Source organism: Henckelia pumila, chromosome 1 (genome assembly GCF_033568475.1).
Source record: "Henckelia pumila isolate YLH828 chromosome 1, ASM3356847v2, whole genome shotgun sequence".
NCBI lineage: Eukaryota > Viridiplantae > Streptophyta > Magnoliopsida > Lamiales > Gesneriaceae > Henckelia > Henckelia pumila.
The window spans coordinates 152695328-152765043 of NC_133120.1; the positions used below are offsets into that span (position 1 = coordinate 152695328).

Sequence of the window (69716 nt, forward strand, 5' to 3'; positions counted from 1 at the left end):
TATCTCTACTACACTTGATATGAGACAATATTTCTTTGAACTCGTGATAATAAAGCGACTAATTGAAGCAAAATTACAATCCAACCGCAAGAACTGCATATGAGGATAGAGTTGTATTCACTCAGTTGGACACAGATCTTTCACTATTGCAAAGTAGAGTTCAAGTCTAGGAGGACGACAAAGAACTTCTCATTCTTGAACCTTATGTTACTTTTGATAGCAAATCCAAGTCAAATTCTAATTTCAAGAAAACAAACCACGCCACAGTTGAATCACATGAAGACGTAACAGAGCATATGAAAGAACCATGATAGATACTGCTAAAGTTCATTCTACTTCATCAGTTGATCCCACTGAGCAGTTGATGAATCTAGTTCACACTTTTCAAGAAAGTGAACCACTCTTACCCGAAATCACTTTGATGAATGTAGATGAAGCAATTCAACTATTAGTCACCCATTTAGACACAGAGGAATTGGAAATTCCTGATATTGATGTTGAGGAACCTCATGATGAATATTCTGTAATGATGAGTAATCCAACCGATGATCCTCTGGGTTTTGTCAAAATAATCAAGCCCTGATAGTATATCAGCCCTTGATCTCTTCACCAGAACTTTCCAAGTACCTGCCTCATTCTTTCAAGTGAATGATCATTATCTAGATGTGTTGATACCCCATGATGAACTTGCAAGTCCAAGCAGCAGTGTTCAGACTGAGGAGTCATTTGAGATAGAACCTATGGCTTCAAGAATGATATCTACAATCACATTTCTTATCATTCACTTAGCTAAAGAAGAAGTTGTATCGGCACAACTCAAAAGAAAACAACCTATTGGACAAAGTGACTCACTTAATGATCACAACTTTGCTACTCACTCAGAAGACGAAAAGATAGCACATGTCTAATTCAAAGCACATAAAACCTCATTTTTGGAAAAATTACGTCAGGAAGAACACTCCATGAGTATTTATGTCGCTGATGAAACAACAAATCAAATGGAATAAGAAGCAGCTGATGAACTCAACAGCACACTTAATGGCATAGAATTCTCTCTGACTGTGTTAGCCAATATATTTGCCAGATTCGAGATGATCAAACTAAAATTGGCAATAACATCACTCTTATTCGGGACTCAATGACCAATGAAGTGTCCCGACTGCAACAATGTATCACTTTGATGAACAATCTCTTGATCAGCTCACCAACACGGAGTCCACTCTGTCTAAACTGCAGAAGTCTCACTCGTCTCTTGAAACTAAATTTGGCCACTTATGCACAGAAGTTCAGTCTCTCAAAAAATCAATGAGGGATAACCTTCAAGGCCTCAACATTTCAGAACAGTCTCTCTCTTCGATCATGAAACAAGTCTTACACAATCAAGCTAATTCTTCTGTTATGCAATCAAGAAACTTTCAAGAACAATCAAGCATACATCCACCCGGCAGTCGACCTTCAATTTCTCATCACTACCAACAGAATCGACGATGAAAATGTTTCCATTAGTTATTTTATCTACGCAAACTGTTGCAAAAATCGCCTTATTTTATCTACAAAAGTTATTTCAATATGCGCTCATCATTTTTTCCAGTGATGTGTTTGTCGAGAAAATATTATCAGATTATCAGTTCATCAGTTTACTAAGGCAAAACTAAACTGAAACCACACTAAGTCTTCGATAAGTCCAAAGTTTTGTCAAACACCGAAAAGAGAATAATTGTTGGAAATTCTAAGTTTCGGTGTTTTGCACTAAACTGATCGTTGGAATGATCTCGCGATGCTAAAGTGGTCGTTGGAACTGATCTCGCAATGCTAAAATCATCTCGCAATGCTAAACATCTCTCATTGTCAAGCAAGATCTCAAAAGCAGCTAAACTGAATACATGAAAACTTATCACATATTCAGTAGACTTCCTACAACAGTTTATCTACTAAGAACACTTTCATATATATTACACCGTCAACTCAACTCTCAATCACTAAACTGAAGTCCTCAAATGCTCAAGCATATCAGCTACTCAGAGAACTATCAGTTTACTATAAATGGATAAAATATTCCTTACACTGACACTGACATCTCTACAACAACAAGCCGCGATCCCAGGACATTACTTTTGTCAGAAAATTTTGACGCGACCAATACAAACAGTGCAACGAGAATAATTTATGGTTTTCATATAATTTTCAAATTTATTATCGTTGGAACACGAGCCTATAAATAGGAAGCTTGATCAATTGAGGAATCCCACTGGAACTCTCGCATATCATTTTGAAAAACTCACATTCTAAGCAGTTGATTCGAAAGTTTTAAAGTTCTTAGCAAATACTGATAAAGAAGCACACATTACTAGACATTATTCGATCATTGAAGGATAAATTTTTGCTTGTGTAATTGATTCGTAATAATCTTGTCATTTATTTAGCTGAAAAACTGATTCTTTGTGTTGTAACTAGAAGTTCTGATATAGGCCAGTGTGTGTAAGTCCTAAACTTGGAGTGGGATTTTGCAAGTTAATTTTAAAATCAAAGTCTTCTAGTGCTATCCTTTCGAGAAGGAAGAAGGGGTGGCGTAAGAGTTATTGAAATCTCTGAACATCCATAAACATCTCATTGTGTCATTCTTTCAGTTTACCTTGTTCTTTTAAGCCTTGCATACATACTTTTACTCAGTGTTCAGAATCTGCACTCTGATATATTTCCGCAAATATTATTTGTTTATCAATTTTCATAGACATCAAGAAAGTTGGGAATTCAGTTGATTACTTAACATAATTCCAATAAGTTTTATTTGAAATTTTTAAGTGTGTATTCACCCCCCTACACACGTCTTTCGATCCTAACACATGCCATAAATTTTATAGTCCCAAACTTTTTAACTCACATTTCCTTTGTTTATTGACTAATTGTAATTTCATGTTAATTAATCTTGATTTAGGGGTTTTTTATTATTAATTTTAACAAATAATAAAATTTCAATTTTAATTTAAATAATGAAGGATTGCAAAAATATTGTGCAGTGTCCGCTAGTACTAGCAGCAGCCAGCACTATCACTTTCTTTTTTTCTTTTTTAATTAATTATATAACTAATACATGTTTTATAAAATCATTATTTATTTATTATTATTATGGAATTTTGGTTCTCAAAAATTATAAATTTTAATTTTGAATTTTGAATTTGATGTCCAACCAAAAAAAATTATTAAGGAAACAAAAATAAAAAATTTGACGGTTAAAAAAATTAAACTGATTAATGAATTTGTTTGTGATCAGTATATTTATAGAAATATTGGTTAACCTAAATAAACAGATTTTTTATTTTTTTAATTTCATATTATATTTTTAATATAAATTTTATTTTTAGTTACAAAGTTGGTTAGCGCAGTGGTTGACTTATTTTAATTTATTTGGATTATGGAGGTCTCTCAGTTCTATTAACCGACCTAAAGGAGTTAATTCGGATAGATTCGGGTCGGATTGACGCAAAATGATATTAAAAAATTTCTCAACCCGAACTCGACCCGAAAAAATACCATTTCAAGAATGGTGAACTCGGACCATTTAAAATATAGTTAAGTAAAATTCAAAAGATATCATATTAACAAACATGGAATGAAAAATCTCGTTTATATATAATTTAAATTTAAAAATTTGATAGTATAAATTTAGGGTATGTTTAGTAAAAATAAATAAACAATTGTTAACAAATCAAATTTTTATGAAATAAATATTAATGATGAAAATTTATTTTAAATATATAATAATTTTTTTTTTGTGCAATATAAAAACGTAGCTAATCCTTTAAATTTTATATAAATTGTACAAGTTTGATTTTTGTTTGGATCGAGTTTTGATCGAGAAATTTTTTAATAACACTTTAAGTCCACCCGATCAACCTGATTATATCCAAATAACTTAATAGAATTGAGAAATCTTCATAAATCAAAACAAAGTAAAATAAATCAATAATTACGCTAACTAACTTTGTAATGAAAAATAAAATTTATATTAAAAATATAATATAAAATAAAAATAATCAAAAATGGGTTAATTTAGGTTAACCAATATTTCTATAAATAATTTAATTAACCGTTAAATTTATTTTATTTTTATTTCCTTAATAATTTTTTTAATTGGTCGAAATTTAAAAGTAAATTCTAACAAAAAAATCTATACTAATAGAAACATTTCTGATTCATCCCTTTGTTTGTTTCTTTGGTTGGGGATCACGCGGTGGCGCCATGGAGTCGTGTACCTTGCAGCTGCAGAGTTGGAGACCCTTTCAGTTGGATTGCGATTCACCCAATAGCAAGCGTCCGTGCCACTCCGATCGAGCCACCTCCTTTTCCATCGATATGTCCAAGCTCTCTCTTTTTGATGACGATAAGCCTCTTGTCAAGCGCTGGTTTCCCCGCAAGCGTCGCCGTCGCGGAGGATCCAGGTCCGTCTCGGGTCGCAGCTCCGATAGGCGCTGCTGCTCTGTTGGGGCCAACGGAACTTGCTCCGACTTCCCCATGGCTGCGGGGACAGATTCCAGCGGAGAGCTGTTTGTTAATGGAGGTGGGGAAGTGAATTGGGCATCCGATGTGAGCGAGGTAGCGAGGAATTCTAGGAGAGAGAGAGAAGGTAATGTGGTTGATGGGCAATTTGGGAATTTTGATGGTCTGGGGAATGAATCAGGATATGGGAGTGAACCGGGCTATCGGGGTGATGTAGAGCTTGGATATGGTGATGAGGTTGAAGAGGAAGAGGATGATCCGCGATTGTTGTTTTGGGGAAAAGAATTATTTGGAGGTACCTTTATGATTTTTATACTCACATCACATCACATGCTTTCCTGTCCTGTCCTGTCTATTCAATTTAATCTTATTTAATTTGTTTGTTTCAATCTGTATATTGCTGGAGTTTAAGATCTTTGGACATTGATTGATTCCATATTGATCGGGGAGGAAGTAATACATTATTTCAAACTGTGTATATTAGGTTTCATTGAACCAATAGTTATGCCACTTTTCCTCGTTACTCCAGATAATTCTTCCAGGGTGGGTGAGAACTCCATGCAGAAATTGCATCACCGAGGCAGACGGAAAAAAAATGATTTGAGAATGGTTGATGCCCTAAGATAGCTAATGTGCAGAGCATGCGTTGGTGCATCTCATTTCTGGTGGGTTGCTCACCTTTGGTTGAAATGGACAGCATCGGATATCATTGTGAAATGCTTTGCTAGTGAATATATATATATATATATTTAATTATTGTTCAGGGTTTGGGATGTGAAAATACCCTCACCATGTGTTGCTGAGGAATGTGTACATCTCCGGTTCACCTTTGCCATGTATACTTGCATTTCACGGGTGATGCATACCGTAAACAGAGGAAACGAGGTTTTTTTTTTGTTTTTACATGAATGGTGCTTTATCTGCTTCTCGCATTCAAATCTCTTTTTGGTGCTTCATCTGCTTCTCACGTTTGTATCTCTTTTGTTTCATATATGATTGAACAGTCAAATCATTTCTTAAATCTCAGGGTAAATCAATTATAGCTTAAGTTGATGGAACAAATTTTAGTCTTTGGACTAAGAGTCATCAAACAAATACTTGAGATGATATCAAGCACTCAGTTATTTAGTAACTGTAGTTTGGATTCCTCCTATCAAGTTTAATTTCATACAGACACTTGGATCTTGTTTGCTTGTTTTTGACAAAACATGAGTACAATTTCAGAACTATAGTTCAGAGAAAATGGTCAAATACAGAAAATAATCCTTCCTCAACTTTCGTGAGTTGAAGTGTCATCCTTGGTCCGACTTCTTGAAGTTTAACAGCACTTTTATTAGAAGCCCTGTTAACCCTACCAATGTCTGTGGGTAGACTGACAGTGGCTGCTTTGTCATCCACTTGGCTTTCTGATCCATAATTAGTCCTTGTAGAAAGCAAAGAAGATGAGCAAAAAGAAAAGAAAAACATTCAGGAAACACTTGCTTTAGTTTGAAAACCAATATTTAGTGAAGTTAGGCATCAACAAATTGATCCAACTTTCTAGTTATTCAATTCGAATGCAATGTATTATGGAAACTAGCTTTTTAAATTTAAAAATATCACCTTAAACTAGGCAGCAAATTTTCCGAACTCAAAGATAAATTTCAAAAGTATATTGAGATTAAGAACGAACTCCACAGGGACAAAGTACAACTCATTTTACATAAACGAAAATGCAAAAAGTGTATCCTGACTCCTTTACATTTATCATATGCATACATGTGACCTAGGTCCATTACACAAGGAAACAGGGAGGTCGTACTTCATCGCAAAAGGACTCGCATCCTGAAAACTTGTCAAATCCGACACCTGATGGTTCTGCACAAACTTCCTAATTATTCGAAAAAAATCTAGAGGCTGCGGCGACCGGATGGAGTATTGCCGGAAATCAATATGGTTTGTGTCTTTATTATAATTAAGTAACACAATACTTTGGCACGATGAAAGCTTGACCTAAATCACATAAAATGGTGAGATGCAAGTCAACACTGAAGCAGCTATTAAATTTGGGTGACATCTTGCAAAACTTATCGATGGCAGGAAATTATATATAGTGGTAAGCTTTAGATTAGATGTTGCTCCCCTGTCCTGTCCCAAAATCAGAGAGTAATATCTAGAGAATTCAATCAAAGAGCTCTCAGTATACCACATCAAACACTAAATGAACTACCGAAGGGAAAAATTATGATAATATCAAGGGTGGGTTGATCTTTAGGGCATCTTGGACGCAATTTAGATTGAAAAGTATCAGAAGCTAGCGAGTATTCGGTAGTGTTTGGGAGAGCTTCTAGGAATCACTTCTCAACTTTTCCTTAACAAAAATATGAAATTTTATGAAATTTTACTAATCTCAAAAGCTCTCTCAAACACTACCTCATGTATCTTGAAGTAAGAGTTGTGGTGGCCTTGCAATCCGCAAAATGAGAAAATGTGTAACACCCATGAGCCCACAGCTAGCTAGCTGACTCAAATGAACTTTATATCTAATATTAATTAATTAATTAATATAATTATAACCAGAAAGTAAACTAGATCTACATGCAACTTATTATCATTGTGCTCAATGCTATTTAAATGTAACCCCACCCACACTATGTTTCACAAAAGGCTTTTAGACTTCCGGAGCTCAATGATCAGCGTCACAAGAACATGGTGGCTTACATTTTGAACAACCAAATTCTCAAGTATTAATTTTACTGGACCTATAAAATGACCAAAAATGCACATTTGAAGGAATAGAAGCGAACAAATTTCCTTTTGGCTCAAGCTTCAAATATTAGCAGAAAAACCGAAAATTAAAACAACAAAGATTTAGTATCGATTTCTCGTCCGGTGGTTCGAAATTTAAAAGAGGGAAGTGAACAGAACGATCCACAAGAACGCGGTAGGTTTTCTTGTTGTTTAGGCCTATACTAAAATTGGATTTTGTTTAAAGCCCAACATACAATAAAAAGGTCCAGGCCCAACAATAATTACCTTAATAATAATAATAATAATAATAATAATAATAATAATAATAATAATAATAATAATAATAATAATATAAAATGATAATAAGGGTTAATAATCTCAGTATATCTCACCAAGAATAGAATGAACATACTATAAAGTTGTGTTTACTTATTATAATAAACATAGAATTATATTAATAATATTATCAGTCTCATGTTTACTTGTTTTTTTAGAATTCATATTGATACATAAATTTTATCCATATTTTTCTAATTTAAATTTTAAACCTTGATGATTTATCATAAATAAAAGGTGTGATAAATAATCATTTTTAACTAATTATCTTTTTAATTAAGAAAAATTACATTAATATGATTTACTTCCCAGAAAATAATATATGAAAACCCCATTTTAAAAATTATAAAACATGAATAGAATTTTCAAATACTTTTTTTTTTTACCAAACATTTCAAATACTTTAAAATGTATTTAGTGCGTTTCATTTGATTTTAATATATGACATCAATATAAATATTATAAAACATGAATAGAAATTCTAACAATTTAAGATATAATCAATACATTTCATTGGATTTTATATTTTGTTCATGGAAAAAAAAATTACTCAATTTATTAATTTTTGTTTTAAAATATAAATAATATTTATACTCAATAATGTTTGGTCCGTTAAAATATTTTATATGTTGATTAATAATAATTTAAATTCTTCAATAAAACTCACAAACTCAATTTTTCTAATACAAACTAAAAACAAAACTATATATTATAAGCAAAAGGTAAAATCGTAAATCTAATTTCAATCACAAATTGATCGATCAAAGTAAACATGTTATTGTTATCCATCATTATCTCACATCCTATAAAATTAATTTAATAATATTGATATTATTTATCTACATATATTAATCTCACTAAGTAAACACAATCGAAGAATAAATAATCTGACTAAGATCTTGGTATTGTTGCTCTGAATTGCAATTATAACCCTTATTTGTAGTTTACTTATAGTTATTCCATTAAAAACTAAGTAGGAAAAAAATTGCTTCTAAAAATAACTCTTTTTAAAAGTTAATTGTTTTTTTTACAAAAAAAAAAAAAAAAAGCCATCTAGAAATAAATTATTTTTTTTAAAAAAAAAGTAAATCTTGACATTTTTTTCATATTTTATATCGCACACATAAGAGGTATGCTCGAACCGAATCTTCAAAGATAAGTAAGTTATTCTAATTTATTTCAAAACTCTACCCTTTGATATATTTAAAAACTAGTACTCTCATGCACACCGTTGCGTACTTGTAAAGTTCGTAATTTTAAGGAAAAAATAAATTATAAATAAACTATAAAAAAATTTTAAAAAATATAGTGTTTTTATAAATAAATAGTCAATAAATAAACACATCAATTTTACAGGTTGATGGTAATTTCGTAAAAAAAAAATTAAAATAATAATAATAAAAGTCACAAAGTTTATGTCATTTTGGTAAATAAAAAAATATTTAATGACTAAAAAAGATAATGTCATATAAAATGAATAATTTAACTAATAATGTGTATTTTTTTGTGAATTGACTTAAAATATAATCATTTTTTTATCTCAATATTCACAAATTAATTGATAGTTATTTAATTAAATTGTCTCTAACTTTAACACTATATAGTAAGATATTTAAATAGGATAATTTCTATTTGCTAGTACATATTTTCATGAGATTATATATATGTTTTTAATAATTTAAATTGGATCAAAGCATTAGAAATAATTTAAGGTAAAGGCTAAAAAATGGGCTCTTTATCTAAATTCTATATTTATTCATCCATTTATAAAAACAAAAAAACAAAAAAAAAAATCTTGTGAACCGATATCTAATTGTCAATTTTATGAGACAAAAAAATTTATTCGAATTTTTTTATTAAAAATATTATTTTTTATTATGAATACGAGAAAAATTGACCAGTTCAAAAAAAATCATAATTCTCATAATAATTTGACTATTAAATTATTTTTTACTCTATAAAAATATATAATCTTGATTATTTTCAAATAAAATAACTCAAAATAGTATCTACTATGATTAGACGACTATTATCTTTATTAAGTAGATTATCTTTTAATTATGAATCCTGTGTATTTGAAATGAAAGATAATTATAATTCTCTCATTTATATTCCATATATTTTCCTTTTTATCTTATTCTCCATCAAACTTATAACGCTATTTTTACCATCACATAATTTAAAATAAATAAATAAATAATTGATCACCACATTCCATATATTTCCATTCAAATCATTTGGAAATCGAATTCCAATATAAGTTATCGATGAATTTGAAAATTTATTTGTATATAAAGGATGCGTCTATTGTATATTAATTGACACCATAGATCAAATCAGATTATCTTGGAACATCAAGAGCGAGCATAAATTGGATATATTGTTTAATTACTTCTACATCTAACATAGCATAGAAGTTGAGAGGCAACTGTACGTTCTTCCTTAGGCAGCAGCCCCTGTACATGCTGTCACTGGCGCATCACTGTGTTTCTTCACACAGCTATATTTACGTGTAATGAATCTGAGAAAACAAACAACGGTGTCATTATCTCTCTCAAGAAATTTTCTAAAACCAAGTTTGAACAGCTTAGCTACGGGTGAAGTTACCTGAAAAAATCCCTCCACAACAACTCGTACATTAACCAGTTCATTCCAGTATCAGAAGAGCCACCGGCACCATCTTTCTTGTTAGAGACAGCAGATATCATGCTGCAAATACAAGGTTCCAAAAATGTTAGAGAACATTGCAAAATGAAAATGAAATACGGATCTTGTACTAACAATGGCAACCAAAATAGCATCTTTAAAGGAACCTTGAAGCAGACTTCTTCAGCTCATCGAACATGGAGCGAGGAGAAAGGCAACCCATGGCAAGCCATGGGGATATTTTGCATGAGAAATTTGCACCATATATGCTGTTGTTGGTCCCATCCTTTACTCCATTGTGTGGTTTTTCCTTGCATTCAGCTGCAAAATTTCTGAGTCTTTGCAATGCTTCAGTCTCCCCTCCCACAAGAGAAGCATTAGCAGTCGTTTTTCCATTCTTCAAAATAAACACAATATCAATTCAATCAAGACCACAGTAATGATATTCTCACACTTCCCTCTCTCTCATGGTTAACATATTTTCAACAGCACACTACATTTGGAATAAACACACACTAGATTAGCTTGGCATCAGGATGCAGCAAAGTTGATACAGTGGCTAGCAACACACATAGTTTGTGGGGATATTTAGTAAAGATTCATACAATTGGACGTATAGGAACTCTAGTAACTCTTACTACATGAAAGACAGCGTTTAGCTAAACAATTATCAAGATATCAAAGAATCGTTTTATTCTACTTAATTTAATTATAAAGTTATGTTATCTTGATGCTTCATAAGAACGTATACTACTATTGCAGACAGATCCTCAAGCCTACGAAATCAGTATTCAGAGAGACAATAAGATGCAAAGGAACCCTCTTGAATAATATTGTAAACAGATCCTTGAACCTATCAATGATTGATAAGGATTTCAGATCCCTAATCTTTGATAAACGACATAAATACGAAGCTGGGAGTTTGTATTACATAACTCACTTAGTGGGTGCACCTATGCTCGCCGGTACAAATCTAGACCACACCACCCGGATTCTAGAAATCAGAAGTATAAAAACGTGCACGCAAATTTAACAGAGACAAGGGAATTGTTATCAGTGAACAACAGCTGTACTAGTCCTCAAGATTCATACTTTGAAACAAATCAGTCCAAGATCCAAACTTTTTGCAGCAAGGTTAAACAACTTAAAAAAACAGCTGAAAAAGGCAATCACCTGACCCATGGTTGCATTTGGGTTAAGTCCCAAATCGACCAAAGATGGAATTTCACCTGTTTCCACATCCCCTCTCGTGGGTAACCCTACCAACCGATCCAAAGCTTCAATGGTCTTCCTCACCTCCAAACCTTTAACTTTATCTTTAAATCCTCCATAGTTGGACGGCATTTCCTCCAATCTGAACGGGAGATCATCCAAATGGTACAATGTGCTTCCCCAGAAGGACTTTACTTCCACTCCCTCGTCCTTCATCACCTCCTCTATCTTCTCCTCAGCTTTTACTTCATCGTTGGAAACCTCTTTATGGACGTAGACTGCCTCAGCTCCAACCGCTTTAACCAGCTCCAGAAGGACGGTCTCTGGCCTCCCAATCCGGACCACGAGATCCGACCCTCGAGACTGGAGATTCTTCCTCAAATCGGAAACCGACTCTATCAGAAAGGTAGCTCGATAAGGGCCCGTTTTGTCGAACCCGGAAGTGGATTTCCCATAGTCCCGGGGGTCGAAGCAGTAAACAGGTAGAACGGACATGGATTCGTTGTTGGCGGCGGCGAGGCATTCGTTGTCGTGGACACGGAGGTCATTTCGGAACCAGACAACGGAAGCGCGACGGAGTGCGGCGGCGGAAGAGGGATTTGAAGGGCGTAGGGGGTTTAAAGTGAGTGGGTTCTGAAGGGGGTTGGCGGAAAGGGTGGATTTGAAGAAGGGTTTGGTAGGCGAGGGGGAGAGGGCAGAGGAGATGGAAAGAGAAGAAATCTGAGAAGGGATTCTGAGAGAGTTGGTTGGAGTGAAAATTTGTCTGGGCGGGGAGAGGAAATGGGAAGGAAGAAGATTGGAAAGAGAGAGTGAGATGGAGGCTATGGCTATGGGTATGGGGAGTGCTTCTTCTTCAGAGGAATTTGGATTCATTTTCAGGGATGAGAAGATAAGGTGCTCAAAATTTCAATCTCTGCTAGCTATACTCTGAGGTTTGGTGAGGTTTGGTTTTTGGTGGCTCTCTCAGTCTCTCTTTGTCTCTGCAGAGGGTTAGGTGCCTTTTTTTGATTATGTTTCTAATAAGCCCATCTCTTGTTTTAACCAAAGAAAAGAAAGAGAGAACATAATAGCATATTATAGGTAAACCAAATCAAGAGCCTCAACTCACTCAAATATAAACGGAAAATTAACTAATGGGTTTTCTTTCTAATTGTTTTACTTTTCGATCCAACTCATGAAAATCTCAATCAAGTCTTTCTTTTACATTTGACTCGGTTTGTTCTCGTGAAAAACATTTTTAAAAAAAAATTATGAATGCTTTATCTATGTAATGGTAGTTTGTGTATGATTTAGTCTGGACATTGTCTCCGCTTGAATTCAACACTTGCTTTAGTTTTTGTTTGTGGTCACATAAACATACAATTCATGAATTAAGAATTCTGACAACAATAAAGTCTACTCGACGAGAATGAACTAATCGTTAATGAAATTTTTCACAAGAATCTTGCACAAACTTCCCAACTAATGCTAATATTATCAACTAATTAGAATGTTTGATTTCAGTTTAGAGTTCCTCGTTTTTATAAGGGGGCATTTTAGATATTATTTATTTATGCGCTTGGCAGGGTACAATGATCAATATGTGTCCGTTTTTTCGCTCAGAACGGACGGATATGCGCAAGTAAGAAGTTTTCTCATCCTGATAGTTTCATTGGTCTCAATCCATATCTCAGTAGGAGCATATTCCTAAAAACGCTCACTTAGATTTAGATATAAACTTTTTCTCATTACTCAATAAGGCAATTCCTCGCACATAATCAAGGGAGCCATTGAAAGGTGACTAAAACACTAGAAACGACGACGTGATAGTGGCAAGAACACCTTTCGGCCAAGTCCCATTAATTGGGTTCGGTCGATGCTAGCATATGGACATTACTCATATGCTAGATCCAACGATCCATCTTTTTATGCACGCGAGATGTTCATATGAATATATCACATGAAAACAAGATGGACCATTGAATAACCCATGGGACACTACTCCAATGGGGTAGCATCGACAAAACTCGTTAATTGATCATAAAAATATCATGGAAATGCTGCACTGACCCATACATATAAGAACAGAAACATGATCTCCTTGATACTAAACCAGATCAAGCCGGGAATCTTATTGGAAATAAAAAGATCTAGGATAGGCGACGTATGATGGAAATGGACTGAGTGCCAGAGATATTCGTGTTAGTTCGTCTGCTCGTATTTATGAAAAAATTATCGGTTTAGTTTTATATTTTTTAAATCCCAGTTTAGTCCCCAATCAATTTTGTGAAACAATAATTCGATTTCATCGGACCAGTGTATTTTAGTTCCAGGTTTGGTAATCAATGTGGTTTCCTTTGGTTTTAGTATTTGTGGTTTCTTTTGTGATTTTTTTAAATTTTATTTTATTTTTTCTTTTAGTTCCAAGAATTTTTGTCCATTATATGTTCTACTGCTTCGCATGTATGAAGGATTTGTTTATATAAATTAAATGGTTATCTTTTTGTCCTTTAATTATATTTTAATGTTATCATATTCTCTATCACTCATGTACTAATTATTCATAATTTGAATTAAGCTTATATTTGAACGTCAAATCGACAGAAATACCAATGATGAACAAAATAAAACAATTAAGATTTGGGACAAAATCGGATCACAAAATTGATTTAAGACTAAACCGAAAAAGACCCAAAAAAAAATATATGACTAAACCGAGAATTTTTCCATTCATGATCACGAATCTAAAAAATTAATATCATTTTTTATGAATAAGGAGGAGTGGTTGATTACTTGATTTAAAGAAAAAGGGTCAACAACTGCCTTTTTTTTAAAAAAAAAAATGTGGGACGCACGAACGAAACATCAAACATCCATCAATCTTGAAAAAAATGAGCTTCCCTCGCAAGCTTGAGCTTGTAATCTAAGTCCTATATAAATTCAATCAATCAATCAAAATTTTCATGGATCTCAAAGTGGACCAACTGAGAGACCTACTAGCCAAACGCGGTCTCAGCACCGCCGGAACTAAGCCTACTCTGGTGGGTTGACCGACATTGCTAGCGACCTTGTGCTTTTTTCCCTGAATTTTTTTTTTGTTTAATTGTTTCCAGGTTAAGCGACTGGAGGCGGCTATTCAACAAGACCACAATACAGACACAGACGGGGGGGATTCAAGCAATAAGCGCAAGAGGCCGACGGATTCCGATATTGATGAGTTGCAAACTATGACTGTCAAGCAGCTTCGCGACGAGGCCGAGTCTCGAGGGCTTTCTTCTACCGGAACAAAAAAACAGCTTCTCCAGAGGCTTTGCGCGGACCATCCAATTCCAACCCACAATGACCTAGGTAATAAATACAATTTCTTTAAGCTATCTTTTTTTGCATAATTATCATCGCAAACTATTATTGATGGGTGTGCTCATTATGTATTGCTATGATCATGAATTTTGGCAGCACCAGAGGAGAGCAAGGAAACTAAAATGGTTACAGCTGTGAAGAAAGGCTCTGCGGTCTTGGATCAGTGGCTGCCAGACCATATTAAGGCCCAGTTTCATGTTTTGCAAGTTGTAAGAAAATAAGTAGCCTTTTACAAATAAATCGAAATGCCCAGTATTAACTGATTCAGTTCTCGGTGCCCGTTGTGACTTTATTTTTTCATGCAGGGCGAGGAAGTTTATGATGCCATGCTGAATCAAACTAATGTCGGCGACAACAATAACAAATTTTATGTCATTCAAGTTCTCGGTACCCCTGTATTCTTAGAATTTTATTATTGATAATTGGTAATCGGCATGTTATGGTTTAATGCCTATTCTTCATTATTTAAAGTATTTAAGGTCTGTTATAACTCAGAACTCAAGCACATTAGGCAGTAGTAGTTGCAACTGTTTTACTTTATTATGCTCTTCCTGCCACTGAATATCATAGAATAAATTTCACAGTTTCACTTACACGGTCGAAACTTCTAATTGCAGAATCTGATGCTGCTTCCCAATTCATGGTTTACAGTAGATGGGGAAGAGTTGGAGTGAAGGGACAGGATAAATTAAGCGGACCCTACAACTCCCAACTCACTGCCATTTCTGAGTTTGAGAAAAAGTTCTTGGACAAGACGAAGAATTATTGGTCCAATCGCAAAGACTTTGTGCATCATCAGAAGTGCTATACTTGGTTGGAAATGGATTATAGTAAAACTGATAATGAACCTGTGGTGAGTTGTTTCTAATTATTAACATGTGATTGTATCCATCAACCTTGAGAAATTTTTTACTACCATTCACACCTGGATCGTCCACCTGTTTTGTTTAACATGTTTGCTTTCTTAATTTTGGTGTTTCATTCAAAAATATTCATGTCGTTTATCAAAGATTAGGGATCTGAAATCATTAGCAATCATTGATAGGTTCAAGGAAAACAGGAATCTACGTCAAACGTTGAAACTCGAGAGTCGAAGCTTGAGCCTCGTGTAGCAAAATTCATTTCTCTTATTTGCAACACTGACATGATGAAACAACAGATGATGGAAATAGGTCAGCACATCAAGTTTTGGCTTTTACATTTGCTACAAAAAATTGATAGCATGCCGACTTCTATCTTCGTTCCAAACTTTTTTTTTTCTTTTTTCTTTCCTGACCCCAGAGCTATTCCTCTCTCATATTTTTATGGCTTCTCTCTTATTTGATTGGTGGAAAACTTTCACGTAGCCGGATATTTCAGGCAAATAGCGAGCTTTATAAAAGCTAGTTGTGAAGCGTTCATAGTCAACTTTCGCGTAGCCGGATATTTCAGGCAAATAGCGAGCTTTATAAAAGCTAGTTGTGAAGCGTTCATAGTGAATTTTGACCTGCAACTGCCATGAAGTACAAAAGCTTTTGATTATGTTTCATTTGTAATTTTTTGTATCAGGCAAATAATAAACTTTATAAAAGCTAGTTGTGAAGCATTCGTAGTGAACTTTGACCTGCAACTGTCATAAAGTACAAAAGCTTTTGATTACGTTGCATTTTAATTTTTTTATTTCATCTAATGCTAGGATACAATGCTGAAAAACTGCCATTGGGTAAATTGAGCAAATCGACCATATTAAAGGTGAGATGCACGACTATACAACGTGTGAAACTTACTCTGGTTTGTCCTGAATCTGCGTAGGAGCTCTTGTAGTTTCAAGGCTATATGAGATTCTATCGTAGTGAGTAGAAACTAGTTAGAAAGGAATCCAAATGACACCATATTTGATGCCTTGAATAATTTTGTGACTTTTCAAAAGGTTTTTACTTCTTAGCTCTTCCACACCCTTGTGTTTTTTATTTTTTAAATCTCTATCCTTGAAAAATCTAGTTGTTGACTCATATTAGTATGGGAAAATATGATTTTTCTTCTGCACCGTTTGTGATTTAATTTGAAACTTTGTTAAGCTTGGTCTGATGAATGTTTTTTCAATTTTCTGATTACTGAACTTATGTTCCTCTTCATCCCATGTTTTGTCACTAAAGTTGTTTAGTGAAAAGAAAGACTCATTCAATATTTCCGTCAACTTTTTCAGTAAAGCCTCTACAGTTTAAGTTAAATATTTACAGGGTTATGATGTCTTGAAAAGGATTGCTGATGTAATTGGCCGAGCAGATAGGAAAACACTTGAGCAGTTAAGCGGGTATATATTCAGTTCATATCACATGTTCATCTTATACATTTTCCTTATATGTCAACAGATTTGGCAAACAAACTACAATCTTGCAACCCATCTATATTAAGAATACTTGATTCAATTCGTGACTGTTTTGTCCTAATTGGGCTTTGTTATTTAATGACAGGGAATTTTACTCTGTTATTCCTCATGACTTTGGTTTCAAAAATATGAGTGAGTTCTGTCCCCTCTTACACGATTCTTTGGAAGCATTCCTTGTAATCGGTTCCTTTATAAATTATAATCTATGTAGCTGGCTGTATTTTATATGAATGCAAACTCGTTTATTATCATACCGGGAAAACTTGTGAAAGTTTTGTTCGCTTTTTAAGTGGCTCTGCTGCTGAATGTGATGGCAGGTTTGTTTATAATTGATACTCCTCAAAAGCTAAAAAGCAAACTGGAAATGGTAATTCCTTATTCCCTTTACAATTAATTGCAGCATGTGTTGTATATTAATGCTTTGTGACCTGAAGTCTTGGGCTGATGTTCGTTAATGAATTATGTAGTTGATTATACAACTATCTTAGCAAAAAAAATCAAGATTGAACTTTTAGTTTCATATCTACTATGTCAATATTCCACGTATTAAGTGTTTTTGCAAAAACTTACAGGTAGAGGCACTGGGTGAAATTGAGGTAGCAACAAAGTTGTTGAAGGATGACATTGACATGGAGGTATGGCCCATCAATTCTGTTAATATTGATTGAAAAACTTGATATTTTTGTCCTTGTTCCTTGCAATATGAATCTTGATCCGGAGTAATAATTTGTAGTTCAGTTATTTATAACCATGCACAGATGCATCTCCTTTGTATTCTTGATAACACTTAAGAGTCTCATCATTTAGATTCTTGTCAGAGTCAAGCTGCTTCTTTATTTTTGATATTGTCTTCCTCCGTGATGTATCAGTTTTACTTTTAACTCTTGTTATTCTGCCTGTGGCTTGCAGGATCCCTTGGATTCTCAATACAGGCGTCTTCACTGTGAACTGACTCCACTTGAAGTGAACTCTGAAGAGTATGCCATGGTAATATCTTTATTTATTTTTTCTTGGTTTTTTTTGTTCATTTGACCTATAATGGAACTTGTGCCTCTGTTATTGTGGAAATTTACAATGCTGATAACTTAGTTTATTTATTGGTGACAGTTGCTTTGTTGATTTTTATTTATGTGCTCTTTAAGATCCCGCTGATTATTTAAATCTCTTCATGCCACAGATTAAAAAGTACACTGTGAACACTCATGCAAAGACACACGCAAATTATGCTATTGATATTGTTCAGATATTAAGGGTATCGAGAGAGGGTGAAGCTGAAAGGTTCCAGAAGGTGCTTGGTGAATCTAAATTTAAGTTCTCTTTTATACAAAAGAAAGAAGTGTTGAAAAAAAGCTGTTCTTTCTTTAAGTCATCTCTGCCTTTAAGTATGATGGACTTCATTATATTCTGGTGTACAGTTTGCTGAGACAAAGAACAGAATGCTTCTATGGCATGGTTCCCGACTCACAAACTGGGCTGGGATTTTGTCCCAAGGTATTTTCCTTTAAAAAAAAAGATGTAATTTAAGTGAATTACTCTTGCTATGTTTGATTAGGTTCTTTGATTTGAAAAAAATTGCTAGGTCTACGCATTGCTCCTCCAGAAGCACCTTCAACAGGTTATATGTTTGGGAAAGGTGTCTACTTTGCCGACATGTTCTCCAAAAGTGCAAATTATTGCTGTGCATATCATAATTCCCCCTCTGGTGTGCTGCTTTTATGTGAGGTAATTGGAAATGCCTTTTCAATTACTAACACGAGTTTTTCCTTGGAATATATGAAACGTTGGTTATCTGATAAACTTTATCCTTTTGCCATGGATTTATTGAATTCAACAAGCCCATAATCAATGAATAATCTGTGTGTTCATCACTTATGTATTGCAAATGCTTTGCGCCTAGGTTGCTTTGGGAGACATGGCTGAGCTGCTGGCGGCGAACTATAATGCTGACAGATTACCTCCTGGAAAGCTAAGGTCTGTTATCTCACTACTTTGACGCCTTAGTCCTGATAGCACTAAATGTTGGAATAAATGAAATACTGTACTGTTTTACAGCACAAAAGGGGTTGGTGGTACTGCTCCAGATATTAAAGAGGCTCGGACGCTTGAAGATGGTGTTGTGGTGCCCTTAGGAAAACCAAAAGCTCAACCAGGATCGAAGGTCTTTCCTACGAAATGTCATTTATTGAAATTATTTCTTCAACTTTCCTCTATTTACTTTCAAGCTTATGGTTGTTTATGTTGCTACAAGAACCATACTGAGTCACATATGTTTTTTTTTTCTTTTGCCAGGTAAGTTTGTTATATAATGAATATATAGTTTACAATGTGGAGCAGATTAAGATGCGGTATGTGGTCCATGTCAATTTCAAGTTTAGATAACATCAAGGGCATGCTTTCCGATGCCATTGATTTACGAATTTTTAGTGTTAAGCCTGTGAAACTTTGGAGCCCCTAATTCAATTATGTATTCTCACTTCATATATATTGTTCTGGTGGTTAAAAAATTGGTATGATTGAAATGGAATGATCAGTTTGAAGTTAGTTATTTTGTGTATGTTGTAAAAGTTTATTATCAATTGATACATTTTTGCAATTGTAGTTTTGATTCATAACGTATAATAAACAATAAACATAAAAATTCTTAAATATTTAATATTTATTTTTTTTTTTGAGGAAAAATATTTAATATTTAGACTCCAAGCAACTTTCATAACTAAAACAGTTTTATTAAAGTAATGGGTAGAAAAACTTGCCAACTATCAAAAGAAAGAAATTAGCATAAACAAGAGAAGAAGTTGATGAAACATAATTAGCGATTAGCATATATAACTAAATTTTGGTTTTATTTCTTTTAAAATTATTCTTATCATACTTTGAGACATAAATAGAGGATTTAACGATGGAGTGATGATTGAATTAAAGAAACATGTTTGCATTGGCTTCTAGGAATAATTAAGGTAGTGTTTGGAAATATTTGAATTTTATGATATAAAAGTTCAAAAATATTTCTTAGAGTCTAAATGCGATTGATTTACGATATTTTAGTTACTAGTAAAAATGACGTGCGTTGCACGTGAGAATACTTTCTATTATCGATAAACGTTGTTAAATAAATGAGTTGAGATGAGAAGAGATAAATATGCAGTTAGTTAATAATTTTCATGATATTTAGTAAATATTAAATTCAATGTAATATGATATTTACAACATGTATTATAAAATGAGTGCGAAGAATCTTTGTTGAAAGATTTTATATGTTATAAGTCTAATTGAATTTATAGACGTTGCAAATAATAGTTGTAACAAATACTATAATTTTGTATAAATTAGACATTAAGAAAAATATATATTTTTTTTAAAAAAGAGAAAAATATATCATTTGATGTCGTGACATATTTAATAAATAAAATTTAAGAAAAAATATATCAAATAATATATAGTTTTGAAAAATTATTTTACAACTACTGGTTTTGAGAAAATAATAATAATTTAAATAATGAATTCTAAATTTTAAATTAAATTACAACGTCTTTTCTTGTTTACATAACAATTTTTTCTGTTTTCACGATTTTTCGTTTGCAGTCCATTTATATAAAAAAAATTTAATTTTCTCATCATCTTTGATAATAATTTTTGTGATATTTTATCTATCAATTATTTTTATTTTTATATCTCTATTCCTTGATTCTTTTGTTGGATTGTGCTGAAAGAATTCTTTACAAGAGTATAAATAATTTTATTATTTTCAACCTCCATTCTTGTGTTATTATCTTCTATTACTTGTAAGTCAATATCGTTAATAATCAATGTGTTATTGGAAGTTTTTTTTATTTTAAATTTAATGCTAAGTTGTTCGAAATCCACTATTGCAATAACTTTTTTTTGCTAAATTGTTACTCGAATTTTGAATGTTTTTGATTAAAAATGTTAACATTTCATCTTGTATTTCAACCGTCTTATCCATTTTAAAAATAAATGTATATTCTTTTTAATTTAATGCCTTTAAAATTTTGTATTATTTTGAAGTGATGTTGTCCTATAAATAAAAAAGATTTTATTAATAATTTGTAATAATATAGAGGACCGAGAGTTTGCTATTTTATCAAAAGTTATAACTGCGCGGTAATAATGCAACTCAAATATTTTAAACCGCACAACAATCAAGCGTCATTGTTTGATTGTTTTACACAGCAAGGACAATTATTGCACTCAACAATCTTTATTGCACTTCTTGTAATCAATGAGAATCAAACACATGACCTTAGCTTTGATATCAATTGTATGACCGATCACTTGTCACTTTACCAAAAGTTTACAGTTTCAATTTACAGTCATCATTATAACAATTTAAAATAATACATTATCAATAACTCATGGCCTATAGATATAATGTTTAAATTTTAATATAGTTTTATTTTGTCACAATATTGATTCTTATGCAATTATTACTCAAATTTCAATTATTTGGTTGATTAATATTGAGCAAGTATGACATTTTTGGTATCATGCATTTGTTTTATTTTCTTTCTTATGCATGCTGCTCTGAATCGATATGATTTATTATGTATTTGTTAATAAGTGAGATATGTTAATCAAATTAAATAAAATATTCATTTTGTAATGTTTTAATTTATGTGTTAATTACTTTTTTTACAAATATTAATTTATGTAATAAAAATAATAACAAATATAATACATTCTAAACCTTAATTTAAACTATTAATAAATATTTTCCTCTATATAATGAATTTTTATCTATTTCACGATTTTTTTTCCATTTATCATCATTATTTTTTCTCTATGAAAAAATCAATATTCTTATCATCTTTATTAACAATAATTTATATGGTGGGTCTGGCAAAACGCGAAGACCCACTTGGACTTGTTTGTGAACACGTTTGGACGAGTCTAAACTCGTTTCTCCGGGACGAGTTTAATACAAGACTAAGTTTAGACCCGGTCCATTATCATCACTTTATTGAAGTGTTGTCGTTCTTTAAATAAAGTATATTTTATAGTAATTGGTAATATATATACTATTTGAAAGAAAAACTATTACATGTTTAGTTATGGAATCAATATAATTTTTAACATTGCAGCTAATGTGTATTTCAAATACTTAAAAAAATATTTTGGTATTTCACGGAACTTTATAAATATTACTTTATAAAATATTATAAATCTGATATTTTTAATTTCAAGATCATCTCATAATTTTTTTAAAATGATTTTAGCTTTTATGTGAAGGAAAATTAGTTAAAATTTTAATTTCAACTTTTATATATGTGATATGTGTGTGTTGATGTAAATTTTTATTTATTATTTTATATTAAAACTTGACTATAATTGAATTGATTTATTTCAACATCTGTATATTATTTAATTAACATATATATATATATATTAATAATTTTTCCAAATCCAATATTTGTATATATTTAAATATGAACTCATGATATAATTCTTTATCAAGAAAATAAGTTTTTTAGTTTAGTAACTTTATCTTCTTTGGGTTTTGGTCCATTAACTCTTCCGATGTGGGTTTTGGTACATTAACTTTGCATATTGAATGTTTTTTGGTCCAACTACATATGTGTCAGCTTCTGATTGGTCCACGTCATCATTTTGGACCAATCAAAAGTTGACACGTATGCAGTTGGACCAAAAAACACTAAAAATGCAAAGTTAGTGTACCAAAACTCACATCGAAAAAGTTAATGGACCAAAACCAAAATATGGACAAGTTAATGGACCGAAAAACTTATTTTTTCTTCTTTATCTCAATAGGTCCTTACACGAATTAAATTATATAATATTTTTTTAAAAAAATATATTTATTCAGTATACAAACAAATACAAATCAAGAATTGGTGTTTCAATATTTTAAGAAACTGAATAGTATTTAATTAAGATTTTGTGAATTTTTTTTTAAAATATTTGTGGAAAAAATATATTCACTTTATCTACAAGAAAATAAAAAAACAAAGTGTTTTGATATTTCAATTTTTTTGAAAACTGAATTTTTATATAATATGCACATACTTTTTCAATTTTGATCTTATCATAATAATCGATTTTACATATACTATAAATATTGATCACTTTATCTACAAGAAAATAAAAAAAACAAAGTATTTAAGTATTTTAATCTTTTTGGGAACTGAATCCTTATCTAATTTGCACACACATTGTCAATTTTGACCTTATCATAATAATCAATATAATCTTTAACATTGCAACTAATAACTATTTCAAGTACTTAAAAAATATTTTGGTATTTCACGTGACTTTATAAAAGATTAGAAATATGATATTTTTAATTTCAAGACCATCTCGTAATTTTTTTAAATGGTTTTACCTTTTCTGTGAAGGAAAATTAATTAAATTTTTAATTTCAACTTTTATATATATATATGATATGTGTGTGTTGATGTATTTTTTTATTTATTATTTTATATTAAAAATTGATTATATTTGAATTGATTTATTCAACATCAATATATTATTTAATTAACATATATATATATATTAATAACTTTTCCAGATCTAATATGTGTATATATTTAAATATGAACTCATGATATAATTTTTTACTTCAATAGGTCCTTACACGAATTAAAATATATAAGATTTTTTAAAAAAAAATATGTTTATTCAGTATACAAACAAATAAAAATCAAGAATTTGGTATTTCAATATTTTAAGAAACTGAATAATATTTAATTAAGATTTTTGTGAATTTTTTTAAAAAATATTTGTGGAAAAAATATATTCACTTTATCTACAAGAAAATGAAAAACAAAATATTTTGATATTTCAATTTTTTTGAAAACTGAATTTTTATATAATATGCATATAATTTTTCAATTTTGATCTTATCATAATAATCGATTTTACATATAAATATTGATCACTTTATCTACAAAAAAATAAAAAAAATATTTTGATATTTTAATTTTTTTTAAAACTGAATTTTTATATAATATGCACATAGTTTTTCAATTTTGATCTTATCATGATAATCGATTTTACATATAAATATTGAAACTTTATTTACAAAAAAATAAAAAAAAAAAAGTATTTAAGTATTTCAATATTTTTGAAAACTGAATCCTTATCTAATTTGCACACACTTTGTCAATTTTGACCTTATCATAATAGTCTATTTTGCATATAATATAATATTAATTTACGTTTATGTCCTATAACTAAAGTGTTATTTTTACTTTTATAACCCTATATATTTTATATGATTTTACTTATATTGTAAATAAAGAACAACGTTGTTATTTCACAATGGTAAAATTTTGACCTTTTATTCACTATTTTATATAAGTATAGGTATATGTATAGATATACATTATTATTTCAGCAATTTAGATATCAGTCCCTAAATCCAAACACAATTTCATCCTCAGTCCCTTGTCAGAAAAATATAGTTTAAACTCCCTGAGCCCACATAATTTTTCTGATAAAATTTGGTACAAAACGTTGAAAATATGGTACAAATACACGATATTTGAGTATCAACTGTGGTAGATCTGGTACAAATGTATGATTTTTGAGTACTAAGAAAATATTGATATTAATGACACATTTATCTTATTTTGATGGAAATCGGTACAAAACATTGAAAATATGATATTAATATATGATTTTTGAGTACCAAATGTGTTAGATCTGGTACAAATTTATTATTTTTGAGTATTCAAACATATATTGCAAGTTAATTTTAATAAAGATGGTACGAATTACTCTCAAAATTTTATTTTTATACCTGGTCTTGAATAATTAGTTCTTCAATATCATGTATTCGTACCATATTTTCATTGTTTTGTACCGACTTTGTATGATTTTTTTAGTATTCAAACATATATTAAAGTTCATATTAGTAATGATGTTCAGATTTTATACTCAAAATCTTATTTTTTGTACTCGATATTGAACAATTAGTGCTCGAATATCATGCATTCGTACCATATTTTCAATGTTTTGTACCAATTTTCATCCGAAAAAAAATGTGGGCCCAGAGAATTTAAATAAATTTTTTACTGACAAGGGACTGAAAAAATATACATGTTTGGATTTAGGGACTGATTTCTAATTCACCGTTATTATTTTGGGTTTTCACAAAAGATCCTTGTATATATATATATTTTTAAAAATCCTTGCATGTATAAATAGAATAGGTGGCCAGGCTAGCAAAATATTAGTATGATTGGGGGGTATGGGTCCCAAATGGAAACAATGCACATGTCTACGCACACACTCTCACATCACAAATATTAATTCAACTTGTCTCCTTGTACATTTGACGCCGCTCGAATCCAATTTATCTATAATTTTTCTATTTAATTTGTAATAATAATAATAACAATCATGTTAGTCAAATTGCTTGATATAGTATGTCTATTCATTCATTTGTAGCTGGCTATCCCTTTCACTTGGCATCCGTTATTTGTTTGTGTAATTTTTCTCCTTAATTGTCACTCACCACCCTTTTTCCTTGTGTGCAGTTCAAGTTCTTTGAATGAGCGAAGAAGAGAGACAGACATGAAGAAGCTTGTAAGTATGTTCGTTGATTCTTTTGTCGGTAATTGATAAATGCAGCTGCTTTACTTTCTTGATTATGTTTTTTTTTAAAGCTTTATGTGATCGTGTATGTATGGATGTATGTTCTTCTTTTCTGGGTTTTCGTCATCCCGCTATTTCCTCTATCTTTGACGCCTGCTAAGTTTTTCTTCTTCTGCTTCTTTTTTTCTTAATGTGGTCTTTCTTTGAAAAAGTGTTCGAGGTTAGCGACCGTAAATGGAAGTGACCTTTTTTATTGGGATCAGTTTTGGGTAATTCGGTGAGATTGAGTTGGATGCCAGTTGATATGCCTACATTGGCTGTAAGAGACGCTTGATTCTTGGACTCTGGATCTGGAAATAATTATTCTCGTGTGCTAGTTTAAGGGTATTGTTAGTGATCTAGATCAGATTTTGAGCCGTTTCTGGGTTCTTACGTAGTATTTGTTTCCATTGGATCAAATACAAGTTGCATTTTCGGTTTTCCTTTCTCCACATCTCCAATTATGTCTGTGCTTGAGGAAATACACTTAAGTTTAATAAGTTTTGGAAGCCTTACTCTTACAAATTCAACTAGATGCGCTTCAGGGTAATGTACAATGTAATGTTATTACTCATTTCTTCTCAGGCAGTACTTCTTTTGCTCCTGGTATCGAGTTATGCTATAGAGCGCAATGAAGAATGCAAGACTGCCTGGCCATTAACTCCAAGACCTCACAGTGTTTCTGTTTCCGAATTTGGGGCTGTTGGAGATGGGAGAACTTTGAACACTTTAGCATTTCAGAATGCCATTTTCTATCTCAAGTCCTTTGTGGACAAGGGTGGTGCTCAGCTATATGTTCCGGAAGGCAGGTGGCTTATCGGATGCATCAATCTTACCAGCCATCTTACTCTATTTCTTGAAAAAGATGCTGTCATTCTTGGTTCTCAGGTTATCACTATAATATAAATAAATAATAATAATAATAATAATATATTTTATTAGGGGAGCATAACTTTTCAGAATCTACTGGAATGTGAATTATCTTTATCTCCAAATGTTGTTTATGCAGGATTACAGTCAGTGGGGTGTCGCTGGACCACTGCCTTCTTATGGTGCAGGACTTGAGTTACCTGGTAGATATCGCAGCTTGATCACTGGGCAGAATTTAACTGATGTGGTTATAACAGGTTACGCTTTCGGCCTGAATTTCCCTGTTCATATCGTATATTATTAGTTACCATGACAGTATTCTGATTCTGATGTGATGTATTTGTGTACTGTACCATCTATATAGGCAATAATGGAACTATTGATGGTCAGGGTTTGGTTTGGTGGGAACAAGTGAATGAACATTCCTCAAATCACAGTCGACCACATTTAATAGAATTAATTGGCTCCACCAATGTTTTTATATCGAACTTAACCTTCTTGAATGCACCTGCTTCCAGCATACACCCAGCATATTGCAGGTAGATTGCTTAATTTTTGCTCCTGAACCATTTGTTTTATTATAAATATGACCTCTAGATCAATTTTATTCTAAAGTATGTTTTGTTCTGTTCTGTTCAATGAAGCTACTTGCGAGTTCAGAACATCACCATATATTCTCCACCTGACTCTCCATATACTAGCGGAATAGTTCCAGGTTCGTCTATGTCCAGATCCCTTTTAGTACATCACACGCATTAACTAACTGGTTCAGGGGTTGAGGTTGATGTTCAAAATATTGTAACTTCAGATTCTTCCAAGCATATTTGCATTGAGAACTGCAACATTAGCATGGGATATGATGCAATTGCTCTTAAAAGTGGTTGGGATGAGTATGGAATTGCATACGGCAAACCAACCACCAAAGTTCACATTCGAGAGGTTCACCTGACGTCTTCCTCAGGCTCAGGAATAGCATTTGGTAGTGAAATGTCTGGTGGCATTTCGAATATTCTAGTCGAGCACCTCCATATATTTGATTCATTATCGGGTATTCAGCTAAAGACAGCTAGAGGAAGGGGTGGCTATATAAAAAACATACAAATATCAGATGTTTTCATGGAAAATTTGAAGGAAGGAATCCAGGCTACAGGTCATTATGATTCTCATCCAGACAAAAATTTTGATCCGGACGCTCTTCCAGTGGTTAGTAAAATCTCATTTAAGAATGTTGTTGGTGTAAATGTTACTACAGTCGGTAATTTTTCAGGAATTGATGAATCTCCATTCACTTCTATATGTCTGTCAAATGTTTCATTTTCATTCACTTCCGATGATCCATCTTTGAAGTGGTTGTGCTCCAATGTCATTGGCTCATCTATTAATGTATCACCTGAACCTTGTACTCAACTCCAAAGCCCGTTTTCCAATTCATCCTCGGATTGTTTCTTCTTGCACTCATATCTCACTAGTCAAGTTGCAGTCTTGCAACGAAGCCTGGCCGAATCATAAACTATTCATTCATTAATCTGTAAAATTAGACACAGCATTTCTTCTGCCGGCAATGTTGTATAATCTTCTGAGAATATGCAAGACAAGACGGGCAAAAACAGAGAAGATCAGATCAGATCAGATCAGATCAGATTCTATTTTATGTACAGAGTCGGTTTCTTCATTCATGTGTAAGAAAAGTTTTGGTAGAATACAACAACTCAGTTACATGTGTTTAATTTATTTTCTGTTTATTATTAGTCGTTTTCATTTACATTGTAAATTCTTGAACTGAAGAGTGCTGCAAGATTGATTGATTCTTAATTGTGATGAAAAAGGGTGACGTGATGGGGGATTATGTGTTGTTGGAATTTGCAATAAATTCGATTTTTTATTCCTTTAAGAATCTGTTTCTTCGAGTTGGCATCACTTGTTTGTCTTACTAATATTCCAATACTGTAATTAAAGATTGCATTGCATGCCGTCCACCACAAAAGGCTGGAATAACTAGGTGATCGATCAAAAAAGGAAGACCCCATTCAATATTTTAAACCGGCGATGATTTTGATTTAAGTGTTATTTTATTAGTTTAAAAGAATTGGGCATAAATTCACTAACTTTGGTTATCTTTGAATGCTACTAATATGTCATTTCTGCACATTCAGTGGCCCGATCAACAGTAAAGGAAACAGAGAATGTCCTAAAAAGTAGAATGATTCCTTGTATCCAAATGCAATCACCCTGGAAATTGGAATGGATTGTTGCTGAGTTTTTATAATATCTGCCCTATGGGATGGATATTTATCATGTGATGTCGTTAGCAGGTGCTCAAGTTTTTTCATGCATTTTCATGTGCAGTATTAAATTCCAAACTTTAATAAGACAACTTTAGTTTTAAATCAAAGATTATTTTGTCGTCACTTTAAATTAATTCCATCAATAATGAGCATAAAGTGTCATCCCTCAATATGTAATGGAAAGTGAAATCCCACTCAAAGCTGATATTTCTTAGTACAAAATATGATGAAAACAAACCAACACTAGGCATCTTGGTTGTGCATTACTTGTTTATAAAACATATAAGATGGAAAAACAAAACAAAACAAAATCATCGACGTAATATATAACTGGTGCTTTTATGGATTGGTTATGGACGTATGCACAATTGATGTGTTTTAGCCTTTAGGCATTTATGCATGACGTATGTCACATAGAGCATTATATAATAAAACAATAAGGACAAAAAATGCAAGCAAAATTAATGAGGTTTCCAAGATAGTGCAGAATATGCAAGCAAGATGAACCAAGCTTCAAAGATAAAAGAGTAAAGATTAGTCTTGCTTTATTGCATGTCATTTAAACTTCAAACTTCACAAGACAGGATTAAAACCTCACAGCCTTGTCACAAGTATCAAAAGTAAAACTGGCACACTTTCTTGAAATCCAGTAATTAAATAAGACGCTTCACCTATTTTCACACACAAGGAAATAAATCATCAAAAAGGTAAACAACCACATGATACAGGATAGTGAGCAACTGAAATAATTGCTGTGGTATATACACGAAAAAAATGACGCAATAAAGAAAAAAAAATGTAGAAACCAATAAGAAACTATATGTATACTTCTCAGTGAAGTAAAAGTGAAAAAAAAAATGAAAGATTGGAGGTAAGGCAGAAGAAAGACGGACAGTGACTCTTTTACTTTCTAATTCCTGTCTTACGGTGTGTTTCAAGAGTCTGCCTTCCACTCCTGGGAAGATAATGGCCTTGACCAGCTCTATTAACAGTTTTTCTGGATGGTGATAGCCCTGATTTTGGTATCATGGTCCTGATAGACAGTCAAGAAAATGAAATTTATCACAAATTTTTTTTTGTTGAATAAGTTTTCAACAGAACGGAGGATAAGTATCAATATGATGATCATTACCTGATTTCTGGATTTATGACTTGTTTTTTATCAGGTTTCTGAACTCTTGAATCAATGCCACTACTGAAGTTACCAAGTTTTGAATGATTGAACTGCCAGAGCAAATCTGGCTCAGATGAATCACTTGTAGCTGCGTCGACCTCTTCCAAATCATCAGCAGTATTGATAACAAACTGATTTTTGGAAGAGAATAGATCATGTTGTTTCCCAGGGTAATATTTGGAAGAATCCGATATATATTTCGGATACAAGACATCAGACATGTTGGCACTGTTAGCTTCCCAACGTCCAATAGCGTCTTCAGCTCCAATACTAGGATCCAGCCTGTTTACCATGAGTTTGTCCACCCACTCACCGGATCCCAATTCTCTATCATCCTCCCCATTGTTTTGGTGAGCTCTGCATACTGGAGGCCAGGGAGGGGAATTTCCGAGTAGTTCATCTAAGTCCATGCTTTGCCTTTTTTGCCTCGGCGCAGAATTGCCCCGGACCTGTCCATTTCAGCAGATTTTGATATTTAAAACGAGATTATGAGATTTTTGAAAAATTGAAAGTGTATTATGCAAAATGCATTCTCTTTGCGCCGGATTCTCAAGCGTTTCATGGAGATTTTTTCGGCTAGTAACTTGCCATTGCAAAGTTACCTCTATATTGCCCACATCTTCCATTGCCCTCCGAAGGCCATTTGGCGACTGCATGCTAACAAAATTAGGTTGAAGGGATGATGGTTGCATGCCACATGGACTACCAGGTAGCTTTTGCTGCAATGAAACTGGTTCTCCTTCTTTCCTTGCCAAGGCAGCTTTCAAACTGGCAATCTATCACAACAGTATTGTTTGAGCTACTGACTTTTCCAATAGTTTGAAAACTCAAGAGGCTGACACAAGGGAATGATGTAGATAATTAGAGTAACAACCTGTTCCTTTAACTCTTTAACATCTGCAGAATCTTTATTCACTTTAGCGGCACCAAGCTCAACAGTGGCAACACGCTCAGCAAATTTAAGTGTACTAACAGTCTCTCCAACAGCATCAGGTTCAGGACTTATGTGAACAAACATTAGAGTCTTTGCTTGCCCTCCTATATAGAACGATGACATTAACCAAAGAAAAGAGAAAGGTGAAAAATTGTAAGATTAATGGATTTATACTCAGTTCTCACCAAGTGAATCTTGTAGCAATTGAGTGAGTTTGCTGTTTCTATAGGGGACATGCACATTCTTCTGGGCAAGAGAGGAAATCACATCACCTAATGCAGAAAGAGATTTATTAATATGTTGTGCCTCTCTGAGTCTATCGCCAGTTACTTCTGATTTATCAACTCTCTCACTGCCAGCCAAATCAACTAGATGCATGCAACCACGAATGATCGTTCCAGAAGTCAAATCTTTTCCTTGAACATGAACCGTTAAACAGCTGCAATAGTAAAATGTTAGATTAAAACTCACTTAAATTGCATAATTTTGGTTTCAATTAGTCACCTGTGAGAACGACTGCTACGGTCGTTGAGTGCAGTTGCACCAACTGCACGATTTCTTTGACCAATGTTCATCAAATCAATAACATCAAATTTTGACGAGACACGAACTAAGCTGGCATCTGGCACACTAAGTCCACTTTGAGAATTGTTACGAATCTCTAATGTATGCTTAGTTGAGGAATCCTTGTATAGCAAGGTTGAGAAACTCTCTCAAGATAGAACTTCTGAAAGTCATGGTGCATCACCACCACAATATTGAAACTCTAGTCCATGATGTTCTCACATTAAATATGTTTAAAAAAATTCTTCCAAACACAATATCAAATAAAAGGTTTTGAAAAGGATATCTTTTGCTTAGGTTTTCGGTGAGTAGATCTCTAACTTGCTCATTGTATATCTCAATCATCTGAACAGACACATCATAGCAGAAAGTATCCTTTCTTTGTTCTGCGAGCAGAAACAAATCATTTAAAGCCCTGTAATTCACTCCTTGACTATGCTCTGTGAGATCCTTAGGTCCACTCTGTTGAAACACGAGAAATGGCCATTGATATTGAATTTTGAGCAAATACAGGTTGCAGTAATGAAGTAACAAATAAGTAACTTTTGTCCCTTACCATAGTAAATGTTTTTCCAGACCCTGTTTGTCCATAGGCAAAAATGCAAACATTGTAACCATCGAGTACTGATCTTATAAGTTGTTGTGTGTCTGAAAAAACTTCCTCTGTAAAACAGAGAGAAAATTGTGCAGAGGTTCATTAGTCCTTAAATGACACTTACATCAAGTGTAAAGACAAACTGACTTACGAACCTTGAGTTGCAGATGGACCAAATACTTTGTTAAAGTGGAATGATTTTCGCCCTTTTCCATTCTTTGCTAAAGAGTTCACTGTAATACTTCCTTCTTCTATTTGTTCCACGCTACTCAACGAGTTGAACTGGCCAGGCAAAAAAGGTCTAACACGACAATATACTCTGATACTTCCTGATAGAGTTTGAATTTTCTAAATTAGCATAAGGATAAATTCAAAAAGACAAGACTTGGACAGAATGACTATACCCTTTAGATCCTGGACTTGATTATAAAGCTTCCGGTTTTCCTCGATGACTCTATGATAACCAGAAGCAGCTTGAGCTAACCCATGAATATGGAGGCCTTTAAATCAAAGGTAAATACAGAGTGAGACTGAGATCACAAAACATGAAGAATCTCAGAAAACATAGACAAACCTCGTCTACGCTCTCATCCCTATATTCCCCAAAATGAAATATATAAACAAATCAAGAAACCAAAAGTTTCCAAATTCTCACCAAGATTTTGCATTTCTTCATGGAATTTCATTTGCATAAACTGCATACCAGCTTTTGTAGTAGAAAGATTTTGCCTCAGCGTCTAGAAAGAAAGAATAAACGAACATGACAAGCTTTTATATTGGAAAAAAAGATATGCAGAAGATAGTAAGAGGTATGTCAACTTCCATAATTATTTACCTTAACATCTTTTTGCTGTTGGTCAACAATCACTTTCTGCTTTGCAAGTTTACTTTCAGATTCCTCGTCATGAATTTTGTTCATATGAATCATATCATCTTTCTTTAGTGATGCTGATTTCTTCTGTTCCATCTTATGAATTAAATAGTACAAAAAATTTATCAGTAGAGCAAAAATACAAGAAACATATTTTACGGGAGAAAGGGTGACAAACTACCTTCATACTGGACGAAGTACTTTTTAGTACAGATTTATCGCCAAATGAAATATTAGAGTCTTTAAGGTTAAACTTCTTCTGATAGAAACAAAAACATACAAGAGAGAGATAGACAATAAGATCCTCTAAAGCAATATCTGTGTGTTTTCAAGATGCAGCAATTTCAAGTGAGTTAATTATAATAAATATTTACAATGTAAAGTGTAAATCATAACAATGTGAAAGTGATTAAGGAACTATAAAGAAAATATGCCTATACCAATTCATTTTGGCTTGCAATATGATGCTCAAACTCCTCCACAACCTTACTCAAAACGGATTCAACGAGCTGCAAAATCAAAAAAATAAAATAATCACTTCTCAGAATAAGGTATTGATGACATCATAAATAATTACCACCGTATCGAAAATTCAAAACATGATGACTGAAAGTGTCCAACTTTTTGGAACCTCTAATGTAAATACAATTTTTAAGAAGTGCAATATATCACGGTTCACCATAAACTTGCACTTCACACTCACATTTGGAACTTCTTCAGGCTTCTTATCCAATAAAATTGCTCGAACGAGAATACCCAAGGAAGAACTAGGCTGTAAGTTAAAAATGGAGAAAACACAAATCACGTCTAGTTACTCGGAATAAAATGTCCTCTTTAACAATAGTTTGCTTACCGTTCTGTTTAATTCTGCATCGCTACCTACACCATTCAATGATTTCTCATTTGTGGACATGCACCTTGATAGAGAGCTTGTGAATGGCTCAGAGTTCTTGCGAACAAGTTGCTTTCCAGATGCAGTGGGTTTAACATTTCCACCAAACTTCCAAACCCCATTTCCTCCTGTCTGTTTCCATTCGCTATAGGACTTCAGTGCCAAAACACAATTCACGATCCTCGACGATTTTCCTCCCTGAAAAAATTCCGAATAATCTCATATTGTCAATATCAAAGCTTCCCAATCATTAAATTCAATCCTACTTATATAAATTTGAATTTGGTAGCAGATTATTATGGACACATGAGACCATTATTCTTCTAATTCAATAAGGAAGTAACTGTTGTCCCTTTTCCTTTATATTTGTTAGAAATTCAATAATAGCATCCACATTTACCTGTTCAAGATCAGAGGCCTCAAAAGTAGGCATCCCCATCTCTTGCACAGCTACAAGAAAGTTCCTTACGTTTTCAAAATACTGGTAAGCAGACAATGCAGCACCATCTGGTATTAAAGCAGGGTCACATGGACTTTCCACAACCTGCAACCAAATGATCAAAATCAATTCTTTATGATAATTAATGGCTTCTGTCATGGATATGAAGAGGGATGTGATATGGCGATACATATATATGCATGTGTGTGTGGAAAGCTAATTGTAAGGACCTTTTGCACTGCTCCAGGCTGAAGTTTATTTAGTGCTGTGCAGAGAAGTATTCCACTTCTTAAACCAAGCCTAAACTCTTCTTCTGAAGGTTCGGAGGGTAAATCTTTTGCACCCACTACTCCAACCACTTTTCGTAGCCATGCAGCTGCTTCATATCTCCTTATTGCTGTACAGACACAGATTTATTACGTAAGGTTGATCCCATATAGAAAATAATTTTGAAAAAAAATCGACAAAATAATTATCTTTGAGCATTTAAACTTGATCGAAGATACTGAGAAGTCAGGATTACTCTACAAAGCATCATATCATCCGAAACAAACAAATCTACAAACATATACGAAGATGGTAGTTACTAGTTACAAAATGGGGAAAGGAAAAAAGAAGAACCCAAGGTAAATCACAAATTCACTCCGTGTCATGACAACAGAGTATGTAACATTTTGAATTGATCCAGAAACAGAGAATTAAGCTTGATTAAGGTTTCAAGTAATCGGAAATTACAGATGCCACGTGATTTTTTTCGGAAGAAATTCAGGAGAAAAATCCCGGAAAAATTGAAAAAGTTACCAGCTTCTTCCGCTCTGCGAGCATCCAAATCGAGACCACGAGATCGGTTTCCATGCTGTTGCAGAACATCTTCCACCACAGACGCGACAGAGAAAGAGAATGCACCTTCCATTCCAAAATCTTGAAAGCAAAAAAACAAAAAGAGGAGGTTATGGAAATAGAAGCAAGTATTTTCTCCCTCTAGAGCGAGAATTCGGCCATGGCTTGGCTTTCCTCTCTCTGGAGTAGTGTGTATGCTACTACTGCTACTGCTACTTTTTCAAATATATCTTCTTCGCGTAAAGCTACCACATGTTTACGGGCCTCGATCCGAACCTCCAGCCTCGGTCCGGACTTTTTCTTTTTCCCTTAACTTTCCTTTTTATCACTCTATTAATCATAAATATTTCAACTCTCAACAATATAATATACATAATCATGTCTAGATAATAAATAGTAACAAAATTAATGAAAAAGATTCATATCTTTAATTTCACTTTCTATTTTAAAAATATTTCAATCCTTACTATGATTTTTTTAATTATTTTGATAAGTTTGAAAATTTAATAATCTCACTAGCAATATTAGAATTTATTCGGAATATATAAAATTTGATACATAAAAGTTGTATTTATGAAAATATTTCGATAATTTCTATTTTCAAAAATAATAATAATAACCTTCTAATTTCTAAATATATTTTACCTGGGAAATTTTTTTAAAAAAAAATAATTCTCGATACAATCAATACACATGAGAAAATTATTTCTCAAAATTAAAATTTGACCAAAATCATTTTTCTAAATTTATATGGATTAATTTTATTTTTATTTTTAATTTTTATCTTTGTACTAATATTTTATTTTTGAAGCCAATCAAGGCAAATATATATTACACAATCATGTCTAGGGGTGTGTTTTCGGTATACCGTATAAAAAATATTGGTATGAAAAAAATTCACACCGGTATCGATATCGAAATTTTGAAATTTTTGTATAGAAAAAATCCATACTCATACCGAATAGATAACGAAAAAACATTCGATACCAAAAAAATGTCTATATATCGAAAAAATTTCCGTACAATATTCCAAAAATCGATATTTTGATTTGGTATCCCAGTCCTGAATTTTATGTCCCTTCGTACATATGGTTTTAAATTGAAATATTTAAGGACCTATTATATATATGTGTAAAAATATATAAAAGGACCTAAAAATTTTACTAATAAGAAAATTGACTTTTTCGACATCATGATGTAACCACTTGTGTACTTAAATTATAGTTCCACCTTGTTTAATGATTTTTTGGCAAATTATGTCTTGAGTGCAATAATAATAATAATAATATACAGATCCTTCAAAAAAAAAATAATATAAAAAAAATTCAAAATATAAGTGAATGGGGGAAGTAATAATGATTATTTATGAGCCATGTGCTAGATTTTTTGTTCTATGATCGGAATAAAAATTTTACTATATTCTTGTAGATCTTTCTACATACTAATTCGAAATAAAATTGGATGAACCAAGATGTTATTATTCAAGAATCAAATTAATATGTTTGACATAAAAAAATAATATTTTTCATGAATGACTGAAACAAAAAACTTGTCCTACAAAATTGACCCGCGAAGTCGTCTCACATAGATTTTTGTAACTTATTATAAGCTCGGAGTTTTGAATTTTTACAAATAAGAATTTTGATGATTTTAAGCAAAGTAAACGTATTTTATCTAGCTATTATAAATAAATAGGGGTGGATCACCGTACCGAAAAAATCGGTATGGAATTTTTCCATATCGATGCCGTATCGTATACCGAATATATCGAATTTTCGGTATGACGAAAATTTATATCGTGTACCGATACCGAATTCAAAAAAAAATCGGTATACCAAAAAATTGTCGGTATACCGAAAAAAATTCGGTATACTGGCAAAAAAGTCGATATACTGAAAATTTTCACATATATATTTTTAAAAAAATTTTATTTTTCGATATTTCGGTATATACCGATATACCGAAAAAAAAATTTACGATACCGATACCGATACCTAAAATTTCGATACCGATTTTTTCGGTATAATTTTTCGGTATTTCGTTATTTTTTTCCACCCCTATAAATAAATAATATCAACATACATAGTATAGAAAATATAGATCCAGAGAAAGCAATAAAAATAAATCACAACAGCTAGCTTTTTTCACCCAGTGATTATATACGTGATATTATCTTTATAATTATAATAAAATTGTAAAAATTAATGATTTGACTACATTTTTTCAAAAATAAAAAATAAAAAAATACCTTATTCAAATAATGATCGACAAAAAAAAAAGAGAGGAAAAAGGCATGGTTCGGGTTGGATTGATTTTTCAGTGTTTTTTACATTACACTCTCTCTATATTGAAGAATCCAATGAAGAAAAAATAGAAAGAAAAACATTCGGTTGGAGTCAAAGAGAAAAACAAACTCTTAAAGGAAATAAAATAAAATAAAATGGCTTACAATAATATTTTACTTTTCCCTATTCTAGACCACAATTAGTACGTAAATAATTTTCATTAATCAAGCATTTGATGAAATACAAATGATATTCTTTTTTTGTCATCACAGCAGTTAAGTAACCCTATAATATCATATCATATAGCAGTTATAGCTTAACATTGCTTGATCAGTAGAGCTTTGCCAACATTGTTGTAGAAACAACCTTTTTCGATTAAATTCTATTTTTGAGAGATTAATTAGTTCACACATTTTATTATTATATATATATATTTTTTTAAAAAAGGTGAAGGAGAACTGCAGGCAACAAGTCCTTTTCAATGACGGGTCCATCACCTCAACAAATGCAACAAACTAATTGCAACTTTGGTTCCTAAGTCTCATTTTTTGTTTTCACCCAACATTTTTTTTTTAACTTTCTTGGAATCAAAGTATTACTATTCTGGGTAAAATTGACCTTAATCATGAAGTAAATGTTGGTGAATAACTTGGCATAATATAATGAGAAAAAAAATTTATAATAACAGAGAGGATACACTAAAAACTTATTAGGAAAAAAAAAAAAAGGAAGAAGAAGAAGAAGCAGCAAAATTGGAAAAAAGAGCATTTGAAATTTTAATGTGAGGCCCCAGCCATGAATTGAATTATAAGAGGGACAGTATTCACACAACCACCAAAATTAAAAATATCAAAGGCAACGTTCGAATTTTTCAAATCAGTGGTTCGGCGCCGAAGCTCAGGTCAGTTGGCCCCATGGAGAGCGTAGGAGGTTTGTTATATTCTGCAACCAATTGACTGAGTTTTCGAGGTTCGGCAGTTTGGATGGATGGACCTTCTTTTCTTTTTAATTTATTTATTTATCCATCATTAGCTATGAGTGGACAAAAATTATGGTTATGATAAGAGATAATTCGTATTTCAAATTACACTAGTTTTATTAAAATAAAATGATTTGAAGTATCTTTTTCATCCAAACATAATATATTGTTATCCTATTAGAAAATATAATTCAAGATATTCTTGTGATGATGCATGTGTAGGAATGAAAGTTCTCCAATCCTCCCTTGCCTGGCCTACTGACTACTCGCACATCATGAAAGCACTTGCATTCTCTTATATATAACTTTAACTTTTACAGCCCATCCAACTATGATGGACACAAACCAATCATTTAAAAATACCTTAATTTGCTGCTAAACTATGATTATGTCTTCTAAGCCATCCATCCCACTCGTTTTCTTTCTTTCTTTCTTTCTTTCTTTCTTTCTTTCATTTAGTGCTCGCAATTCCTTGCTTGCATTCTCCATTACATACATACATCTCTCCCTCTCCTTCGTTGTTTAAAACATTTCTTCTAACAATTACTTTACTACTGCTGTGCAAGGACCTGGAATCCTAGGTTGTCCCTTCTTCATTACGATGCCTAAACTTCCAGGTTTTTCTCAACCTAAAGAACTGTATATATCCTTTCCCAGCAAAGAGGGACCAGCTAACAAAGAATCAATATCAAAACTACCACTTCTTTTTCTCTTTTTGGGGTGGGACATGCACCTCGTTGAGGAGCATATTCCTCATGCCCTTCCTAACTTTTTCTTTGATCCATAATTATATGTGATGTGCTATACAACTAGATTGGCTTTACAAATGATAAAGATATATTGATGAAGGGACATATATATAATAGTTTATTATTCATGGGCTTCCGGAATTCATTTAGCCGAAAGAGTGACACGACAAATGTTATTTTAGAGTATGTCATGAACGCTACTGTCATCAAGGCCAAATGGGTCATGGCTTTACACCGCAACTGAGCAGCAGCATGTACTGTTCAAAACTCTCATATATTATTACGCAAAAGAGATCAACAAAAGAACGACTGCAAATGACATAACCTGACATCAGTTATGACGTCTTACAACGATACAAAACAAATCTTAACTCACACATGCATAAGTATATCTGTAACAAAATCCGTAATCGGGAATATCCGTGATACAATTTTACCATTATCATTGAAGTCAAAATATTTGCTCTCAGAGCTGTAGGAATACAGAATCCATCAAGAAAATTTTATAGCTTACGAGCTAAAATGTCGATCATGAATGCTGACCTGTGATTTCACAATGATCAAGGATCGGGAGGGGATACATTAACAAGGAAGCGGTGAATCATTTCAAAACTTGTGAACGTGATCACAGCTGCTGGTGTCGTTCGGAGGAGGTTGGTAGCACAACCTCGATAAAAACCAGGTATTCCATCTTGCTGGAAGACTTTCTTGATGCAGTCAACAACACCAGAGTACCGCTTTTCAGAGTGGTGCCCTTGGTCCTGAAGCCTCGACCGCACGACCTGCATTCAGCAACGATGATTCATTTCAGGAATTTCTTCAATATTCAAAGATGTGCCGGTTAAATTCTCATAAAGTTGAAAGCAAATATTTGATCTCACACCTCATGTGGATATGTCAACGTGGACGCAAATATTTTAGAAACTGATGAAGCCACTGCGACGTTGCTTGCACTAAGTTTATCCATCGTCGTATTATCTACAATCATCAGAATAAATTAAAGAACAGAAACATGAAAAGGGCGTTTTGAGGAGAGAATTTGGGACTATTTAAGTACCACGATCAGCCAAGTAATATTTTATCTTCTCATACGTTGGAAATTGAATTGCAACATGACTAATACCAGCCAAAGCCGGCACAAGACCACTGCAAACCACACGTCAACATTACGTTATTAAGTGAATTATATTTAAAAGAAATTAATAAACAGAATCATCCATGAGATGCTGTGAAACGATCAACTAACCTGTATAATCCTCGAATACCCTCCTCATGTGCAATTCTTCTCAAGGCAGACAGTGTGCTCCTATATAGCACCAAACCTCTTCTCATTTCTTGTGTCTGCAGAAGCGAAATTAGTAGTGATTAAACCATATCTAATCATGAGATATAAAACATTGACACCAAGGATTTGTGTTTTGAGTGCTCATAATGTTTGAAGTTTGAACCGGTAGGCTGTAGCGGTATTGGATTTAAATATCATCATCAGACAAACTTAGTAAAAACTAGTAAGGAATTCAAATGTAATCATCACACAAATCACAAATGAATAACAATATTCATTTGAATGGAAGTTTTTTAAGTTCAATAAAATCTAATGTTACCATAAATTCGAGTCAATAAATTTAAAAGAAACAAATTAAACTGAACAAACCAATTCAAAGTCCAACATACTTCATACATGTGCACACCATGTTTCGATTAAATCAAGAGTTCTATGGTCAAACAATAAACCAAAACAAAAAATAAGTCTATAATTTCCTTGCTTCAGGCCAGAAGTTAGCTTAGTCCCCATGCTAACCATATTGCCAGCGAAATAACATATAATATTCCACATCCAAATGGATGGGATGTCACAATTAACATACTTGAAATCTTGTCTTAACAACCCAAAGAGGATTTGTTGCAATTGTGGTCGCAGCTCCAGCACCAGAAGCAGCCAACATATTAGCACCAACTGAGAGATGATGATTTACATCTATAATTCCAGAAACATAAGGTTAAGGTACACTCAACAACACCACACAACGGGAAAAAAAAATCAACATCCATTATATTAGTAACATGATATAAAATAAATCAATGATGAACTCACCGTCAGCACCAAGAAAACTTTTTAGTTGCTCATAAATTGTGAAATACACCTGGGAGAAATCAACAGAAACGCAATTCATAATTGATATTGATCGCCTTCTTGGACAGGAGAGAAAGACTTACTCCAATTTCACAAGGAACCATGCTAACAACCACCCTAGTAAAAAAACATAACGAAATGAATGACTTACTGCCCAATTCGGAAGCAATGCAAGCACCGTGGGAGAGAGTCCACGGTACATACCACGAAAGCCCTCCTTTTGAAATATGTGTTCCAAACTTCCAACTATAAGACTACCTGGCCGATAAATAATAAACAACAATCACCATAATTAAATCTCGTGTGAAACCATTCTTAAAGACAGAATAAACCACTTCCAAAAGAAAGCAGGCAAGAAAAAATAAGAAGACAAACATTCCTGGCCACCAAAACTAAAAACTAGATGGCAGAGCACTCACACTTGATATTATTAAGTTTGAAATAACAATACTATAAGCATATTCATATCAAAATTTCATGTTAGATCCAAAAGTCAATGGACCATCTGCAAAAGAAATGAATAAAAATAGCATTAAGTGTTTTCTAACCTTTGACATTAGCATTAGAAAGCTGTGGCAGCCCATGGACCTGAAACCTAGTCTTGATAACATCTAATGGACACACAAAAGTAGCTGCAATCACTCCTGCACCATTATTGAACTTAATCACATCAGATCATCGCCAATTACTTCATTTTGTCACTTTCATCATACGAAGAAAAGTGATGTTAAACATGTCATATCAGGAACCTACAAACATGGCACACCCACAAGTTTTCCGTACTGGGCAACAGAAGATAGGCAAAAGAAATACACATAATTCGCTAAAATTAATACCAGGAAAATATGTGGCAGAAAGTTGAAACTTATGAACTTGGTATTTTTTTGTGTGTGTGTGTGTTTTTTTTTTTTTCAATTTTCATTTACCAAGCACATGCACACTATCGGAAGTTGAAGACGATTAAAAAAAAGGTACTTGTAGAAACTTTACCAGCTGCAGCACCGGCACCAGCATTACAAAGAAGGCCCTTGGGACTAGGGCCGTGAGCATGTGTGGCCATAGTGAAATCTACAGTAATCAGAAAAAAAATTTAAAACAGTAAAAACAAAATCAACTGCTTGACTGGTGGCGATGGCGGAGTCCTCTCTCAGGAGAACGATCGGCGAGGGCAACCGTAGCATGGCCAATCCGTACAGCTCAAATAGACCAAATCAACGACCCTTCCTCGACGGTGAAAACAATTCTTATTCGATATATATTTAAAAAAAAAAAAAAATCAACCCCCCAATAGCTAACAAAAATTCTAGGGTTTCTTGACGGGGAAAAAAATCAAAAGAAGGAGCAAGCAAGATTCTGACGAACGTGAAATGTTTGGGCTATTGATCCCCCCTTCTTTGGGGGGAGCGGGCTATTGAATCTGAATCTGAATCTGAATCTGAATCAGAATCAGGAAGAAGATGGAACTGGTGCGGGTGAAGATAAAACACAAGAGGATCAAAATTACGATGGATTCGGTCACTAAACACTATCACTTCGAATTAAACAATATCCATTCATCCTTTTGTCTTCTTTTTTTTTTTTTTTAATTTGCCATAAAAATAAAAATAAAAAATTCTGCTTCATGTTGTCTATTTAAAAAAAAATTGTTTTTACAAATTACGTACCAATATATAAATTAAAATTAAATTACATGAGAATGATATTCAAATTTTGTTTTCATCCAGAGTTGTAGTTTGATCACTATAGAGCAGCCCATATTTAGTTAATTAAGCATGAAAAGTAAGTTATATCAATCAAAGTTAAAATAAGACAATTCAGAAAATAAATAAATTTTGATAAGCTTGTTTCCAATTAACACGATATGCATGTTTACTGGCAGAATTATAGATCACATTTCTTGAAACATTGATGTTATTATAAAGACAGGTCAGGTCAGGGATGGCATAGAACTATGAAGTTAGGAGTAAGGACAAACTAACGATTTTCGAACGTGATTAATTCATATAAAACATTCTCTTTTATTAATTATTAGATTAGACTGCACCGACATGAGGCAATCATTATTTGAAATCGCCAAAAAATTTGATTTGCAGGAGTAGTAATCAATATTTGAAGCGTGGATAATGATTATGATGTTATCAATCAATTATATTGTATGCAATGCACTCTACATATATGTGATATCTTAGATCTATGAGGTTGGTATATGATGAATGTTATCTTCCATCAACTTATGGAGTTGACACACATACACTACTCAACAAGTGTTATTTACAGTAATCTTTCCCCAACGATATAATTATAAACAAACACACATCCGCATTATTACACACACACACACACTTCCCATCGTATGTTCACCTTCCCTAATCCCCTGTATGATCAGTATTTTTATTCAACTTTTCATCATTTCTAAAAATAAACTTATCACTTGAAACAAAACATAACTACTCAAGTTCTAACCATAAGATGACTTGACAAAAAATATAATCAAACATTTTCCAGTTCCGGCTTCTAAAAATTAATTGCTAGAAAATATTTTCAAAAAATACTGCAAACATAATCAATTGTCATCAAATAAATACATAAAAGATTAATGATCAGACCAAAAATATCAGAGAGGATAACATAAAACACACAAATAAACTATTACCTATAATAACAGTAACTACATTGTCATTCAAATCATCCATATTTATACATGTGTGCGTGTAAGTAAAATATAAGCTAATGTTGTTTGTGTAGCCGGGATCGAGCTCGATCGGCTTTTTCTGTCAATAATTTACCATTCATAAGTCATCAAGAATGGTAGATAACACTAATCCTTGTATGAAATCGCATCTCATCCTCCCGTCATTCCTGTCTGTGGACACAGATGGCAGCATTCTGCAACAAAGATGGATGGGAAGGGTGTCAAGAAAATTTGAAGCAGCACTAAAAAAAATTTCTTTTACTTGTTAAATTGCTACCAAAAAATTTGGATTCGTCTAGACAAAAGGATATACACTCTCCACACTTCAATTTGAACTGGGAGTGTATAATGAAAATCTGACACAGCCATGGCTAGGTACCTTTCTGAAGAATCATCATCAGAGCTTTTCGTCGTTAATAAGCTCGTCTCAGTTGAAGAACCCGCTTGAGCTGTTTGAGGTCGATAAGCAGTGTGTGGGTTATTGACAAATGACAACAGCATAGAATCAGCTGTCGCCTCAGAGTATGAAACGACACGAGGGGACTCCTTGATAAAACACAAATGTTTCTCTTGCAACTCTTTCCTTAACAAGAAAACTGCTGTACGAGAGCGGCCACTGCCATGTTTCTTATTACAGAGTGCGTACGAATAGGTCAAGGAAATAGTAGACACACATCAAGATCATGATCATGCATAGTTTATGCACAAAAAAACAACATATGTCCTAAGATGATGAGCAGGAGTCTTACTCTCAATAGTTGGTTGTTTAAAGTTTCACTAATTGCATACCACTCGTATATTTTTTTATAAGACTTTTGCATGCCACTCGTATAATGCTTACTTAATAAACAACATAAACATAAATTTGGCAATTAATCACAATGTGAGGATTTTACAAAGGATATCTTTAAAATATTCTCGTGCTGGACTATTACGTGTGAGGCCATGTTTATGGTCACCTTCGAAGCACAAACAGGACAAATCTGCATAAGACGTAACTATATATGATTAAAACACAGAATAGTTTACAAGCAAGCAGAATTTCATATGACTCACTAAACAGTTTTAATAGACTATCCTTTCCAGCTCTGTTGCCAATCAAATGCAACAATCCTATGGTTGATCAAGAGGAGACAACCTCAATAAAAAAAATAAAAATAAAAAGTTGAGCTCAAAACCTCAAATGGACACTAATTCTCACGGCCCACCATTAATACTTCACCGGATTCTTAATTATCAGGCTTCTGATTCTTAAAAAGAAAAAGAAAAAGAAAAAGAAGGTTAGAAAGGAAAATACCCCGGGTTTAACCTCCAATCGGTGGTCGAGGTCAATGTGGCAGCACAATCCAAGAACATCAAAATCCTCGGAGCAAAACGGGCAAGCCAATTCATCTGATTTTCCTTGGTTGACTTCCTCGTTAGCGTAATCCCCTTCCATCTCTTGCTCCTCACTGTAGTTATCTAAAAAAAAAAAAAAAAAGATAAATCAGAAAACGAAGAAGATGTGGTAGAAGCAGCACGAGCGACTCGAGAGAAAGCAAGCGTACCAAAATCATGTGTTGCATAAGACGATAGCGCAGTGAGTAAATCATCATAAAATGGATCACCCATATTGTATTGTATTTGAATGAATGAATTCAGAGTTTTGAGCTTGTAATTAATGGTAGGGTTTTGGATTTCTTGTTTGTTGTGCGTGTTTATATAGTACGGATATGGATGGATTGGGAAAAAATTGCGAGAGAAGGAACCCGATGTTGGATCCGAATACCCGTGGACTGCCGCGTATTTTCAGTCAACTACCGCCACTTTTTCTTCTTCACCACCTAAGCTGACCATTTCAATACGTACATAAATTATTGTTATTCAAAATTAAATTTGTTTCTCAACAAATACAAAACCATCGATATTTTGATGGTCAAATGATACAATCATGTTTAGGGGTGTTATAAAAACCGAAACCGAACCGATTAAACCGATATTTTTTTAAAAATTAACCGATCAACCGAATAAACCGAACCGACTTTCTGATTTTTTCGGTTTTTTCGGTTTGACCGATATTTTGCTCAATCCTAATCATGTACAAAGTTGATGAGTTCCAATGTCAGTTCACGCAACTTTACGATACATCATTAGTTCATTACTGCATTTTTGTATATCTAACTAAGTTTTAACAATATATACCAACAATAAAGAATCCAACTGAAGATACTTACAAACAAAACAACATAAAAAAAAAAAAAAAAGATGGCTATGAATGTAAATGAGGACGAAACAATTCTAGAAGAACTGCTGGGAAGCATTGTTGGTAGCGAGCATTCATTCCCCATTGAAGTAAACTTTTGTGGGGAACCCATCTCCATGACTCACTTCAATACCCTGTATCTATTTCTTGGTAAAAGATATAACCGATTGTTGAGTACCCGGCACTACCGGATCTTTTCTTGGGTTCGATCTTGATATCTCGATAAGATAACCCGGGTGATCCCGAAAGACTTAGGGGTCTCAAGGACCCGGGTGGTCCAGAGGACCCAGGAGTTCCTAAACACCCGGGTGATTATGGGAGCCCGGGTGAATTACAAAAGCCGGTTATTCAAGGACAGGGTCTGCGAAAGCCGAGAGTAAAGGAGAGCTGATAGGGCACAGACTTTCCATTTTAAAGATCAGGAAGAGGCCACGCCTATCTTGAGTGTATCAGACTCCTATTACGGACCAAATTATTATCAATCACGTTACAACGGTATGGGTTCTTCCGAAAATTACGGGGTGTCTAATCACACGTGGTGAGTATCCCATCACATTAAATGCTGTCAGTTAACTCATACCATGTAATCATTAATAACCCAGACGATATAAATACTGAGCTTATAAGCCTGGCCAAGGTACGTAATAATCACCTATCACTATTCTCTCGCACACACTCACTTATCCGACCATGGCTTTATCCAATTCAACCGTCGTATACCAATCTGTGATATCGAAAAATGTTTGTTTTGCATCGAAATTATTAAATCAAATAGTTTGAACTTATTTTGAATCGAACTCCAATTTTAATTATTTCGTTTGATAGTTTGTAATTTGCTTGTAAGTTCTAATATTTTATTTTTGTAATATATTTATATATTAAATAAATATATTCCAAACTTTTGGAATATTTATTTTCAAACAATAATTCAAATAACTAACAAACATATTTGAACATTCGAATTGAACTCGATCTCAAATTCTAAATCGAACGGTATTCGAATAAAAAAAGTTTAAATTTATCGAACTCAAATATATGTAGTTTAAACCGATTTCGAACCTTCAAATTTTCTTAATATTTAGCTCAATTCAATTCATTTGGACCTTTTCTGAATGGAAAAGGCTTTCAGGTGATGTATTCTTTTTTTTAGATTAATTAAATAATATATATACATCCCTTAATGTCAGTAATGATTTGAAACACATTCAGCCAACTTTGAAATCTACGTGTACTATCTTGCATTTTGCATCAATCTTATATTCACACCTTTTAACATTTTTTTTAAAAAAAAAATTATATACACCTCTCTCAAGATAATATGCCTGCCTTGCAATTATCCTCTTGAATATGTGAGGAAAGTTGCCAGATAACAACATTCAAGTGGGGAAAGTCGTAAGATATAAACCTCACGTGGTATGCATCTAATCTTTAAACTTAGCAGGAATAAGGATATACAAAATTGACACAACACCGCTGGAGATATGTAACTGGATATTTTTGTAATCAGCCTCATTAAGATACATGTAATTATCAAAGACATTTTACTAGATAAAATGATATTTGGTTGAACTTCCTCACAAAACGCAGAAAATAAATTTCTATTGTGACTTGTAAGCCTCATGGAATTGGATTTGCTGTTTGTAAAATTATAAGTTAATGCCCAACATAGTTCATGAGGATGGGATGGCACATGTGGCGAAAGATGCATTCAACTTCTTACCATCGGATGTCCCAACCAAACCAGAGTAGACGGCACATTTGACGCCAAACCATTTCTATTTACATTACACTAGTGGTTCATAAAATCCTACTCTCTGATCAAGTTGGAACATTCATCAATCATCATGTGTTCTGCATGTATTAAAATTGCATACTAATATGTCCATATCTGCTGTCACATTCCACGTTAAAAGATTAAAACTTGTTATACACAAGTAATTTCCCAAGTTCACACTCATAATTTGAAATAAAACACCAGTCATATCACTCCAAATGTCCTTTTCTACTACACACACCAATAACATATTGAGGAAAAATATTCCCAAGACATCTGGCAAACATACACATTTCCAGCTCACAATTCTTTATTTAACCAAAGCATCCCACAACAGCCGGCACCTCCATCATCAGTTTTATCCCTTTTTCATTCTAAAACAGAATACAAACCTAGTAATGCCCGAATCACCTATGTTGTATTCAAAGCCTTCAACTTTCGGTGAACAACATATTTCTGGCATATAACATATTGCTTAGAATTATGCCGTCCCACCACTAATTTTTATTAGACATATCTAAAGACTCAAACTTTTTTACACGCTACAATGTGGGTGGTAACTTTTTAACCACCAATATATATTATATTATATAATGAATGCCCCTACCCACTATTTCGTTCAAGAAAATATTGTTCGTACATCAATAAATATCTCTAATAAGTAAAAACAATTCCCCGAGTGAAGAAGACCCACCAACTAAACCTGAGCTGTCACATATTCCTATACAGTTGTAGGCATGGCAAATTACTAAACTAGACGCAAGTAGGCCGACAGTATCGAGGCCTCCGGATGTTTTTTCAGCACTTTCCAAGCACAATTTAGTCATTTTCAGTCGGAAAGCGACGCTACTTGTAGTTCCTATCAAGCCAGATAATTAATTCCTCCAAGGAAAAGTGAAATTTGCTGTAAAGAAACACTCTTGAACAAATAATGGCCTATTCCTTTTTCTTTTATGCGAATAATAAAATACAAATCCATCGTGACGGGAGGATAATCAGAAATTAAAATAAAGTCAAGGAACTATCGAACAAAATGAAAAAGAAAAAAAAAAAAAACCCAATAAGAATGTTGAAGAAATTATGACAAAAAAAATAAATAAATAATTTAAAACAGTCAATGGAGCAATTTACCGGCTAAAAAGAGTGGCGTTACAGATTCACGTCGAGTGTCTGTACAAATCGTAGGGGGCCCACAAGGAGTCGAGTGGGCAAGGTTGATTAGAGTGTAGCCGGAGCCACGGCTTGCCGCTGCCGCTCCAGTGTAGCAAGCTCACTGGACCGGGGTGAAGGTTCCTGCAGCTCCCGCGCACATTATCCCCTCCCAGGCCGTGCTGATTCCAACGGTGCTCGACGGGTGCCACGTGTCCGGCGAATACAAGCAAGTACGGCGGGAGCGAGCCCAGCTCGTATATCCTGCGCGGGTTCGTCTTCTGTATCTCCATCCACCACTCGATCTGGCGAGTGTACCCCAAGCGCCTCCACTTACCCAGATCTATCACCATCACACCTGTGTTGAAATAACAGGGGCTCCGGCCAGAAAACACGCCGGAGAATCTAGCGTCCAACCAGAAATGCTTCGTGAAATACTTGGTGAAATTGGCGTGGCAATATTCGGGTGCTCCGATAGTCTTCTTCCCCAAACTCGTGTTCCAAAGCTTCCAGATGTCATCTACCAGAACTAGATCGGAATCCAGATAAATGACCCGCTTCACACAGGATTCCAGAAGATCCGCCAGATAATTTCTCGCATAATTCAGGGGCTGCTCAAGCGCTTGCCTCACGGAGCTTGATATCAGGCTCCGGACTCGTTCCGGGTCAAAATAATACACCTTGAATTTCAAGTCGGGGAAGGTGGAACGGACTAGGGTTTTCAGACCCGTTTCTGAAACAAGGAAATGGAAGAAGACAGATTCTGGACACTTGGAATGCTGGAGAATCGAATGGACGGCGGCCAATGAACCTCGCAGATATTCGACATCTAGAGTAATCGCCACGTGAACGAGAGAAGGATCGCAGACGCTGGGACGTTTCCCCAAGGTGGTGGAGTGGCAGTCGTGGGCATTGCGGAAGGGTTGGACTTTGTGAAAGGAGAATTTGGCAGAAGGGTGTGTAGATGTGGGGAATCTGAGGGATGTAATAGCTTCTGCGGGGTGAAAAGATTGCAAGGAAGGAGAAAGTACAACCATAACCATAACAATGGCTGCGGAGAAAAACCCCGAAAATCTCATAATCCACAGCATTTTGGGCGTGTGAACAAATCTGTGAGCCTTTGTCTTTCTCGTTGGTTTACAGCGGAGATGATAGGAGTGAATGGAAGAGACGAGGAACGCTAGGGTTCCTCTAAGGTCCGCCAGAGTGAATGATTCAGTTTCTCATGGACAGATGCTAATCAATGGGAACGAAGCGAAAGTCCAACAATCCATGCACCCACCAATGTGCTGTGCCTTCAATCAAGGGAGGGGAAGAAACCAAGAAATGGGGGCACTCACTCTCTCACTCTGCTCTGTTTCAGGTTTTCCCAAATCAAAATGGAGAAAGGGTTTCTTGTTCTTGCTGGATTTTGTTTTGTTCGGTAGAAATCGACACTTCTTCTGTCATATAAAATTTGATTTTCTGGCACTTGAAATGCACAAAGCAGATAAATCTGTAATTAGTGTGGAAAATAATATTAATATTAATATTCCCACAGAAATTATCATCATCAATCAAATCAAGTATAAAAAGTGGTGGCAGACTTTGGAAAAGCCAGCTGTGATTTGCCTTGCATCACATTGACAATGGAATGGAGTCCCCTTTTTCTATTTATTTAATTTAATTTTTTTATTTCTCAAATCATTAGTTAATTAATTAATTGCCAGTGAACCTCTTCTAATGATCAATAAACCACCATGTTCAAGTGTTGATTAGAATGCACAAAACACAAATGATTACGGGAATTCCACCATAAATTTTGAACAATCATTTGTTCATCATAAATTTTTATATTCATTTTCTTTTTGTTTTTGTTGGAGTCTGGACAATCAATTTCATTCAATTACGAATGAGAACCACGTAGGTAGCATCAATTCATTGGAAATTTGGAATCCAAGCACATTTATTAATCATTTTAACTTAATACAGTACGAGTACATGGGCTTTTGCGTAGATGGGCATTTGGTGTGTGCTCCAGCCCAAATAAATCTAAACTCATCCAACTTCCTAATCCACTGGGCCAATATCCATATCTTCATGTTTAATTATAAAACTTTTTTTTTTTGAGAGAAATTATAAAACTTTTATTTATTCATTAATATCTTTATTTATTGTCCAACACAATTTATGTGCACTCACATCACATAACAAAAAAGTTTAGGTGGACGTGACGAATATCGTGAGAAAATTTATATCAACTTTTTTATGGATATGGATATCCTATACTTTTCTTATAAAAAATCTTGGAACATACACTCCGGTCAAATTTTTTTTTTTTAAGATAGCTAAAAATTTATACTAAAATGAATAAAATTACATGTTTCTAAAGATAATATAAATAAAGTTTCTCTGGAGGTATCATTTGGTTGAAGGATAAGATTAATAATACATAGACAAATAATATAATGTAATAAAAAATAATAGTAAATATAGTATTTAATTTGATTGATAGATTATAATTTATTTGATTTGATTGATTAAATTTCATATAAAAATATTAAATGACTATTTTGCCTTTTTAATATTAAATAAAATATAAATAATATTATTTATAAGGGATAATGGAGTAATTTAAATTCAATGATTTAATTGATATAAGTTAAATGTTTAATGATTTGATTGATTTAAAATTAATAATTAATTAATGATGGATGAATAATACGAAGAAAAAAACGTGTGATTGGATGAGATAAGTTATACATGAATTAATAGTACAGTGTACCACACGGTATGTATAAAGTATAGACGACATAAGTTTTGAGTCCATATAAATGAAGTGGGAAAGTTGGTACTAGATAGAAATCTCATAATTATTAATCTTTTCAATAGAAATTCATACATGATACTAAATATATATATGTTAAATTAAGGGACTACATGCAGTACAGAGGTAAAAATGAAATAAAATAAAGTGAATGAATTATAACATTTTATTTCTAGTTTATGAAGATGAAGCAGTAATTAATGAAGGCAATAAACTTGTTGGGCCTGGGCCTTGACCACGGATCTGTAGATGTGGACAATGACCGGGTCATCGTATTCCTTGATGATATTGATGGGCCCCATTCCGAAGCCATATGATCCGCCGCTGTTGCTGTTTGCCACACTCATCATCATACGCACGTAGGCGTCTCGAAGTCCCAACAAGAGCTTCTTCGGCGAGATTGAGAAGCCTAGCTTGTTCAACTTCAGCCGCCGCGTCAGCTTGATACTCCGCCGCCGCCCCCCATCCTTCTTTTTCAGCCGCTCGTAGTCTTTCCTTCTCAGGTATCGTTTGATTCCTCTGCACACACCAGCTGAAACTCCTTCCATTAAACTACTGCAAATCTCTGTCTCAGATTATTAATGGGAAAACATAGAAAAACAGGGAGGGGTAGCTTGTCTTGTGAAAGCAGATTAATAGCTAGCTAGGGACGAGTAGGTTGGGGGATGGATGGATGGATGATGAGTCATTAATGCAGGTTATGTTATATATATATATATATATATATATATATATATATATATATATATATATATATATATATTTCAAAATATATTTCAAAATTAAACTTTAATCAATGCGTGTGCCCGCCCAATCACTAGTATATATTAATTCTTCTCTGGCCCAACATTATATATATACAATTTTGCTATTCTGCCCACTCATCGTGTCCATTTAATGTGCCCATCATGAGTTGGCACTCAATTATTGGATGTGATGAATTGTGCGTCCAATAGTTGAGTGTCACCTCAGGGTGGGCACATTAGGTGGGCAGGATAGCAAAACTCTCTCTATATATATATATATAGTTCTTTTATGGTGCCCAACACTATATGCCCACTTCATACCCACTATGTACAATAGATGAGTTGACCGGTACAATAGATGAGTTGACTTGTACATGGTGGGCATGAAGTGGGCATATAGTGTTGGGCACCATAAAAGAACTATATATATATATATATATATATATATATATATATATATATATATATATGACAAAAACTTTCATGAGATGGTCTCAAGGGTCATTTTTTGAGATGAGTCTCTAATATGGATTATCTATTAAAAAATATTACATTTTATGCCAAAAATATTATTTATTATTATAAATATGGGTAGGGTTGACCCGTCTCACGGATGAGACCGTCTCACAGGAGTGTTAAGGGGGCCGGAAGGTGTTCCGGTGTATCCCCTCCGACGCTCAAGTCAGATGCTAGGATAGCGAAATATAGAGAGTGGTGTGTGCACTCGAGTGAAAATTGAAATCCAAATAATAAAAATAAACCTGGTATTTATAGGAGAGGACTCCAGATCTTACGCTTACCTTCCTTATCATGAACCCGAGAATCCCGGGATCACGATCCCGAATATCTAGGCTGAGATCTCGCCCGAATCTTGTCCGACCAACAAAGGAAAAAGTAATACGCTTAATCTGAGCTGAACTGTCATCATGAGGACACTTAGTTGCTGCCCTCCCCAAGGACCAATAGAAAAAACGAGGAATGAGCTACTGCTGAATTCCTAAGCTCATCATAAGTAACTGATCTTAACATCTTAGTTAGAGCCTATGGAAGTTACTGAACCAACTTGCTAGGCTAACCTTCTACCAAAGAAAGGGAAAAAACTTTGCTGAGCTTCCTGAGCTTTCATATTACCGAACTGATCTTAAAACTAATGCTCTGAACCCCTCGGGGGGAGAGCTTGGCCGAGCTCCCGACCCGACCTGCCAAATACGGTGAGGGAGCTTGACCGAGCTCCCGAGCTCCCATGACCGAGCTCCCGACCCGACCTGCCAATTATGGTGAGGGAGCTTGGCCGAGCTCCCGAGCTCCCATGGCCGAGCTTCCGACCTGACCTTTCAAATATGGGGAGAGAGCCTGACCGAGCTCCCGAGGTCGAGCTCTCGACCTGATAACAAAAGAACTCCAAGCTTAGGGTCATGGATGAGCTGAGCTATTTTCCTCGGATATATAATTCACAATGAGGCTGTGACAATTAAATGAGCTAGGAGAGTCTGATTAAAAATAAAATATTGATATATTTTGCGTTAGAGTAACTATAACTAATGATTACAGAAAATTAAATGGTAGACTACTATTCAATCGGATATGATTAAAGATTGACTATGTGGGTCTTACTAGTTAAATTTTTGAACTTGCAAATCTTGCTGTGTTCATTCGAATAATCGTCTAGGATAAATTCTATTTTAATAATATATAGTTGAAACTGTTAGGAATGATCAACCAAAGTCCCACATTGGAAATTTAAGAGAAAGATCATGGATTAATATATGGAATGATATCTCCATTGGTATGAGGCCTTTTGGGTGTGTTCCCAAAAATCAAAACCATGAGAGCTTGTGCCCAAAGTGGACAATATCATATCATTGTGGAGATATCCGGATTCCATTGACATAACAAATGGCGCCGTCTGTGGGAACGAGTCATGGTCTGATGGAACCAATGTGGATGGAATCCTCGGAGACTCAAGGAGAAGAAATTTGAGGCCCCGATTAAATGATTAAAGATCCGTGAAAAAGCTCTCGAGGGACGCTCCCGGAAATTCATGTAAGGCGTGTGCTGCAACGCATTGAAGGTGAGTAGGCTCGATTGGAGGGACGGATTGAGGGGAGGCCTGGTGGGACTTCGTTTGAGGGGAGGATTGTTAGGAATGATCAACCAAAGTCCCACATTGGAAATTTAAGATAAAGATCATGGATTAATATATGGAATGATATCTCCATTGGTATGAGGCCTTTTGGGTGTGTTCCCAAAAATTAAAACCATGAGGGCTTGTGCCCAAAGTGGACAATATCATATCATTGTGGAGATATCCGGATTCCATTGACCTAATAGAAACAATTGCATGTGACAGCAGATATATCAAATATTGGAAACACGGGGTTCATGAAGATCAAATTCAATATATATATATATATATATTTATTGGTGGGGATGAAATTATGGTAATATTGATAGAAGGGGCCGGGAACCAATTCAAGTATTACTATTCAACGACTCAAAGGCCAAAGCCACCTACATATTAAAGCGTATGCATGGGTCACATTAATATTTAACTCAGATCGGAGTTCATGTTTTGGTAATGAATAACAGAAGAGTTAGGTGAAAATCTTGTATTAATAATTAAAAGACTTAATATATATATTTATCGTCAGACTGTTCTCGTGCGCCGATATTGCTTATTATTTATACTATTCGTTTTCCCAAAACTCATAGCATAGGATCCCTTGGATGTGTGTGCGCATTATATATTAATTATTTTCATTTTCTGGCAGCCTTCTTGATTTTGCAATATATTATTAGTTTATTACGTCCTTATATTCATATATTAATCAAAGAAATTATGAGAATATATATACTAGTTAATTACAAGTTAATTATTTGTCCATCTCATTGTGAATTATATCATAGATATCATATATGGGGAACGATTGGTTCACTTTGGTTTTGATATATATATAATTTAAGCTTTTCGGTTTTTCAAATATCTAGCTAATATAATGAAAATCAAACCATTTTATTTGTTTCAGTTGGGTTTGAATATATAATAAATTGAACTTCATAATTAATTTACTTAATTAGAATGAATTTCTAGTGAGAATGCATTCTGCACTTGTTACGTCCAGAAGTTCATGGACGTCTAGCAATAGTCAACCATATTAAAAACTAAAAAAGACCATATCGAGCTAGCTCGATCCTCCAATAATATAACGAACACATGCAAGGACAAAAGTGAAAATTTCAAGAATATTTTTTTAGATTTTTGAAACAAATTAAATGGGCATGCATGTGGCCACACACATTAATCCCTTTTCAAGACAAAATCTCTCTTTTTTTTCAACTCCACAATTTGCACTGCATGCTCTTGTTTAGACACATTCTAAATGGCCACTTTCCTAATTCTCCTCTTCACCATACTCGTTTTCTCTTCTTTTTGTGAATCCATAGCAGCAGCCGTTGCTAAGGACCAATTAGCAGCCTGCACTATGTGCTCATCTTGTGACAATCCATGTCAGCCCATATACTCTAGTCCCTCGCAGCCGCCGCCGCCACCTCCTCCTGGGCTAAACTCCTATTATCCACCACCATACGGCGCCGGCGGTGGGCCCTACTTCCCACCTTCAACCCCCATTGGCTACAGCACCCCGCCGCCCCCGAACCCTATTGTCCCTTACTTTCCTTTCTACTATCACACTCCTCCGGCTCAGCAGCTTCAACCCCTAGGCTCGCATTCAGTGAAATTATTCAAAAGCCAACCCTCCATTTCTATCTTATTTTCCCTTCTCCTCTTTCTTTGAAACTTCATTTCTACCACATAATATTCCAATTTTTATAATGTATTCATATTTAATTATTTGGCCTATAAGCTAGCCATAACTTCAATTTCAGGAGATGCAGATCCACCAAGGAGGAACTAGCTAGCTTTGCTGATCCGGCGCCAGCGTGCGTAACTTTGGATTATCCTTGTATTGTTATCTTAATTTCTTGCTACCCAGCCGGCCCTCGATTAATTCCTAAACACTCAAGTCAGCTCAATTTTAGTGCATGTCGCGTTTTTTTTATATCTTCGTAGAATGAAGCAAAATTATTAGAATAATCAACAACTGTGTATATTAAATATGAAAAAACTTCAATTTTGGTCTTTTATGTTTGTCACTTTGCGATTTTGGTCATCTACATTTTCATATTTCAGTTTTAGTCCTGCATGTTTCGATTTTTGGCAATTTCAGTCTTTTTTATTCGAAAATGCTTACGTGACACTATACACGTCTGCTCCACGTCAGCACTAAATTGGTGTCACATAAGAAAAAAGAAATTGAAATCAAAAAATACAGAGGACCAAAATCGCAAAGTGACAAAACATATCGTACTTAAAAAAAACAATTTCCCTATTAAATATTTATAATTTATATATGGAATAGTACTTGAGGGGAGAGTAATATTATATATACATTGCGTCAAGTGGTGCGCTGAGATGATACGTGGTTGGAAGGATATAGCAGTTAATATCATGTTTTGGTAGTGGTGCACGCACATGCATGCATGAACTACTGATCGAGTACATATGGGGCAAAATCTTGCGATCCTGCTAGCTGTATCTCTGATGAATATAATGCTTCCAAACTCCATCATCAATGTGCTCAGAACCTTTTCGGACCACAGCTCATTTTTTAACGGTAATTTATAATTCAGTCCTAGATTTAAACTTAAATTGGTAATCAGTCCCTGTCAGAAAAAAACTTTGTTTAAACTCCTTGGGCCCACATGTTTTGTTTCGGATGAAATTTGGTACAAAACATGAAAAATATAGTACAAATACATGATATTTGAGTATCAAATGTGTTAGATCTAGTATAAATATATGATTTTCGAGTACTAAAAAATATTGATATTAATAACACATTTATCTTATTTGGATGAAAATCGGTACAAAACATTGAAAATATGGTACGCATATGTGATTTTTGAGTACCCAATGTGTTAGATCTGGTACAAATATATGATTTTTTAGTACTCAAACACATGTTGCAAGTTCACATTAATAAAGATGTTTAGATTTTATACTCAAAATTGTATTTTTTGTACTCGATTTTGAACAATTAGTGCTCAGATACTTGTATTTGTACAACATTTTCAATGTTTTGTACTTAATTTTATTCGAAAAAAATAATGTAGGCCCAGGGAGTGCAAACAATTTTTTCTGACAAGGGACTGATTCTTAATTTGCTTTTGGATTTAGGGACTGAACACCAATTCACTCATTTTTTAACGGATAATACTACATGTATAGTAGAAGTTCCATATTGGTTTATACACTGTCTTTGAAATTATATAATTTTCATACATGCATTTTTGAATTTTTTCCAAATAAATTGCAAGGATAATTTATACTCTCAAATCGAATGTGTTACACTAGATATACATGTATGCAGCATTTTTTTTAATAGATTCGCAACTGTGTTACTTATAATTAACCGCTGGCTACCACCATTATTGTATGCAGCTTGTAATTAATCACCGATCCAGGAAACAATATATCCTCCTAGCTGGCTAGGAGAAAGACTAGAGACTTTTATCGTGATTCAAAAGTGGGGTTCTTTTCCAATGAAAAATTATATACATGAAGCGAAAACAAGTCACGTATAGGGAGTGTTTGCAATAGATTGTACTTTTGGAGAAGTGATTAAATTAATAGATTATGGTGAAATGAGAAAAAAACATAATTGGGTGGTGTTTGAAATCAAAAGCCAAAAGTTGAAACTTTTTTATGGTAATGTGTTTGGTAAACAAGTGATTATCATATTAGCATTTTAATAAAATGACAAAATAACCCTATTGAGGAACACATCTATATATATATTTTTTTCCAGCTTTTAATAATTGTGCAAGTGTGAAAATAGTGTACTGGTATCAACTCGTTTTTTATTTGTTTTGTTTGTTAGATTTTATTTCCAGTATTTTGAGGATTATTTTTTTTTTTTTGTAAACTATATATGAAATTGGATTTTATCTTATGAAATTTATTTATTTGGCTCATAATTATATTATTCTCTATTATTTTCAAAAAAATAATTTGATATCCTAACATATATATTTATTGATTTGTTTTATGAATTTGGCGATCTAAATCTTATGTTTAAATAATTAACTTTGATTAGAGTAAATTTACCAAATATATGTTCTACATATATGGTTAATCAAATATATATCTATGTATCTATCTATATATATATATATTATTTGTTCAAGTATATGAATTATATGCATACTTTATCAACAAAAAAATGAGTAAATATAAATCCTTCAACTGTGATATAAAGTTTCAAACAGTGATGTTAGGAAGCAAACATCCATAAAGCGAAATTATTTTCTTTCGATCTTTACATCTCGAGAAAGTGTCGGGAACACATCTTCATCCGCCAGTCTTAGATCCTCGTCCACTACTGCCGCCTCATCACCGGCGGTGGATTCCACCACGACCGCATTGCCTTCGATTTCTTGTTGAACTTGACCACCATCAGCGCCACCAGCTTCGACAACTTCTTGTTGAACCTCATGACTACCATCAGCACCACCTTCGATGACTTCTTGTTGAACCTCATGATCACCGTCAGCGCCTTCGAGTACTTGTTCATGAACCTGACCATCAGCGCCGCCTTCGATTTCTTGTTGAACCTGATCATGACCATCAGCGCCAGCTTCGAGTACTTGTTGTTGTTCTTGACTCTGATTATCACCATCATTGTTGTTGATCTGTACTTCAGTTTTCTCATAATATATCGCTGCCCCAACCATAATAGCATGAAATATATCTTTTTTTCTTTGTACTGAATATGTTTGGACCGGTACCTTCGCTCTCTGCTTCGCTTATCCCATCTCATCTAAAGTATCAATGCTCGATGATTCAACTGGATTGTCCAACCTGCTTTCTGGTGATGAATCTGACATACTGCATACATTTTAAAAAATATACTATAACGAAACACATATACATAGCATCAATGTAAATATGTAATACTCACACCTCGTTTAACAAAAAACTTAAACAACATAAAGACTTCACAAACCAAAAAGTTCGTATGCTTACTCATTGAAAGAGCAAACCACAATTAAAAACAGAAATAAAAAACACAATGCCATTTCATGACTATCCATTTTCTTTAGTTCGCAAAGTTAACAGTTGAGGGCCATGGATAGTTATTTGCTGATTCTGAGGAATTACCCATTTCCAGATTCAAATTTCCGCGAAGCTTCCTTCAATCAATGGTAATAATAAAAACTTTTCTTAATCTATTCCAAATAAGCAGATGTACACAGAGATTCTCAGCAATGGAACAATCAATGTCGCTTTGATTAGCTCCCAAAAAAGACAAATCTGCCCCGCCATGTCTGCCGTGTATCCAGCGAACGATTCTCGTATAAAATTGTTCTCGGAGACTTCAACCATTTACTTTTTTTTTTTTTTGTTGCAGTTTTCCAAAAATCAAGACACAGGGGAGTGTAGTAGAAAAAGAAAAGAAGAAGGGGATGCTCTGTTTTGAAATCTCTCTGTTCTATATGCCTAAATATCAAAATAAACCTATAGATATGCTAACTTGTTGCCAAGAACAAGATTCGAAAACAATGGAAACTTGGCTACACAAATTACTCAAGATTTTCAAAAACCGATGCTGGTTTAAAGGGTGGTTCACACACCTCTTATCTTGCACTCAGGCGCTATTTCTGCTCTATGTTTTGAGGCAATGAATGCTTAATAAAATCCCCAACCCCATGCCCTAAAATCACCAACAAATCTTCATTCAACAACAAAATCTAGAAGCCATTGGACTCACATTAATTTTAAGCATCATTCAACAAACAAAATCCAAAAGATACAAGCAAGTTTCTGACCTCAGTTTAAAAGGCATAATTTCTCGAATGCATACCTAAACTGATAAAAATGTAAAAAAAACATCTCAAATCTGTAAAGGTTTGCTCGTGAATGGTGAAATTAAACGGAAATCAAAACATACCAACCAAAAATCACAACAAAAACGATTGAAACCAGAAAAACATGCTACAACCCAACATATACCATTCAAAACAAAGCAGCTAATATGCAACGTAAATCATTCACACACTATATAATTTGTGTTCCTAAAAAATCACAGTCCATTTCGCAATTTTTTGTTTCATAATCCAATATACGACATTCAAAACGCATTTGGTATAGAAAATTTTAAAACATGATACAAAATTGTAGGTTAAATCAAATGAAAAACAATGAATTCCAGGAGATTTTACCTTCAAGTGCAAATTACTCAAGAATTGAATCTCTTATTTAATGATTTCTCCCAAAGAGATGATAACTCAAATCAAAAAAACGAATCAAAAAAACGAAAGAAACGAGGCCGTCGAAGGAGAGAAATGAGCGAGAGGGTTTCATGTTTTGGGAAAAATGAGAGGGGTAAAATGGTCCGAAAGAGAATTTTATTTATTTATCAAAATAGTATAATCACTTTTGGACAATAAAAATCACCTCATGACCAGCTTTAAGATTCTAATTAATATAAGCACAAGCTAACACAAAATCTAACTTTAAAAAACACACAAATATGATTTTTTAAGCTAAAATCTAATAATCACTTATTTTTAGTGAGTGCAAACACTTTCATAGTATCAGATAATTAATCCGGTGGGTTATTCAATCTGCACGTACAGTCAAAATCCAAAAATTGTTCATATTTTTGAAGAGTGTTTTTTAGAGTACTATCATGCAGAGAGCATGCCAGCATGCACACAAGTAAATTAATTAAGCACATGATATTATATATATATATATTTGTCACTTTGCGATTTCAATCCTTTATATTTTCAGATTTCAGTTTTAGTCGGCTATCTTTATTATTTTTTTTTTTTGCAATTTTAGTCTTTTTTCCGAAGTAACGCTAACATGACACCAATTCAGTGCTGATGTGAAGCTGACGTGTACAGTGTCACGTAAGCATTTTCAAATAAAAATGATCTAAATTGCCAAAAATCGAAACATACATGACTAAAATTGAAATATAAAAACATAGAGAACCAAAATCGCAAAATGACAAACATACATGACCAAATTTACACTTTTTTTTTATAAATTATTGCAATTCATATATAGTGCCAGTTAGTTATTACTACAATAATAAAACACGTCATATATATGCTGGGTGTGGAGCAAAAAACATTCAAGTCAAACTAGAGTAAATATTACATATAATTGACGTAAAAAAGTGATAAAATAGGTAGCCCTAGCCTCCCTAAATTATATTCTTGGACGTTAAAAGATATTAATCTACGTACGCATGATCATGACCAAGTAGAGCTCTGAGGACTCGAGCATGGGGAGAATCAGGATCTCCCTCCGCCGCGCGCTGTCTGAAAATCTGCGCTGCCCTATATAGAGAATCCTCCGCAGAGTCCAGCTGCTCCGGCCTCCAAAGAAGCACTTGATCCCTCTCGTACCCTATCGAGAAGCTATTAATATTCTGTGTACCACTTGCTATCGATTTTCTTGTATCGGCAAACTCGATTTCCGACAGAGGGGAAGCCTTGTGATGCTTAAAATACTCTCTATCATCATCATCATCTTTCCGGTCTTCGGCTGGCCACGGGCTGCCGTCCATCCCGGCGCAGCTCACATCGTCCAACGGAGGGGCGGTGATCCGCCGCTTTTGTTGTGTGATGGGCTCTTTCCGAGGTCCCACCGCTGCGTGTTCCAGCTTAGGTGACGATTCGAGTGGTGATTTGGGACCCACTTCCTGCGACGTACGAATCATTAATTAATTATGTGGAAGTAGGTGTCTTAAGAAATAGACTTGGATTAATTACTCATACAAAACCTATATATAACTCGATGCAAAGAGTTGTCTTTGTCTATATATATATATGTATAAAAAAAAAACAAAAAAAAAAAACTCTCAAGATCTCAATCCAATCGATTTGAAACATAAACTGAACTAATTACTTGGGGCTCCACCGAATGAAGGGCAGGGCCCGTTAACGTTGAGGTAGCGAAGCGAAGCCCTCGCGGTAGAACTTGCTTCTGAGCTGCAGCCAAGAACAGAAGAAGCCTGTTATAATCTTTCACCACTAATTTGGGTTGCATCTTTATTTTGTTTACAAGATTATAATTATAATTTCCAGAAATTACTGACTGATATATATCTCATCTTAAATCATTCATGGGATTCATTGCCAAGTCAATTGATTCCTTCGCTGGATTCTCATTTGGAGGACAGGTGTTGGTTTAGTGCACGTGTCATTAATTTTGCTACTTTGCTTTTCTTTTCTTCTCTTCTCATCACCTGAAATTTATGCAATATATATACACTAGTACTCATCTTATTTTCATATATCTAATCATTATATTGGTGTGGGTATCATGTGTTTAGCCCTCTATATATAAATGAATAATGCTATAAGTACAATATATATCATGTACAACGATATTTACAATAAATATATCGTGAGATTTTGCTATTATGTTGCGATATTTTACATTCAATTTATCATGAGATTTTGATAAATGAAATTTTTGTATTGATTTTTTTGTATTATACAAATTGATATACAAATTTGATTGTACATGTAGCATTGCTCATTTATGAATATTTCATTTTTTAAAGAAAATAATCAACCGGAAATGAGACAAAAAAGCAACGGCCCACTTCAAAACCATACATTTTCTTCTTTTTATTTGTCGCTACCTACCTTTTATTTTTCATATATTTGGGTTGATGTCATCATTTTTTGATATCATGCTAATTTTTTTTGTCGTTATAATTAAAACTACACATTAATATAACAAAGTCAAAATTTAAAAAGTTAATAGAAAAAAGGAAATTAATAGAAAAAAACTGTATTTGCCCAAAAATATATGTGCACACTAGTATTTTAGGCATGACAAAATTTTATAATCGGCCCATTAAGAAGTGAAATCTTTTTCCTTTTAATAGATGTTGTGGATCGACAATAATCAATTTGAAAATCTAGAAGCTGTTCTGTACTCTTTATTGGAAAGAAAATCGTGAGTTTTTAAAATATAAATTCAGCCTGCTGGTCCTGGAAGTCCTCATCATATGATGCATGGCTAAAAATCATAGGTAAATTAAATTGGTCGAAAATAAATCAGGGAAATAAACTAGAATATATATATATATATATATATATATATATATATATATATATATATATATATAATTCCAGCAGGTCACTCCTATTTTCTCCAATATCATTATTAATTAGTTTTTGACTGGTCTCCCATAGTACCATAATTAATTTATAATAATATATATAAAATTTATAAGATTGATTGAGGTGGGCACGATCGACCACCCCAGAATTAATTTGGAATTAATACAAATATAAAGTGGTGGATTAATAATGAATGAATGTGTGTTGTTCCATGATCACAATATAATTAAGATGCAGAAAATGAGAGGGAGGGAGGCATGCGCAATGTCTACATCTAAGCAATGGGGATTCACATTTACTGACCCAGATCAGCTCAAACGCCAGAAGAGAATTGCTTCATACAAATTGTACAGTATCCAAGGTATAAAATTTAAAGCTTCTGTCGGAAATGGGATTAATTCGTTGGATGAAGAACACGTGCTCTTTAATCATCCATGGCTACTAGCTAGCTACCTACCATATCTATAATTAATCACAATATCTACGCTTCTTATTTCTTTTCTAAACTATGCTATTTTGTTTCTTCCATTTATTTATATATAATAAATGTTGGTTTATTTGTTGGTGCAATTCCTACAAGTATATAGAATTTTTATTGAATGCCTCTCCAAACTAATTCTAATTTGCATGCCAAAAGTACATGAGTAGTAGCATTACATGAATCCCAACATACGAAAAACTAATTACGTACATCACGTACTGCAAAAAAAAAAAAAATAAATCCAAATCTGTGAATTATATGGAAAGATGTTTCTTCCACGATCCAACCTGAGCCGTTGAATCACCTATCATCATTCAATAATAATATATAGACCCCCCACCATTTATACTTCACTGGATTCTCAATCGATCATCAGGCTTATGTTACGATTCTGAAAAACAATAAAGGTTGGAAATTAAAGGAAACTACCTCGGCCGGGTTATAATTAACAAATAGATACTTGGATGGTGTATAATACAATCATGTCCAAATTAACTTGATAATTGTAGTTTCAAAATAATACAACAATAAAGAATCCAACTGATGATATCTACAAACATGAAAACAACATTAAAAAGATGGCGATGGCGATGGCGATGAATATAAATGAGGACGAAGCAATTCTATAAGAAGTACTGGGAAGCATTGTTGGTAGCGAGCATTCATCCCCATTGAAGTAAACTTTTGTGGGGAACCCATCTCCATGGCTCACATCAATACCGGCCTGTATCTGTTTCTTGGTAAAAGATATCACCGATTGTTGACTACCCGGCACTGGCGGATCTTTTCTTGGGTTCGATCCGTTTCTTTCGGCAGTCAAGTAGTTTAAGCCCGGAAGACCCTGTAGAAACAGGGTGGTGTTGTTGGCATTAGGAAGGGCTTTTCCATCTATGGAGTAAACCTTTTCGAATCCGAGCATGGTTTTATCCAATTCAACCGCCGCATACCAATCGACGATATCGCTTTCCTCCCAGTTAAAAAGCGTGATTCTTGAAGTCCATCCATCTTTATAATCGCTGAGCAGGTGCCAGTTTATGCTGACTCCACAATTATCTCCACAAGGCAATGGATTTGGGACGTCCCGGCTTTTCAAATCTGCAAATTCTTTCGCCATCCTAGTTCTGTTGTCAAATGGGACTAAAAGGGCTTCTGGTGGGAGGAGGAGTGGCGGCTCTGTGGCGCTGCAGACGTTGTTGGAGTTTCCGCAGCCACAGGCGCAAGTGTTGCATGGAATGACGGAATCGTTGAAAAACGAAGAGAATGACACGCAACACTTTGGCTTCTTTGAATTTAGCCTGGTGATGTTGCAGGTGACTTGCCAGCTGGCGATGGTTGATGTCGTGGAGGATAATCCACTCGGGTCGGGGAAGTGGTTGGGACTGACCCGGATCGGTTGCCCGCACTGGTAATCAGGCCCGACGGTGCTGTTGATTTTCCAGTTCAGTGGGGGCATGAGGTGAGTGCTATTGAGGTTTGGTGGCATCTTGTAGACTTGCATCTGAAAGGCCGACTTTGATCTACTCAAGTCCACATACGGCGAAAGAATGGTCCCGTTTCGACAACAAAAAGGAATCATCCCAAAATTCGTGTCATTAGTCCTTGACAGAGGGAGATCCATGATTGTAGGTGTTCTGTCACAGCTCATAACCTTGGAGAAATCGAAAGTCTGGTAAAATTTTCCCTGATCACCAAATATACACTCCCCTGCATCAATAACTTTAGGATAAGCTCCTCTCATGGAATTGATGAATTCCCCTTCCATCCAATCCCACTTGAGGTTCCAGTTTTCGAGCCGACCAAAGGGGTTTTGGTTTGATATTGTGACTTGTACCCAATAATTTGATTCATAAGTGCTCATCACATCATACATGATTGAGAGATCACCATCTTGCATAGGCGAGAAATCTTCATCAAGTGTGCTGTTTTGATTTGAATTCAAGTTGGCATTACAACAAATACTAGTGTCGTTGCCTGCAAAAAAAAAAAGGATCATTATATTGTTTAACCAGATTGAACAGTACTTGATCGATGATTCATAAGATCAAAAAGATTAATGTATCAATAAGTTGAAACCTTGAGTAGAAGGATTTAGGCAAGAATAGGCATCATTAGCAAGACTGATACTATGAGGCATGGGAACATCTGGTGACCTCACTCCAAATTGAGTGCCAACCAAATCGATCCGCACTTCCATTTGAGTAACATCTCCGGCAGTTTGAATGGCTGATTTGAGATCAGTCACCGAAGAACCTGACAAAATGGTACCATTACCGACGTTGGCTGGCAGGGATGTGCCATCAGCAAGCACCGCACCGTCAGCAGATACCAAGATTTCATTGTGCTGGAAGCCCACAAAAGCCCGCCAGTTGTTGAGTTCATTGGCTCCGTTGTTGCGAACAGTCAAGGTGGATACGAAGCGATACGGCTGGTGGATGGGGTCAGCAGGGTATAGGACGGGAGAGATTTCACTCCCGGTTTCGTAGCGGTAAGTAACCAACACGCCGTTGCACACTGCTGCAGGTTGAGAAAGAGAAAGGGGGAGTAATGAAAAAATGGAGAAAATTGATAGTGTTATGGTGATATGAAAAAAGATGGCGGCCATTACAAGAAGAAGAAGAGAGTAAATGTCGATGATTATTGGGGAGCTAGAAATATGCATGAAAGATGTGTGATCTTGTTTGAAAAGAAGAACAAGACATTACAATAACATAGGAAAAGAAGTTTGAAGTATTCTTACATTAGAGAGCTAGCATGCATGCATTTTCGTGTGTTGTTTAAATAATATTTGATTAAATGGACATGGGATATTGCCGGCTTTGAGGGATTCTACTTCCGGTGAGCAAAGCAAAGAATGAGTGTAAGCCTATTGACTTCCAAATTTTGTATCCGACAGCATTAATTAATCTCTATCATCATATAATATCGGTTTTGGGCTGCCGTCCAACGGATCGGAGGGGTGCTGGTGATGGGATCTTTCAAGAGATATATGTACGTGTCGTTTTCAATTTGCTTTTTTTTTTTTTATCCTAGCTCAGCTAAATTAAATTAAATATTAAGTACCGGGCCTTCATCTAATGACAAACACTCCTATGAGACGATCTCAAGAGTCATTTTTTTGAGACGGGTCTATTTTATGACATTAAAAAGTATTATATTTTATGCCAAAAGTATTACTTATTATTATAAATATGGATATGATTGACCCGTCTCATGAATGAGACCGTCTTACAAAAGTATTACTCTCATCTAATTATCATTATATTATATTATATATATTATTTGTGTGTGTGTTTATATGCTTGTGTTTAGCATATATGATTTGCAATTTTTTAAACAAAAGAATCCACATGTTATAATGAGACAAAACACATCAAAACCTGCTATCGTTCATTTTCTTTTCTTTTCTTTTCTTTCTTTTTTTTTGTTATCACAGTAGAAAACTTAGAATTATATATATGTTTATTAATGTCTAGTAAATATTACAGATATCTAAACGACAATAATCATAGATATTATTTTCAGACTAAACAAAAGAATATAAAACCAAAAACTGAAAAATCATAATGTTCATTATAGGTATTATCTTGGACGGAGCTATCCAAAAGGCTGGGATGGGCTCTAGCCCGATCTAATTTTTTTTGTTTTTCCAATTAGTAATAATATATATATGTGTGTAAAATTTTAGGCTCAACAATGATCTTAACCCAGATTAAATTTTTATTTAGCCCAAGATTTGTTCCAACTCATCTATCTATATCTATATCTAATTATCTATATCTATCTATACCTTTTTAAAATCTATATCTATATCTATATCTATATCTATACCTATTTAAAAGTGCGAATAAAAGATCAAAGTTTTACAATTGTGAAATAACAACTTTGCCCTTTTATTTACACTATATGCAAAATCATATAAAAATATATAAGGTTATGAAAGTAAAAACAACATTTTAGTTAGGGCATAAACGTAAATCAATATTTATATTATATGTAAAATTGATTATTATGATAAGGTTAAAACTGACAAAATGTGTGCATAAGGTCAAAGTTTTACAATTGTGAAATAACAACTTTGTCCTTTTATTTACACTATAAGCAAAACCATATAAAAATATATAAGGTTATGAAAGTAAAAATAACATTTTAGTTAGGGCATAAACATAAATCAATATTTATATTATATGTAAAATTGATTATTATGATAAGGTTAAAATTGACAAAATGTGTGCATATTAGATAAGGATTCAGTTTCCAAAAAAATTGAAATACCAAAATACTTTATTTTCTATTTTTTTGTAGATAAATGATCTTGAGATTGAAACACCAGATATTTGATTTTTATTTGTTTGTATAGTGGATAAACGTATTTTTTTAAAAAATCTTATATATTTTAATTTGTGTAAAGACCTATTGAAATAAATAATTATATCACGAGTTCATATTTAAATATAAAAAATATTAGATTTTTAGAGTTATTAATATACACATATATATACATATGTTAATTAAATAACACACTCATGTTGAAATAAATCAATTCAAGTAGAGTCAAATTTTAATCTAAAATTATAAATAAAAAATACACCAACACACACATATCATATATACAAAATTTGAAATTAAAAAAAGTTAACTAATTTTCCTCCTCATAAAAGATAAAACCATTAAAAAAATTATGAGATAGTATTACAATTAATGAAGAAATATTAAATACACCAAAATAAATAAGAATATGCATTTACTCTCAAAATAGAAAAAAAAAGTTGAAATAAAAGATGAAATGTAAACGTTTTTAACTAATGACATTGAAAATTCAATCAAAAATTTCGGCAACGAAAACATTATAAGCAAAATGAGATAATTAGATTTTGAAAAATAATAAATTAAAAAAAAGAGGATGTTCAACAATTACATCAATCATTAACGATATTGACATACAAGTAATAAAAGACGATACATAACAGAATGTAGTTGAGAACGATGAAATTTTTGGTATTCTTGTAACTAAAAATTTTTAGTAATAAAAAAAGTAAAATGTAAATGATTGATAGAAAAAGACATCATCACAGAAATTCTATTAAGATGATGTGCATATTGATTCTTTCATTGAGAAATAAAAAACGAATGGTAAATTGAAAAAAAAAAGTGAGAGAGAAAATTTCAAAATATAAAAGGAAAAAATAATTGCGCAATAATTTAAATTAAGGTTTAGAATGCATTATCTATATTTGTAGTGACCCGTATCCAGAATTAATGATTA

At 33.6% G+C, this 69716-nt stretch overlaps 10 protein-coding genes across 14 annotated transcripts; 3 read left to right on the forward strand and 7 right to left on the reverse strand.

Moving 5' to 3' along the window:
* Positions 1-4194: 4194 nt before the first annotated feature.
* On the forward strand, positions 4195-5515 carry LOC140875783 (uncharacterized). Of its 2 annotated transcripts, none has more exons than XM_073279568.1 (2): positions 4195-4792; positions 4982-5515. In XM_073279568.1, exons 1-2 carry the CDS (start codon positions 4240-4242, stop codon positions 5122-5124), a joined length of 696 nt encoding a protein of 231 aa, XP_073135669.1. In that variant the 5' UTR covers positions 4195-4239; the 3' UTR covers positions 5125-5515. The 2 variants fall into 2 exon arrangements, with proteins under 2 accessions (XP_073135669.1, XP_073135670.1); XM_073279569.1 differs by having other exon boundaries at positions 5027-5511.
* Positions 5516-9831: 4316 nt separating this feature from the next.
* LOC140890078 (blue-light photoreceptor PHR2) lies at positions 9832-12431 on the reverse strand. The gene is made up of 4 exons (XM_073297838.1): positions 11383-12431; positions 10377-10606; positions 10171-10272; positions 9832-10084 (listed from the first exon to the last, which is right to left on the reverse strand). Exons 1-4 carry the CDS (start codon positions 12292-12294, stop codon positions 10006-10008), a joined length of 1323 nt encoding a protein of 440 aa, XP_073153939.1. The 5' UTR covers positions 12295-12431; the 3' UTR covers positions 9832-10005.
* A 1791-nt stretch (positions 12432-14222) lies between these two features.
* Positions 14223-19669, forward strand: LOC140882583 (poly [ADP-ribose] polymerase 2). Of its 2 annotated transcripts, none has more exons than XM_073288678.1 (18): positions 14223-14441; positions 14514-14748; positions 14857-14969; positions 15066-15147; positions 15378-15610; positions 15806-15932; positions 16436-16491; positions 16980-17053; positions 17214-17260; positions 17446-17495; positions 17701-17763; positions 18038-18115; positions 18306-18416; positions 18544-18619; positions 18708-18850; positions 19026-19099; positions 19181-19286; positions 19418-19669. In XM_073288678.1, exons 1-18 carry the CDS (start codon positions 14364-14366, stop codon positions 19505-19507), a joined length of 1836 nt encoding a protein of 611 aa, XP_073144779.1. In that variant the 5' UTR covers positions 14223-14363; the 3' UTR covers positions 19508-19669. The 2 variants fall into 2 exon arrangements, with proteins under 2 accessions (XP_073144779.1, XP_073144770.1); XM_073288669.1 differs by having other exon boundaries at positions 14224-14441; positions 15378-15613.
* Positions 19670-25522: 5853 nt separating this feature from the next.
* On the forward strand, positions 25523-28481 carry LOC140876319 (probable polygalacturonase). Of its 2 annotated transcripts, none has more exons than XM_073280257.1 (6): positions 25523-25697; positions 26331-26629; positions 26751-26868; positions 26976-27150; positions 27256-27326; positions 27420-28481. In XM_073280257.1, the coding sequence occupies exons 1-6, from the start codon at positions 25682-25684 to the stop codon at positions 28118-28120; spliced, it is 1380 nt and encodes a 459-aa protein (XP_073136358.1). In that variant the 5' UTR covers positions 25523-25681; the 3' UTR covers positions 28121-28481. The 2 variants fall into 2 exon arrangements, with proteins under 2 accessions (XP_073136358.1, XP_073136357.1); XM_073280256.1 differs by having other exon boundaries at positions 25524-25693; positions 26327-26629; positions 27420-28480.
* A 1025-nt stretch (positions 28482-29506) lies between these two features.
* LOC140876318 (kinesin-like protein KIN-14I) lies at positions 29507-35374 on the reverse strand. The gene is made up of 19 exons (XM_073280255.1): positions 35167-35374; positions 34596-34762; positions 34327-34470; positions 33888-34124; positions 33738-33806; positions 33475-33543; positions 33216-33293; positions 32999-33130; positions 32819-32900; positions 32568-32663; positions 32319-32492; positions 32125-32231; positions 31853-32030; positions 31509-31668; positions 31190-31443; positions 30945-31108; positions 30673-30846; positions 30029-30519; positions 29507-29929 (listed from the first exon to the last, which is right to left on the reverse strand). Exons 1-19 carry the CDS (start codon positions 35276-35278, stop codon positions 29800-29802), a joined length of 3018 nt encoding a protein of 1005 aa, XP_073136356.1. The 5' UTR covers positions 35279-35374; the 3' UTR covers positions 29507-29799.
* Positions 35375-39473: 4099 nt separating this feature from the next.
* LOC140879300 (nicotinamide adenine dinucleotide transporter 1, chloroplastic) lies at positions 39474-43822 on the reverse strand. The gene is made up of 9 exons (XM_073282977.1): positions 42343-43822; positions 41901-41996; positions 41504-41610; positions 41314-41362; positions 41087-41196; positions 40465-40559; positions 40276-40364; positions 40102-40196; positions 39474-40000 (listed from the first exon to the last, which is right to left on the reverse strand). The coding sequence occupies exons 1-9, from the start codon at positions 42410-42412 to the stop codon at positions 39779-39781; spliced, it is 933 nt and encodes a 310-aa protein (XP_073139078.1). The 5' UTR covers positions 42413-43822; the 3' UTR covers positions 39474-39778.
* Positions 43823-43976: 154 nt separating this feature from the next.
* On the reverse strand, positions 43977-45749 carry LOC140879306 (protein DEHYDRATION-INDUCED 19-like). Its single transcript, XM_073282984.1, has 5 exons — positions 45592-45749; positions 45342-45505; positions 44950-45027; positions 44424-44686; positions 43977-44238 (listed from the first exon to the last, which is right to left on the reverse strand). The coding sequence occupies exons 1-5, from the start codon at positions 45653-45655 to the stop codon at positions 44142-44144; spliced, it is 666 nt and encodes a 221-aa protein (XP_073139085.1). The 5' UTR covers positions 45656-45749; the 3' UTR covers positions 43977-44141.
* Positions 45750-47805: 2056 nt separating this feature from the next.
* Positions 47806-50814, reverse strand: LOC140873950 (probable galacturonosyltransferase-like 7). 2 transcript variants are annotated; one of them, XM_073277239.1, is made up of 2 exons: positions 49192-50814; positions 47806-48516 (listed from the first exon to the last, which is right to left on the reverse strand). In XM_073277239.1, the coding sequence occupies exon 1, from the start codon at positions 50298-50300 to the stop codon at positions 49218-49220; it is 1083 nt and encodes a 360-aa protein (XP_073133340.1). In that variant the 5' UTR covers positions 50301-50814; the 3' UTR covers positions 47806-48516; positions 49192-49217. The 2 variants fall into 2 exon arrangements, with proteins under 2 accessions (XP_073133340.1, XP_073133335.1); XM_073277234.1 differs by lacking the exon at positions 47806-48516 and adding an exon at positions 48541-48942.
* Positions 50815-59043: 8229 nt separating this feature from the next.
* Positions 59044-61183, reverse strand: LOC140876385 (uncharacterized). The gene is made up of 2 exons (XM_073280338.1): positions 61042-61183; positions 59044-59707 (listed from the first exon to the last, which is right to left on the reverse strand). Exon 2 carries the CDS (start codon positions 59551-59553, stop codon positions 59122-59124), a length of 432 nt encoding a protein of 143 aa, XP_073136439.1. The 5' UTR covers positions 59554-59707; positions 61042-61183; the 3' UTR covers positions 59044-59121.
* Positions 61184-65003: 3820 nt separating this feature from the next.
* Positions 65004-67055, reverse strand: LOC140874230 (COBRA-like protein 7). The gene is made up of 2 exons (XM_073277512.1): positions 66527-67055; positions 65004-66424 (listed from the first exon to the last, which is right to left on the reverse strand). The coding sequence occupies exons 1-2, from the start codon at positions 67053-67055 to the stop codon at positions 65004-65006; spliced, it is 1950 nt and encodes a 649-aa protein (XP_073133613.1).
* Positions 67056-69716: the final 2661 nt, after the last annotated feature.

What these genes read in the sequence shown, in the direction of transcription:
- LOC140875783 (XM_073279568.1), top strand. Translation starts at nt 4,240, where the DNA reads ATGGAGTCGTGTACCTTGCAGCTGCAGAGTTGGAGACCCTTTCAGTTG. An exon ending in GGGAAAAGAATTATTTGGAG is followed by an intron (nt 4,793 to 4,981) that starts GTACCTTTATGA and finishes TGTGTATATTAG; the next exon opens with GTTTCATTGAACCAATAGTT.
- LOC140873950 (XM_073277239.1), bottom strand. Translation starts at nt 50,300, where the DNA reads ATGCTGTGGATTATGAGATTTTCGGGGTTTTTCTCCGCAGCCATTGTT.
- LOC140879306 (XM_073282984.1), bottom strand. Translation starts at nt 45,655, where the DNA reads ATGGGTGATCCATTTTATGATGATTTACTCACTGCGCTATCGTCTTAT. An exon ending in GATTGGAGGTTAAACCCGGG is followed by an intron (nt 45,028 to 45,341) that starts GTATTTTCCTTT and finishes CGTCTTATGCAG; the next exon opens with ATTTGTCCTGTTTGTGCTTC. An exon ending in GATGATGATTCTTCAGAAAG is followed by an intron (nt 44,239 to 44,423) that starts GTACCTAGCCAT and finishes TCTTTGTTGCAG; the next exon opens with AATGCTGCCATCTGTGTCCA.
- LOC140882583 (XM_073288669.1), top strand. Translation starts at nt 14,364, where the DNA reads ATGGATCTCAAAGTGGACCAACTGAGAGACCTACTAGCCAAACGCGGT. An exon ending in AGTTTCATGTTTTGCAAGTT is followed by an intron (nt 14,970 to 15,065) that starts GTAAGAAAATAA and finishes TTTTTCATGCAG; the next exon opens with GGCGAGGAAGTTTATGATGC. An exon ending in AAACTGATAATGAACCTGTG is followed by an intron (nt 15,614 to 15,805) that starts GTGAGTTGTTTC and finishes AATCATTGATAG; the next exon opens with GTTCAAGGAAAACAGGAATC.
- LOC140876385 (XM_073280338.1), bottom strand. Translation starts at nt 59,553, where the DNA reads ATGGTTGGGGCAGCGATATATTATGAGAAAACTGAAGTACAGATCAAC.
- LOC140890078 (XM_073297838.1), bottom strand. Translation starts at nt 12,294, where the DNA reads ATGAATCCAAATTCCTCTGAAGAAGAAGCACTCCCCATACCCATAGCC. An exon ending in CTGAAGAAGTCTGCTTCAAG is followed by an intron (nt 10,273 to 10,376) that starts GTTCCTTTAAAG and finishes TTGTATTTGCAG; the next exon opens with CATGATATCTGCTGTCTCTA. An exon ending in TTGTGGAGGGATTTTTTCAG is followed by an intron (nt 10,085 to 10,170) that starts GTAACTTCACCC and finishes TTGTTTTCTCAG; the next exon opens with ATTCATTACACGTAAATATA.
- LOC140879300 (XM_073282977.1), bottom strand. Translation starts at nt 42,412, where the DNA reads ATGGCCACACATGCTCACGGCCCTAGTCCCAAGGGCCTTCTTTGTAAT. An exon ending in GGTATTCGAGGATTATACAG is followed by an intron (nt 40,365 to 40,464) that starts GTTAGTTGATCG and finishes TGTGGTTTGCAG; the next exon opens with TGGTCTTGTGCCGGCTTTGG. An exon ending in CGTTGACATATCCACATGAG is followed by an intron (nt 40,001 to 40,101) that starts GTGTGAGATCAA and finishes TGCTGAATGCAG; the next exon opens with GTCGTGCGGTCGAGGCTTCA.
- LOC140876318 (XM_073280255.1), bottom strand. Translation starts at nt 35,278, where the DNA reads ATGGAAGGTGCATTCTCTTTCTCTGTCGCGTCTGTGGTGGAAGATGTT. An exon ending in AGCCTGGAGCAGTGCAAAAG is followed by an intron (nt 34,471 to 34,595) that starts GTCCTTACAATT and finishes ATTTGGTTGCAG; the next exon opens with GTTGTGGAAAGTCCATGTGA. An exon ending in TGAAGAAATGCAAAATCTTG is followed by an intron (nt 32,664 to 32,818) that starts GTGAGAATTTGG and finishes TTTGATTTAAAG; the next exon opens with GCCTCCATATTCATGGGTTA.
- LOC140876319 (XM_073280257.1), top strand. An exon ending in CTGTCATTCTTGGTTCTCAG is followed by an intron (nt 26,630 to 26,750) that starts GTTATCACTATA and finishes TTGTTTATGCAG; the next exon opens with GATTACAGTCAGTGGGGTGT. An exon ending in ATACACCCAGCATATTGCAG is followed by an intron (nt 27,151 to 27,255) that starts GTAGATTGCTTA and finishes TGTTCAATGAAG; the next exon opens with CTACTTGCGAGTTCAGAACA.
- LOC140874230 (XM_073277512.1), bottom strand. Translation starts at nt 67,055, where the DNA reads ATGGCCGCCATCTTTTTTCATATCACCATAACACTATCAATTTTCTCC. An exon ending in CCTAAATCCTTCTACTCAAG is followed by an intron (nt 66,425 to 66,526) that starts GTTTCAACTTAT and finishes TTTTTTTTGCAG; the next exon opens with GCAACGACACTAGTATTTGT.